This window comes from Rhipicephalus microplus, unplaced genomic scaffold (assembly GCF_043290135.1).
Source record: "Rhipicephalus microplus isolate Deutch F79 unplaced genomic scaffold, USDA_Rmic scaffold_75, whole genome shotgun sequence".
In the NCBI taxonomy this organism is placed as follows: domain Eukaryota; kingdom Metazoa; phylum Arthropoda; class Arachnida; order Ixodida; family Ixodidae; genus Rhipicephalus; species Rhipicephalus microplus.
This window is the reverse complement of record NW_027464648.1, coordinates 912,648-984,736: the sequence shown is the minus strand read 5'-3', so window position 1 is coordinate 984,736 and position 72,089 is coordinate 912,648. Positions and strand designations below refer to the sequence as shown.

At 43.0% G+C, this 72,089-nt stretch overlaps 3 protein-coding genes across 3 annotated transcripts; 2 read left to right on the top strand and 1 right to left on the bottom strand.

Moving 5' to 3' along the window:
- Positions 1 to 20,167: 20,167 nt before the first annotated feature.
- Positions 20,168 to 25,242, bottom strand: LOC142790180 (amine sulfotransferase-like). Its single transcript, XM_075885178.1, has 3 exons — positions 25,180 to 25,242; positions 22,945 to 23,421; positions 20,168 to 21,385 (listed from the first exon to the last, which is right to left on the bottom strand). Exons 2-3 carry the CDS (start codon positions 22,987 to 22,989, stop codon positions 20,900 to 20,902), a joined length of 531 nt encoding a protein of 176 aa, XP_075741293.1. The 5' UTR covers positions 22,990 to 23,421; positions 25,180 to 25,242; the 3' UTR covers positions 20,168 to 20,899.
- An 8,838-nt stretch (positions 25,243 to 34,080) lies between these two features.
- Positions 34,081 to 41,011, top strand: LOC142790176 (amine sulfotransferase-like). The gene is made up of 3 exons (XM_075885174.1): positions 34,081 to 34,147; positions 37,783 to 38,258; positions 39,800 to 41,011. The coding sequence occupies exons 2-3, from the start codon at positions 37,803 to 37,805 to the stop codon at positions 40,283 to 40,285; spliced, it is 942 nt and encodes a 313-aa protein (XP_075741289.1). The 5' UTR covers positions 34,081 to 34,147; positions 37,783 to 37,802; the 3' UTR covers positions 40,286 to 41,011.
- A 21,857-nt stretch (positions 41,012 to 62,868) lies between these two features.
- LOC142790182 (amine sulfotransferase-like) lies at positions 62,869 to 68,207 on the top strand. The gene is made up of 3 exons (XM_075885180.1): positions 62,869 to 62,946; positions 64,713 to 65,188; positions 66,734 to 68,207. Exons 2-3 carry the CDS (start codon positions 64,733 to 64,735, stop codon positions 67,217 to 67,219), a joined length of 942 nt encoding a protein of 313 aa, XP_075741295.1. The 5' UTR covers positions 62,869 to 62,946; positions 64,713 to 64,732; the 3' UTR covers positions 67,220 to 68,207.
- The last annotated feature ends 3,882 nt before the right edge of the window (positions 68,208 to 72,089 follow it).

The window sequence follows — 72,089 nt, the reverse complement described above, 5'->3', positions numbered from 1 at the left end:
CAATCCATCTGTCGAAATAATGGCAAAGTCGGGCGGCATACTTCGTAGCCGTCTCACCATCAGCTGGCTTTCCTGTCCTAAATCTGTCCCGGAATCCTTCCACAGTGAATCTAAATCGCTTCAACAAAGCCGCTTTCACCTTTGCGTAGTTGGCTGCATCGGTCGGCGTCAGCCTACCGTACACACTGAGCGCTTCACCACTCAAGCAAGTACTCAAAGCAGTTGCCCATTGCTGTTCCGGCCAATTCTGGCTCCTCGCAATCGTCTCAAATCGGTGGAGGTACGCGTCTAGGTCGTCCTTCCTTTCATCAAACGCTACGAGCAGCTTGCTTGGGTTCAAGCGGAAGCCGTGATCTTCCCGTTCGCTGCTTTCAACTCTAGCTTGGACGGGAGTTTCACTTCGCTGTTGCAAACGGAGCCGCTCGAGTTCCATCTCGTGCTGCCGCTGCCGCTCCCTTTCCTCTCTTTCTTCTTTCAGCTGGCGCTCTTTTGCCTCTCTTTCTTCTCTCGCCCTTTCGGCTGCCAACTTTTCTCGCTCCAGCTCCAACTTCAATTGCTGCTCTCGTTCTTCCTTCAGCTGTCGCTCTTTTGCCTCTCTTTCTTCTTTCAGCTGTCGCTCCTTTGCTTCTCTTTCTTCTCTCGCCCTTTCAGCGGCCAGCCTTTCTCTCTCCAACTCAGCTGCCTTTTCTTCCTTGGCCCTCTCTGCCGCCAACCTCTCTCTTTCCAGCTCGGCTGCTTTTTCTTCTTTGGCTCTCTCTTTTTCTTCTTTTTCCTTCTGGGTGACCCACTTCCGTAGTTCGACGCCAGAAAGACCCATCTTTTCACCAAGAGCAACTAACTTTTCGAGATCCATTGTGTCTCGCAACTCGCAACTAAAACCTTGCCGCGTGCAAAAAGTATCTGCCTAAATCAGTCTATTGGAACACTCCCCTGCACTCGTTAACGAGAACACTGAACAACACACAGAATCGTTCAGATAGCACTATCAACAACTCGAGGCTCTTTCTCACTACTTTGGACACACTGTGCACCAAAAGGTCCTGTCGCGGACGCCAGATTAATTGTCACACAAGTCCCGTTTATTAGGGAGGCGATCGCCGGGCTAATTCCAAGAGCCGAAGTATCGGCCCCCCGAACCGCACCACGAAAGCGTGGACAATTTAGAAGTGGTCCTTTTTGGTGGGCCAGCGGACGCCGGCTGTGGCCCAAAGAACAAGTCAGAGCCGAGAGTTGATAAACAAACAAATTATATTCTCAATAATGGCAGATCGAAAATAACACACAAAAATGCACACTCCACAATAGTTACATCCAATACGTCACCAATCAAACAACGTACTACACGGTACAATCAGCCACACTCAAAACAACGGACACAGACAACAATACGCACTACAATGCAGTCGCATGCATTGAACAACCAAGACACTTAAGGACTAAAGAGATAGAAAACCTATTCAGTCCAAAGTCCTTGGAACAAAAGTCTGAATGATACTCTTCCGAGGATCACTCACTCAAAGTCCAGCGTTGTTGTCGTTCCGTAGCTCTCGAAGTTTCTCTTCCAGGAAACCTCCCGTCTTCAAATGGCCACTCTCCAAGCTTCAAACTTCTTCGCCGGAAATCCGTCGGCTTCACACACGCAGCTGTTGCCCGCGTCTTCGCTCGATAGCGGTAAACCCACGCTCTTGCCTGTAGCTCGAGCCGTCCCTACGGACCAAAAACTTCGCCGACTGCACGGCGGACTCTCTACGCACTCTGGCGCTCACTTCCGTCTCCTCCTGTTCTGTCACTACGGGCAGAACCTTCGCCGACTCCACGGCGGAATTTCTACGCGCTCCGGCGCTAACTTCCGTCTCCTCCTGATTTCTCGTCTCGGCTCCTCGGTTAAATACCTTGCGCGCGACTTTCCAGATGTTTCTCGTCATTTCGTCGGCGCGATACGCAGCGAAGGCTGGGAAGAGGCACGAGACGGTTCGACTGCCCTCTCCCGAGGATGATTCACTCGGTCTGACCCCGCCTCCTTCGTTCTAGAAAAATCGCGGTCTTGCTGGGCCGCCGATGTGGGGTGAGGAGGATCGTCTGCGAAGCCGTGCTTCTGCGGGGAGAGCGCGCGCCCGGGAGCCCTGGATGTTTGCTTTCTTTTTTTTCTTTTTACCTCGCGGCGTTTCTGCCGCCCGTTGTCGCAAGTATTTGGCGGCGCGCTCTTGTTTAGGGCTCGTTCTGTGACATATGACCACCTCTCTTTTCCCTCTAAAAACAGACAGTGTACCATTATGGAAATTATAGCGGATATTACAAAAACTATATGCCGTATACAACCTCTAAATTTCAATTTAAACTGGTTTGGTCTGGTGCTACCTCCTATGTGCCATTACTGCCATGTACCTGAAAGCACTGATAGTTATTTGCATACTTTCGTGCTGTCATTTTACTCGCCACAAAAAAAGGACGTCTGAAAAGTTATTGAAAAACTGAATAAGTACTCTCAATTTTCAAAATGTTCATTTCTTGGGGCATCTTCCCTAGGACTCAGCAAAAGGGACATCTGCTGAGCCATACGTCAATCCTTGTTGCCACAAGGATTCTATGTTAACATTATTCACTATCAAATTTTTGTTCTTCAGAATTTATTTCATTAGTTCATTAGTTTGAAATATTGTAATATTCTATACATGCCGGCTTTTTCTATTTGTTCTTAGGCGATTGTTCATTTCCTCATCTCGTTTTTTTTAAATGAAAAACTTCCTCTTTTATTAACAGGCAGTTTAATGGACGATCCCGCGTAGTGGGTAGGAGTCAAAAATGAACAGCAAGCAAGAAACGAGGACTCATATTTTTGCAATTGCAGCTCTCTATGACAGAGCTCACTTGGTTTAGCGCATTTGATCGTGTTAATAAGGAACTGCATGTGTAATACTTTCTGTTACCAGGCTATTCAACACACTGCATATTATATTTCGCAGAGCATAGCCTTGATGATTACACTCAGGAATTATTTGGCAACAAAAAGTAATGTTTATGTTTGCACAAATAGGAAAAGAAGCTTGCAGTATGCGTAGACGTTGAGCCACCGCATGCAGCGCTCTTCGTTTCACAGTAGCACATGACAACGTTGCCGCTTTGCCACTGCTTCCTGAAGTCTCCCCTCCAGGCTGGCTTGTTTTCTGCGTTGGCATGGCGTTTCGCGGCTGAGAGGGCGTTCCCGTTCGTTTTCACCAATGGCAGAAGGGGAACGTGTGGTCTGGAACGTGCTTATTTTTCCTCGTCGTCAGCCAATGCCCAAAGGGCACGGAATGTCTTACAGATGTGCAGCTGGTACCTGAATTATAAGCAGACTGATGAATATCACAGTGGAATGGTGGGTACGTATTTACTTCATGATAGTTACGGTTACCCTGCATGTGCTGCGCAGAAAAACGGCACCGTAGACCGCACAACGGGCCAGCCTACACATCAGGGTGTTTCGTGCGTATAACAATAAAATGAAAATTGAGAAAGCTTGAATTTAAGGGCTCATTGTTTTTTGCTAGACAAAGCATTATTGAGAACAAGCAATACTGCTGGTGAAAGTACAGGGGATGTTATTATAGAAGCAATGGTAAGGTACATGTGAATAAATAAAGTAAACGAAAAGACAACTTGCCACCAACAGCGTCCAGATATGCAACATTTAACTAACGCGTTCTATGTTAAACCACTGAGTTACAGTAGCAACCGTTCCCCCACCCCACCCCATCCACTTTATAGAGTATGTATGTTCTTAAACGTGGAACTTTCTTCCATTTACACTGCAGTGACTTCTCATAACATCTCCTGTACTTTTCTGGCACTATTGCTGGTTAGTTCTCATTAAAATGAAAACAAGTTAGAAAACACTGAAACAAAGTTTTTTGTATTCGCTTGAAAACGATAAGTACTTAGCTATGCAAGCAACCTTTCTCACCACTTCGAGAACCTCGCTACTGAGAGGCCCCTACAACATTTAGTGCAGGTGTCTGTGCGCATCATGCATGGTTTACGACAGGTTATACGCTTGCGGAGAAGCTGGTGTATCCTCCATGGTGCCTGACCCTTCAACTAGTCATGTCTTACAATACCAGGAATCCAGAAGAAATCAAACTTGTCTTCGTCAGCGCTTAAACAATTCAGCCTGCTTTTTGTACGTCATTTACAGTAACCAGGTGCAAATATGGACTGATGGCTCAGCCATGGCGTCTTGTTTTGTCAGTGTGGTTATGATACCAGCTCGAGGAATAAGCCGGCGAATCAAGATGCGACATGTCACTACATCTACGCCGACAGAACTTGCGGCTCTTTGAGGTGTCCTAGAGTGCACTGCATTCTAGAGAGAGAGAGAGAGTAAATGGGAAGTGTTGTCCGACTCGAAACTGCTCCACAGAGCTCCGCAGTCAGTTATTCGCCGAGGTTGCAACGAAGAGATAACGTACGAGATTGTCAAACTTCTTCATTGTGTCACGGAAACAGGCCACGAGGTCATTTTATCAGTGACTACTTGGTCATTTGTGGAATCAGTGGCAAGGATTCCGCAGACAACGCGGCTCACACATCCCACCAAGAAGAGCACATCTTTCTGATTCCCCTGTCAAGTACAGACGCTGCAAGGCAACTTCGTCACCTGGCACGTAGTCTGTATCTTCTGTAGTGGAACACCCCAAGCGTAGGACATTGAAGACTCCCCCAAATAAACCCTCATATGGAACTTCGATCTCCCCTTTGACATCGTTGACGTGAATATTCGCTTCTTTCTCCGTTTGTTGAGAGATTACTTCACAAAAGTATATAAAACCTTCACTGGAGTGACCGACAGTGCGAAATGCAAGGTCTGGGGAACCGAAAAAAACGTCGACCATGTGCCATGCCGTCGCCCTCGATTTGCCTCTGAGAGACAAAAGCTTTCTGACGCGTCGCGACTATTAGACGATCGACCACTCACTGTGCAGATGAAGCTGGAGCACCATGCTCGTCTTTCATCGGCTCAAAAAGCTGTCAAAGCCCTCTTGCGCTTTCAGAGGAATATGGGCCTATGTGAACGCCTTTAACATTTGAGTAGTGCCACCACTGCATACGCGTTGGCTCATTTACTGACAATATTATGGCTTTTTCACTTCCCTTTCCGCTCTCTTTTATTTTTATACTGTCATTTCTCATTTTCTCAGCGTAGGGTAGCAAACCGTGCATGTGCCTCGTTAAATTCTCAGCCTTCTCTCCTGTTGTTCTTTCTTCCTTGTGTTGTTTACACAGTTGTCCGAGCATTGTTTTGGCACCAATAAACAGCTTGACGGACACTCTTTTCTTTTCATTTTCATTTGCGTCACCAATATTGGCTCGCTAAGTTCTCATCAATCATCCCAGAATGCGTGGCCCAAAACGAGACGTAATTTAGGCCTTCTCTCTCTAGAGATACACTGTTCAGCCGCTTGATTGCACTCTGCAGAATGCAGCTCGAGCGAATATTCCCTACCTTTCGGCACTATTTTTTATTTCTGTAATATCATTGCATTCAGTAATTCATTTCGATTGATGCCGGCGTACGAAAGCAAAACAGAACACCAACATCAGGGCAGTTGTGTCAGAAAGGAAGCGTGGAAAGCGAAAAATCAAAACTAAAAGAAAGGACTTACAGTGGTCCAAAAAACCATATAGGTGTGCTGTTCTGGTCGAGGTTTTTTTTTCCGACCGGCTCAATCTCAGTGCCAGTAGCCCCAGTGGGAAGGAAGTACTAGATAGTTGACTGTCTGTGTGCATTGAACCATAGTTTCGCTGCTCTCTTATTCCCTACATATGTTACTTGTTTCCATAATGAGATACAAGTATGATACTAATGTCTTCCCTTGCTGCATACTCAGACAACTGCTGCTTGCTATAATATTTATGGCCATTCGAAGGGTTTCTTCTCCATAACGAATGCATGCTTTTCTACATGCATCGCAGTCTGATCAGAAGACACAGTTTATTATTGCACAATGGCAGACGTTTGTTGCTTATGCGCAGAAATTTTCGCCTGACGGAAAATTACTGAAGGTAATGCATAATAACTGCAACTTCTGTATTTTTACTCGTAGTGATCTACCTGAAATAAGGGAGGCAAAGATTCCTTGAGCTCACGTTCACGTGCAGGGTGTCCCAAATATGACGCAGAACTATTTAAAAATACGGCGAACGCATGTACACATTGTATAAGTAGTGCATACTGTTACCGTTATTCTACAGTAACCACTAATAACTTAAATTTAATTAAGTTTACCCTATTAGTGCCAATATTGTTTATAACTGTACATGTACTAACGTTGTCACCAAATTATTAACTAGGCATATGTAGGCATTCTCAAATAATATTGTCACGGGTTATAAATTACAGGGGGTTTACTTAAAAACATGGACAGTGGAACTCGTAGAGACGCTCTCAAAAGAAGGCCGCTATGATTGTCGCCTTCTTCACTCGCCTGCGTTGCGCCTCTCGAGCAAATCCGCGTTCTTCGTTGTCGTCGCTATCTCACCACTAAATGCAGCTATGCACTCGGCATTACCCTTCCGCCAGAGTGAGCGTCGTCCCGATTCTCAACAGGTAGAGATGCGGCCAGCGGGTGTTTGCATCACTGAGAGTGGTAAAGTTTCGTGCGGACCACGTGCACTGTCTCAGGCAGATGCTGGCGAAGTTTCGAACACGAGGAGGCGTCGGGCACGACTTCGTACGTCACGTCGCAAAGACGGCGCGAAACTTTGTAGGGTCCGAAGTATCGGCGTAGGAGTTTCTCTGAGAGGTATCGTGATGGTACAGGAAACCAAACCCAGACTCCGTCTCCTGGTTGATAAGTGACAAATCGATGGCGAAGGTTGTATCGTTGGGTGTCAAGTTGCTGCTGGTTCATTAATCTGACGCTGGCAAGCTGCCTTGCTTAATTCCTCGGCGCACTCAGTGAAGTCTGTGGCGTCTGTCTCGGAATCATTGCTATCGTAAGGCAGCATGGCGTCAAGAATTGTAGTAACTTCTCTGCCATGAATTAAAGCGAACGTCGTCATTTTTGTTGGTTCCTGGCGCACCGTATTATACGCGAATGTAATGTACGGCAATATTTGGTCCCAATTCTCGTGTTCCCCATCGACGTACATGCAAAGCATGTCAGCGATTGTCTTGTTAAGTCGTTCTGTAAGCCCATTCGTTTGTAGGTGGTAAGCTGCCGTCTTCCTATGCGCTGCGCCACTGAGCGTAAGCACAGTGTGCAAAAACTCGGCTGTTAACGCGGTACCTTTATCTGTTATGACGACCGCTGGAGCACCATGTCTCAGGACAATGTTCTCAATGAAGAACTGGGCCGCTTTAGCTGCAGTGCCACTCACGATTGCCTTGGTCTCCGCGTATCGGGTGAGGTAGTCCGTCGCCACTATAACCCCTTTGTTGCCGCTGTTTGATGTTGAGAATGGGCCCTGCAGATCTATTCCGATTTGAGAAAACTGAGTTTCTGGCACGGGCACAGAATGTAATAGCCCAGCGGGTTTGACAGGTGGTACCGTGCGCCGCTGACAGTCAATGCATGTTCGGACGTAATGTTTCACCTCGGCTGCGATTCTTGGCCAGTAATATTTTTCTTTGACGCGTGTCAGTGTTCTTGTGAAACCGAGGTGGCCCCCAGGGCTTCGTTATTGCAGGCCTGTAAAATTTCGCTGCGGAGAACTTCAGGAACTACCAGCAGATAGCTTCTACCTGTTGATGAGAAATTCTTTTTGTAAGAATTCCGTCCCGTAAACAGAATGATGATAAGTTCTCCGATAAAACTTTTGGTGCATTCGAGGCTCGTCTGTTCAAGTATTCTATAAGCGAGTTGAGCTCCCGATCATCTTGTTGTTGCTGAGAAACGATAGCTGCATCAATAACTCCTAAAAAACCTGTGAATTCATCATTCTCTGTCGCCAGTGCACGTCTAATCGGTGACCTTGACAAACAGTCGGCGTCTAAGTGTTGCCTTCCGGACTTGTAAACTACGGCCATGCGGTACTCTTGGAGCCGTAAGCTCCATCGTGGTAAACGTCCAGTTGGGTCTTTCATGTTGATCAACCCACAGAGAGAGTGATGGTCGCTTACGACTTGGAAAGCGCGGCCATATAAGTACGGGCGGAACTTCGCAACTGCTCAAACGACAGCCAGACACTCTTCCGTTGTTGAGTAGTTGGACTCCGCGCGTGTCAACGTTCTGCTAGCGTAGGCAACTACTCTCTCCACACCATCTTGGCATTGGACAAGAACAGCAACTAGGTCCACATTGCTGGCGTCTCTATAGATGGCTGTTGGTGCATTTTCGTTGAAGTTAGCGAGGAGGGGTGGAGTTTGTAGACGCCGTCGCAGCTCGTTGAACGAAGCTTTTTGCTCCTCACCCCATACAAACGCAACGTCTTCCCTTGTAAGGTGGGTGAGTGGAGATGCGATGTGTTCAAAGCCTGCTATAAATCGCCGGTAGTAGGCGCAGACACCCAGAAAACGCCTGGCCGCCTTCTTATCAACAGGTCTTGCGAACTTTGCGACGGCTGTCGTTTTATCTGGGTCAGGCTTCACACCTCTGCGACTGACCACGTGCCCCGGGAACTTAAGTTCTTCGAAGCCGAAGTGGCATTTTTCCCGGTTTGAGTGTCAGTCCAGTAGACCGTATGGCTTGAAGGACTGACAGTAGCCGCTTTACATGTTCTTCAAACGTGGCCGAAAAAAAAACAATCACGTCGTCCAGGTACACAAGGCATGTTTTCCATTTCAGGCCGGACAAAATGGTATCCATCAGTCTCTGAAACGTGGCTGGGGCTGAGCATAGACCAAAAGGGAGGACTTTAAATTCATAAAGCTCGTCTGGCGTCACAAAGGCGGTCTTTTCTCGGTCGCGGTTATCTACTTCTATTTGCCAGTATCCACTTTTAAGGTCCATTGACGAGAAGTAGCGCGCATGCCATAGCCTGTCCAAAGAGTCGTCGATCCGTGGTAATGAATAAACGTCTTTTTTCGTAACGTGGTTCAGCTTACAATAATCGATGCAGAAACGCAAGGTGCCATCTTTCTTTTTCACGAGTACCACTGGCGATGCCCAAAGACTTTGTGATGGTTGGATTACATCATCCTCTATCATCTTTCTTGACTTGCTGCTAGATTACCTAGTTATTTCTGAGCGGTGCGATACGGGCTCTGTGGGATCGGTCTTGCTGTGTCTTCCGTAATGATGCGATGCTTAGTCAGAGGCGTTCAACCCACTCGTGATGTCGATGAGAAGCAGTCCCAGAACTGATCGAGCAGCTCCACAAGACGGCGTCTTTCAGTCGATGTTAGACTCGGACCGATATCGACTGGTGGTATATGTGGAGGTGATTGAGCAGTGGCTTCCCCTTGCATAAGAAGACAGTCATGAGAGTAGTCGAGCTCTTCGATGTACGCCACAGCCGTCCCTCTACCGATGTGCCGGCGCTCATTAGTGAAGTTGATCAGAAGCACCTCTGCGCGCTTATCCACTAAGCTGACGATGCCGCGAGCGATGGCGATGCCTTGGCGAAAAAGAAGGGCAGTGATGCGTTCAGCTATGGCGTCTTCATTACAGTTCACGATGCAATACACGGGAACCAGACTACATGACAGTGGAGGCACGCAGACGTCGTCGTCAACCACATGTAACACCCTAGCCTCTTGGTCTGGATCATTGGTCACAGGCTTGTCAGCGGCGAATGTAATCACACCAACGCTTATGTTGACCAAGGCACCGTACTCTCTTAAGAAGTCATAAGGGTCCGTCCATTTCATCCTGACTTTCTTAAGTTCGTCTGCCAATCGTTCACTCACTATGGAAAATTCTGCACCTGTATCGACTAAGGCCGTCACTTCAACGCCATCAATCGTGACAGCAACGTCGGCAGTCAGTTTTCTCGGCGGAGTCTTCATCGTCGTCTTTCACGTGTTTCGGCAGCAGAGGGAGATTTTCGGCGATTCGACGGCTTGCAACCTTCCCCCCAGAGGTCGATGCTTTCAGTTTCCTCACCGTGGGCTGGGAGACCGACCTCTGACGGCGTCAGCGAAACTACGGTGGCTTGGAGAACCGAAGCGAGCCGGGGATGGTGAGCTCGTCCGGAAGGTAGCAGAGCCTTCCCGCCTGCCAGCCTGGTCCTCGTCGATGGGGCCACGGCTTTCGTCGAACTGTCGGTGTGTAGCTGTAGGTGCACTACCACGTTATTCAGCTCGGTGATGTGGGAAAACGATAAATGTGCCCTGGCTCTCCACAGTTGTAGCATAGTGGTCGACAATCCGCAGTGCGCCATATGTCGGTCTTCCGCATATAGGGTCGCCTGACAGAATCCTGCTGAGCCCAGGCTGCCACAGGATACGGTTCGAGGTACTGCGGCACTGGCATGGGCGTGGGTGGAAAACAGCGTCTGCATAGCTGTATCTGTTCGGCTGGTAGGACACTGCTGGAGCCAATGGACGACAGACAGCGTCTGCGTAGGTACATGAGTTTGGATGGTGAGGTGGAGCAGAATATTGCTGAGAAGGGCAAACGCTTGTTGAAGTTCATGGCGAACGACTTCAGCCATGGAGGCTACCGTGGACTCCTGCTGCGGGGGTCCTGTGACTGCAATGTGTATTTTACGTTCTCCTTCGCGATCTCCTCACGCACGATCTGTCAAATCAGGTGGCGTAGAGAAAACTCGTCGTTTGTGGTAAGTGCGGCGGCACCTGGTTCAACACCTTGAAGGCGACAACTTGAGCGGTGCGCAGGTGTCTCCACGCGTGGCTGTCTCGTAGGGCTGGACTCGGGCCTTCTCAAAGGGGTGCCGATGATGTTGTGCTTTGTCATTTGTTCATTGTGCTTGTTGTATCAACGCTCGTTCCATAGGTTTGTTGCATCTCATGACATAATAAACTTTTTCTAAACACACAAACCATCAACAAAATAAGAAATAGTGATCAGTTGATAGGGACGGCCGTTCACTCTAGTATAGTGGAGTAGCATCTCTAAATTGTTCAACACTTTTTTCTAAGCACGGCTTCTGACGCCAAATTAAAAGCTACCTGGTACGGCTTTAAAAACTACGAACTACGAACTACCTGGTACGGCTTTAGAGGGGATAGAACGTTCCAAATGAGGCCAAAAAATTCCTGCATTTCTTCTCATACAAGCACTATAAGAAAACATATACTCGTACGGAAGGTTGGTTCTGTGAAGTGAATCGTGCAGAAAGTTATATTTTTCAGTTATCAAATATACTAACCTTTTTTTCTTTGCGCGAGTATCAAAATATACTTTGTTAACTACGAAACACTGCTAAAATATGACGAGTGCACGCTGAATTTTGCTGCGACATGTGACCTCACTTTAAAATATCTGTTATTTTCCCGGTTTTGTTCAATATAATTTCACTGTTTTGCAGTTTGACAAGTTAATGTTTTCTTCCAGTCGAAAAGAATTACTACCTATATACCGGCGTCACGAAACCTGACAAGGCGGCGAAAGAGTGCGAAGGCCTATACCTTCGATACGCTAAAGATCGAGACCAGGAGCACTATGACAGTTCCTGTATTAGAACGCTAGACAACCCATGCCAGGAATATCGCATTACTAAAATATTTTGACGACGAGCTCTATTCTTACATTACGCTTTCAATGTCAATAAAAAAACATGTATGAGGAAACACGTTGTGTATCGCTTTTACACGAAATTCGAAACCAACCGGTATATTAGGCACGAGAAATTCATAAGCGAATATTTTCCTATTCTCTGATCTATTTTGAAGTCTGATTTGTCTAAGTGTCATCAGAAATTATTGGGGGTATTATATGCATTTTCTTTCAATATAGTTGACCAGTAGAAACACACCCGAATATTCTGTCGATTGTTGCATATACCGTCACGTGATGCTCATTGCGTTTACCAACATAGCAAAACAGTGCCAGACAACTGAAACAAATCTTGTGAGTTTCTCGAACAGTTCTAACTTTTATACAAAACAATTTATTGTGCACTGTGACAAGGTCTGGGAAAAGCGCAAAACGAGGCAAAGTTGGGGACGTATTTTAGGTCAGCCTGCATGCTTTCTGTAGGTTCAGCTTAAGTGCGATTGCAAGTTACAAAGCAATATTTCTTACACCATACGATAGACTTTCAAATGGCTGTATAGCAGTTACCAAAGAGTTCAGGAAAAGCAAGACGGGAATCTTAACCAGGGCTTAGCTAAGAAGCTTAACCACGTAGAAACCACATGTCCAAAGGCTGTTGAATGTGAAGTAAACATTCTGCATAATTTGAAGGTGAAAGAACTCAGACTGCGCGCTCTCTTCTCTTTACGGAACCTATGCATGCGTGCATTTTTATGAATACCATCCTGTAACTGTAATTCCTCGAGCTTTCGAAAAAAGTATGGGCTGCGTCAGGTTTCAATGTAATCACAGTAAGTTAGCTGGAACATCTTGGGACACCTATCAATTGTGTTTCATACATTAGACACTTATCAGTAATTACAGCTACACTAGTCCGTCTACGTGAATAGTAACAAAAATATTGGTGCCACTTGAGTTATGCCGTGCAAGTCTGGGTTACAGCAGAGCTGGTAGATAGATAGGGCTGGCTTGGCTAGAATTTTGGGCCTGCACCTGTCTTTTATACTATACGAGGCTAAGCTTGCTCTTCCCATTGTGTTTTTCAGACGCTATTTTTATGTCTTTCGATTGTTTTTAGACTTTCTTTATTTTTTCTTTTTTTCTTTTTCTTTCTCTTTGATTTTTGTATTTCTCAGTAGAGAGAGAGATAAAGATGCAAGGAAAGGCAGGGAGGTTAACCAGACGCACATCTGGTTTGCTACCCTGCACTGGGGAAGGGATGAAGGGGAGAAAAGAGGTTGCACAGAGATAAGAAGGTACACACAATCACGAGCACACACAGTCTACAGGCGGTCGCTCAGGTTTGTTGACTTTAAGTAAAGTAGGAGTGCTTTAGTCGCTTTCTGCGCAACTGAGGCAGATGCCCAAGGGCCTAGAATCTTCTGCGCACAAAATGGTCTGGAGTCAAGTTGATTCAAAACCATCCGGAGCTGACATCGCTGTGTGTCGTAGGAAGCGCTGCTGCACAGGACGTGTTCAATGGTCTCTTCAGCTCCGCAGTAGTCGCATGTAGAAGCGTCTGCCATACCAATGCGAAAAGAGTACACCTTAATGAATGCAACACCAAACCAAAGGCGGCATAACAGTGTCGCATCGGAGCGGGAAAGTTTTGATGGTAGCTTCATCTTGAGCGAAGGATCCAGTTCATAAAATTGACACCTTTGGAAGCTGGTAGCCGACCAGAACGTGCGTGTAAGATCTCGAGCCAGCAGGTAAAGTTGTCTTGCTGCATCATTCCTTGATAGAAGAATCGGGATCACACGGGTTCCTTCATGGGCTGAGCGGGCTGCATCATCGGCTAATTGATTTGTGGTAATACTGATATGTCCGGGCAGCCATTGGTATATAATATCATGCCCTCGTGCTAGAGCTTCATGATGGCAATGTCTTATTTCATGTACCAATTGTTCATGATTCCTCCTACGCATGGCAGACTGCAAACTCTGAAGCGCTGCCTATGAATCAGAGAATATGACCCATTTTCCTGGACGTTCTTGAACGAGATATTGTAAAGCAGCTCTTATAGCCCTACAGCTTGCCAGTACTGACGAACACTTGCAAATCCATTACTCATTCATTGGAGAGTTTGCAGGGTCAGGCGCTGCGTATCTGCCTAGGACTGCCCCGATGCGCTTCTACTTACGCCGCAATCATGCTTGCCAAAGACCATCTGGTCAGGACATATAGAGTTGTTGATTGCCTCAGAGCACACATTCGACATGCTAGCCGTGTCCCCGACCATCACTTAACCCTTCTACTTTCCGGAAGACCACGTGCCACGCTTTCAGACGTCATAGCCAAGCGCCTAAACAGCATTTCATCAGGATATATGCCAGCTACGAGAATGACATATGCTTTGTAGTGCCTCGAACAGCCGCAAGTACGTCTAGAAATTCCGGCAATCAAAAAGAAAAGCAATCACTCCTGAGTAGCAATGAAGCAAGCAACACTGCTAATATTACATGTGTTGTACTTGGACCGAACGCAGATATACACTGATGGGTTCGTCTCGTCCTGCAGCTGTAATTCCGGCTGCAGCATTGACAATCAAATTTAAGTTGTCGCATATGACTACATCTACGGCATCAGAGCTTGTTGTATTTCTCAGTAATTATATGGCCTACCATCTGCCTTGCTTCTCGACCGTATCGTATCATTCCTAATGTAAAACGTCTAGACTGCCTATGTGCCACTCAAATGGGCTAATTTCACTAATCTCCACTATGATCTATTAAATATTACCAAGTGAATGCGCAGGTGGCCAACACCGATAACGAGCCACTCGTTCTAGCTTTTTTGTCAACCATTTGTATTGAATGCTTCGGTGCTGATGGAGCGTGTGACAGGTGATGATGATGATGAGCTTATATCTACGAATGATGGCTATAGCCAAGTTCCGTTTCTGTTCTTCCGCTCGCCTCGCTGGTGGCGCGACATTTTTTGCTGCCGCCAAAAAAGCCGAAGATGACATTTTTCATCTGCTGGCACCCTCAGGAAAGGACCACTCAGACATTATTTTGATAGAGATATTAATTCGTTTTCCTTTTTTCGTTCTGCTGTCCCTGCACCCCTGGTTTAATACCCTAACTCTTCATTCAACCACTCTCACAGTACAATGAGAACACAGGAATGTCTCTCTCCTCGACTCCCGGTTGGCTGCCGTTGAAGGTGGCAGGCACGGAGTACTCCCTGTTTGGATCTTTCTCGGAAACGTTGACGGTAGATCCACGAGGTGAATGATGATGAGATTGGGCGAAGCTCCTGGAAGTAATACCGTGAAATTTTCTTCCGTTAATTCGCCCAATAAAAAAAGACGTGAAACAATTGATTAAATGTTTTATCAAACTTTTATTGCTGGTTTTCGTTGCCTTTTCATTATGACCACTTTGTGGTCGGTGAAATGTAGGCAAAGTAGTTCCTGCACTGGCTGCAGATGAAAGTTGGCAAACACGATGTCGATGCAGGTGCCTCTGATGGTGGTTTGGCTGGGACACGAGCCGGCACTTGAGATGAACGTCGATTGCCATGTCGTCCAGAATGTCGCGAGGCAGGGATTGAATCGTGTTAGGAACGTTTATAGGAACGTTGACTACTTGACCCTTGATGCCATATGGGCCGCTTCCATGCGTTAATCTTTTGATACTCATGAAGGGAATACGAGGTGCAATGAGGCGGTCTTCTACTGGCTTTAGGGGAGGCAAGTTTGGTTTCGGTTGATACTTGTAACCATGTGAAACGCTCATCAAAGGTACCTTGCCACCAGTCAGAGAATCTTTACAGTTTGAGCAAACCTTGTAATCCTCGGCGGTTGGTGCGGGAAACGTGCGCTGCAACGTAGCGATGATAATATTGCCAGACTGTTCGTTTCTTATTGACGATATCGTGATCAGGTTGTTGGAGAACCAGAGTCTATCGCACACGTTACAGCTATGCCCAAAGGTGATTTTCAGGAAGTCTCTATCGAACCGGGCGTCTGCATCTTCATGTTCTTTTTCGGCACGCTATGCAGACGCCTCGCGTTCTCTCATTTCTGGGTTCGCCTGGCCATATGCGCGCTTCCTCGCTGCTTCCCATTGTTGAACGTTTTCAAAATCTGCTTCGCGACGTTGACGTGCTGCCTCGGCCTCTCGTTCCTGTACAGCAGGATCTTGCCGACGCTGACGTGCCGCTGCAGCTTCTTGTTCACGTACGGCTGGATCTTGCTGACACTGCCTTGCTGATGTGGCTTCTTGGTCGCGTACGGCGGGATCTTGCCAACGCTGCCTCGCTGATGTGGCTTCTTCTTCCCGTACAGCAGGATCTTGGCGGCGACGTCGCGCAGCTTCCCGGCGCGCTTCGGCCTCGCGTGCTCTCACTTCATGATCCTATCTGCGAGCGTGCGCCGCCGCTGCCCTGCGCGCCCGCCTTTCGGCATCCTTATCCATACGAGCACACACCGACGGCAACGAGCATCGGCAACTACAAACCTGTATCGTTATGGTTTTGTTTATAAAACCATTGCTTTAGAAAACACCTGGCGTCTTTCGTTAGGCAGCTGGCATCTTCTTTTTTTTTGTTTTAGAAACATCTGGCGTCTTTTCGTTTTGCTTTTAGAAAGCATCTGGCGTCTTTCGTTGGTTTATTTCATCAATCAACGGTGTTTTGAGCAAAAATTTGTATTGTTTAACCATGCACAGGAGAAATATCTAAACACACTACCTTAGAGGTAAACAATGGCTGCTACTGGGAATGAGAGACAGCAGAAGTCGGCTTTTAACACTTCTACTTCTATTAACGTTTCCTACTGGAACATGCGAATGGCTGCTAATGAGGAATGAGAGGCAGGAGCATTCGGCTTTTAGTTAACACGCACGCCGCGAACTTTTTATTCTTCAACAAAGCACAGAAGAAATCTTCCACTGGCACCACCTTGCAAATCAAAATGTAACACTTGTTACACACTACGACTACGTCTGCGAGGGACGAACGGGCGCCGCTTTAAGGAGCTTCGCCCCTAAAAACCACTGCCTCTCGTCGCCGCTCAAGTTTCTTTACTCCAGTTCCAGGAGCGTTCGACGTCCGGCGTCGGTGACCCGTGGGAACGCACCTCCTGGGCACGTGCCTGCAACGCTGGAATGACAAACATCAGTATATTTGGCCTGTGTATCGATTCGCCGCTGCCGCTGGTTTTGGTTGCCATAGCGGAGCGTCAGTGCACCTTCCACCCTTGCAGCCAGACTCGGCTCTTGACTCCAGAGGCGCCACCACTAAGCCCCTTGGCGCCGTGGGTCTTCGCGTCCTTTATGACCGACCGACAGGAGCCGTTCAGCCAATTCAGTGAAGCCGCTTCCATCATGGCATTGGCTCACTGTCAGCGGGAGGGGTAACAATACGGATGTAATGTTACCCCCCCGCTGATAGTCAGCAGCTATAACAATACGGAGGTATTGTGGTATTGTTAATCCTCAACCTTAACACATTTGCTGTGAAACTTTTAATGTACGCATGTGCTGCACAAGTTAGCCAGATGTCCAGCTACCAAAAAAGAGATATAATTCGTCTTATTCAGACATTTACCCTCTAAGCAGACAGCAAGCGAGATTCCTCGGTGCAGACAGCACCGAGGAAACCATCGCGTCAACGAGCCAGACAACATTGCTATCTCGAGGAATGCTACAACAGTCGTCGCAATTTGTCTCGCCCGGGTTTGCGTATACGCCGGACACTTGTGGCACGGGCAGCTTCAGGACACAGATTCAGCAGTCACTTTCACCGCCACAGCATTACCCTTTCTAGAGATACACGCGACGTCACGAGACTAAGATGTACCAGAGACGAATTGGGACGACCTTTGAAAGTGACTATATATATGCTACTCAGAGAGTCATTGGCTCACGTGTGCGCTTGTGTGGCACGTGTGTGCGCGTGTTTGTACGCAGGAACTCCGGCCGTGTGTACGGGTGTTTGGTGATTTGCCGCGCGCAGGTGTGTGAGTCTGTACATGCCACAGCAGTCGTGCGAAGCAAACGTATGAATTTGCGCGACATAATGTACCACGAATGTGATCCACAGTGTTGGTGTGGTGATAGAATACTTGCAATTGTTGCTTTTATTGCATGTGCTTGGAGGTAGCGCAAGTTAATTTAATATCGTCTACCATTGTCTCACGGCTAAAGTAACGCAGCCCACAGCACAACGTTCGTGGAGCTCAGGTGAGTGTGATGAGTCGGTAAAATTTTTAGAAAGGCGCACTGAACACACGATACGAAGACGGTGTCCCAGCGGCGGTGCGCCGTGCGTGAGGTGCTTTCGTAATGAAACAAACGTGGCTGATCCCACTTTTTAGGAATAAGTAAAACATGGAAGTGAAATGTCTTCGCAGAGGTAATTAAGCGTTCATGGAGCATTGTTTCGCCACAAGGCCGAAGAAATTAATGCGACAGCAAAAAAGTGCAATGTCACGCCAAGAATTGGAAGCAGCGCAAAACCTGCAGCGTACACATCAAGCAGCAACACCGATGGTTAGAGTACTATACGAGCATGGATAAACTTTTCTGTCAATTGCCACTGGAGAACAATAACGCGTTACAGTGAACCAACGAACACCCGTCCATTCATGCGTTGTCCACCGTATCTCCGTGTTGTACATAACCTAATACGCTCATCTACGTCTCGTCTCCTGATACTTAGACTCCTACCCGAACCTTCGCAATGCCTATAGATCGCACTTCTTTCGAATGTGAGACTGTTCGATGACTCGAGGAGTTCAAAAAGGTCAAGACGCATCAAGGGTAGAGCGTCGAAGAGCAGCGGACGCCGAGCAAAAAGCTGGCCAAGTGCGAGCTCGTGACTATAGTGCTACTACTGACAGAGTGGCTTGCTCGCTTGCTCGTGGGCTTTGTCGTCGTACTCTCTTCGCTACAGACAGACAGACAGACAGACAGACAGACAGACAGACAGACAGACAGACAGACAGACAGACAGACAGACAGACAGACAGACAGACAGACAGACAGACAGATAGATAGATAGATAGATAGATAGATAGATAGATAGATAGATAGATAGATAGATAGATAGATAGATAGATAGATAGATAGATAGATAGATAGATAGATAGATAGATAGATTGATAGATAGATAGATAGATAGATAGATAGATAGATAGATAGATAGATAGATAGATAGATAGATAGATAGATAGATAGATAGATAGAAACCAACGAAAGTGGGTTTCATCCACGATGAATTGCACTTTTGCACGCTTAGGCTGCAGTGAAACAGTCATTCCAGTTTTCTTCGTTTGCGAAAAAAGGTGACGCAACAATTTCTTTTTTTTTTGTTCTTGCACACGAAGACGAAAGCATTGATTAGACAAGAATCAGAGTGACTGCTTCAAAATCCGGAAATAAAGACAGTGTTCTGCCTGTAGAGTTGAGTTTGCAGTAAAATAACACATCTGGCTTGTAATATAGAGAAATGCCCATCTAAACAGCGCTTATTGTGAATGTTCGTCGTGGTTTTGTGGATTAGCAACGCTAACAATTCACTAACGATTTTTCTTGTCACTCACTGTTGACATCTTAAATACGCGCGTAGTTTCAGCCTATAAAAAAACTTTCCGCTTCGGCGGTATTGATTTGCCCTCTAGTGAACAATCTTGTAGGTAAAACGGAAGTAGTTCTGGCTAGTGCCGTTTCGTGGCGGTAGTATGCATCATTTACAATAAGCGTTATAGCTCCTGCAATACGAGCAACATCTGTGCGCAATTATGTGTGCCTTACGGTTTAGTTGCGAAATTTGGAATGTGAGTACGATTCACACAGCAACGGAGTCGGAGCGAATATAAAATATATGAAATATTTCTGGCCAGGTATTGCTTCTAATGTGCACTTAATTTGAAATACACAGCCGATTTCGCATTACAAATTTGTCCCCGTGTGACTCTTTTATAAGGGCGTTTTATCTGAATATTTGAGTTCAGTTGCGAAACATGCTACCCTCTACGCAACCACGTTAGGCGTGCTTATAAACTTGCGTTAGGCGTGCTTATAAATTTTTTGTGGTTTTTCCTGAGATCATCTGACATCAGCGCTGAGCAAGTGAGAGTGCAATGTCAGTTTCATATCAACTTCACCCTTGTGAATCCACAGTCGTTGCGCCAATCACTTAATGTTGTTATACTTTCTTTAAAAAATAACCAAATGATTATTCCGCAACATAGCGGGTGCTCGACCTCCCACTGCTTCGACTTTTAGCTCTGCTGTCACTCTAAGTTGTTTTGCTACATGATTCGACAACTTTGCTTTAAAAGAAATTTCACAATTCTTCCAGCAATGTAAAGTGGCGTATTTCGAGAAAAAGCACGTTGAGTAAGACATATTCGTTCAGGGTAAAACGTATGTAATTTATACTAAAGAAAACATGTAGACATTCTTTTGTAGTTATCGGTGCGTTACATCTCAACATCATGAAGTATTTGTGGGCAACCTAAAGCTAGCAATTTAGCGCGAAATGCAACATCGTCGTGACAAAAATAAATACAGTCATGCTTGATCAGTTAATATTTTTATTAGAATTGTAACGGTGATAAGTTTGGTTGTAATGTGTATACTTCAATTCTTCTTGAAAGGGTGTGGTAAGAGTCGGTCATTGAGTAGTTATATAAGAATCGTTTTATTTTGATAACATTTGTCTGCACACTACAGCACAATTCATTATGTGTGAGAGATTTGAGAAACTGCGGTATATATACTTAAACGCATCGCGCAAGTTATAATGTTATACATACGAAAGTAATATAATCTTGCTTCTGGGGTATGGCTTCAGTGAGTTTAATGCAATGCTAAAATTTTTGTTCAGTAAGTAGGGTAAATATATGTCAACTTCTACTCTACAAAGTGGTCGCGCAAGCAGTTTGAGTAGAACGAAATAAACTGGAATTTTCAAGAAAGTTATTTCATGCATACCGAGGTGGCATCAGAGCGATACGGCTGTAACTTCGGTAGCGAAAAGCGCTATGAACCATTACTCTCCACTTGGAGCCCCATCCAACGTGCTTCTGAGTATCTATTTTCTACCTCTTTCCTGAAAACAAAGTTGTAATCTTCTTTTTCACGTGAGAATGTTGTGCCTTCAAATAATTTCTTTTCTAGTGATGCCGTCATTATTTTCTTCTCGTTTAGGCAACCTATTCAGTCTGAAGTGTTCACTGAGTAAGGCAATTACTGTGTTCATGCTACATTGGCTTTCCTCGTTCCATGCTTTTCATGGGTGATCCCTTATGGCAGACGCAGGTCATTCCAAAGCGACATAACATCGCTTCCTTGAGTCCTTTCAGAGATCCACTTCTTCGTACGAGCTATCTGTTCAATTGTAAAGTATTCTTTCCACTCACCCACTAATCCTTTCCGAACAAATTGACCACCTTCGTGCATCTCTGCATTCCCTTCGGGTGTTTTCTCAGTCGTGTCAAGCCTCTGAAGGTACTTCTCGGACACTTTTTCAGCAATCTTTTTCGACCGCGCGCTCACGTTCTCTTTTAAAATAGCCCTCATGCTCTCCATACTGCAGTTTCTCAGTATTTTCTGAACAACAGTATCATCCCTACAAGTGGCAGCATGTTCCGGACCAAGAAAATGTGCGATCTTCAGAACCATTCCTTTGGTGTCCGCCTTTAGCTGTTCATAGGTGATGAAGAGTATGTTGGGCTGGTGGCGGTGTTCGTACCAGGGCAGTACATGGTCGAAGTAGTCCCCATAAAAAGCCTGAAAATGTAGAAACATAAATGACACGCTTCATTCGTTACCCTATTTGTCACAGATCACTTCCCGACTCACGCCTTTCACAACAATCTGACTACGAGCACATGAGGTTAAATGCTGTTCAGGCATTGTGGCGCATCCATGATGCACCGGTTTCGATGAAGCTGGCATACGACTGGTTTTATGAAACTGTGCTCGCAATTACCCGTATTTGATTTTTTTGCACTGGTCCAGCTGCTGCACACGTTTATAAACTTTGGCACTGGTGTTTTGTAAATCTAAGCAAACGTTGCATGACTGGTTAAGCATACACGTCAGTAAATTTATGAAACTCAAAAGTAATCAGCACATTATATTCCATATGCAAATGTAACTTGTTTTCGTGTTTCGCAACGTGAATAAGTGAAATTCTTAAACATTTCATTCAAAACTAAAATAATGTCATTGGAATGTTGACTTGACAAGACTGCCTGCAAGCGCCGTTGAGCCTTCTGAAATACTGAGAATTTCGTCCACAGCCTAACACCTTGTTCCACCGTATGTCCCCAGCAATCGCGCTATAGATGCAATATGCAAGGCAGTACGGACTTCGTAAGCCACTAAAGCTGCGCATGCAATGACAAAGATTTCTCTTTGAGTGCTTGTTGCTTTTGTACTCCTCTCACTTTTCAATGAATGCCTGAAGGCTACTCTCACTGTACGGCCATTTGAACTTAGATTTTTTTTGTGTTCTTAACGAATGCTCTGCTTAGATCACGCAGACTCGTTTAGCTTTGCCAACCTTGATATACTCCCTTTGACTACTCGAATATCATGAGCTTTTTTGTAAAGAATTCGTTCTAAAACGTTTCTTCTTGTGTGAATATATAACCACAATCTTTCGAAAGCTGCCTTTACAGTAAATAGAGCCATTAATAAAGGAAACCGACGAATAAAACACGCCTTATTTCCCTGCTGAGTCACCTAATTAAACGTAGTCACATGCAAAAAAAATCTCTATAAAAAAGCAAGACGCCAAAGAAGGTTATACATATTTTTTTTTTCAGAAATGATGTGTGAAAATATGTTTGGCTATGTTTAGGCTGTCAGCCTTAGGTTGTATGATATGTGAGTATTTTTATACCATTTATTGCTACGGCAAACTCCATTCGGCTGTTTTGTAAGCCACTTTGCTTTTGATTAGGAGCCGAGGCAAAGCAGGCAAAAGTTTGTTTATTACAAAAATATTTAAAGAATGTTATATTTAATTCAGCGCGTGCACTCTTCCGCCTATTTTTATTCACATAAATTGAGGCCAGCGCCAAAATTTTGTTGTGTCTGACTTGTTATGCGTTGACCTGTTCTTGAAATTCATGATTTCACATTTACTTATTCCAGAAAATAGTAATTGGTTAGGTTACTAAATATTAAAAGGATTCATTAGTGTTACGGCTATGTCTCGCGGCTGGTAATTTTCAAGGGGTGTTCGCCGAACACACGACTGCATATTGCGTTGAATTGAAATACGTAATGGCTCTTTCTATCTATATATTTCAAAAATTAAGCCAAACTGAAAAGATTACCTTTCCTGACAGAAAAAAGGCGCAGAAACTTGTCAAAAGAAACATCCATGTATGTCTTTGGAGTCAGGCCTTTCCGGAAGTGGTGCATGGAGACGGCACAATCATAGGGATTCCGGGCCACGTACACGTACTTAGCCTGGTCGACCGGCGGAAAGACTTTGTACGGAAAGTGAGTTGCTATGGCGCCTGTCCTGCATGAGTCTTCCACCACTGTGGCCCCAGTTACTTCAAGAAATGGAGACCTCAGCCTCAGTTCTATCATATCTTTAGGTTGCTGGCCTCTTGTCATTATGTTCCAAATTATGAACTGTGTCCAGTTGCTGCCGCTCTTGGGATATGAAACCAAAATATTGTCTCCGCGTCGAGGTTTATAATTTTTTGCCGAGCGGAGCGATTCCTGGTTGTATAGGTCTAACAATGGCAGTCCATCGAAGTCCTTGTACAGTTCTTCGTCCATTGTATTGATGACCGAAATTCCTGCACATAAGATAACATTTAGGTAAGGAGTGCAAATGTCACGCCTGTATTGCATCACGCTTTTTTTAAGTGAGAGTACTTTCGATGCCCTGTTAGTTTCTAATGGTGGTTGCTAAGTTTGCGGCAGTTCGTGAGGGAATAAATATACGTCGTACTGTAGTTTGGTTTAAAAAAACCGGGTTTTATATGTGTAAAGTTTGGCCTAGTCAGGTGACATTCCTTCTAACGTCACCTTATGCCATCATCACCACGACAATCATGTATTGCTGCTCAAATGAAGAAATAAAATAAATAAAAATAAACAACAATAAAATAAAGTATGTGCTGATTGCTTTCACTCATGCTGCTGATGCAGAGTTTGCAAAACTGTGATAAAGCAATTTGAGCTAGGTGTTACTACTTCACTATACAGATGCGTAGGTCATTCTTACATAAAATACTAACGTAAGGCTAAAGGCATCAGAAGTCAAAGCAATTAAATTAGTTTTTATTCCCAGAAACACAGAAGAAGTACTCTGGAACGTTATACGATGCAAAGTTTTCAAACTCGCTTCTATAGGGTCACCCCTAACAATGACTGCGCAATTTTAGTGCGACAATGAGATGCAACGATAGCAATGTTATTCGTCTTCTAACTTTATGTGTCTCACATTGGAAGCCTTGGTTACTTAAACGGACATTAAAGCAATATTTGTAAATAACCGAAGCGTTAATTTTCTCTATCAAGGACCGTTAAAGCATTTTTGTGGGACTTCAAGGTGTTATTTCGCAAGTTCTTTATCATATCGCCGCTACAGAAAGTTATATCTTTGTGACGCCGGTGATATTCAGTTGAAGCGGAGGTTGAGCACACGTTTTATGATTGAATCTGGGGAGAAAATTCTGTCTACGTTGCTTTGCAAATCAATTACATACTTCGCGGCCTAGACTGTCGCACATAATTTAGGACATTTTTCACTGAGTGCTGCGTCAGAATACTGCACTAAACAAGTCGCGGGACAGTGCTCTTAAGCGCGTAGTAAAACTAACTTAAGTGCACATGTGCTGTAAATGTAATGAATGAGCATTAAAGGCAGTCAGACAACTGATACAGTATGAACTCCTCATCTAACTAGCGTTACACGCACATGTTTGCAGCTTTCTTGCATTTTATAAAGATTTCTTATTGGTAGACCTAGACAGCTAGCTAGCTTATCGTAGAGTGATCATATATTACATCACTACAACGAGTAAGTACTTGAGAAATATCGATTATGACATGGTTGCTTGAACTTTTCAAGCTAATGTTACATTTATAACTGCTAGTGCCAGCGAGACGTGTAGTTGAAATTATTGTAGGATCAAATTGCTGAAGAGCTCAGGAGTGTTACGCAAATAACATACTAGTCATTTTGTATCTTTTGTACGGTAATTTTATGTTTGCCACATGTGCTTATCATCTGATTTACGTTGCCCATGCATAGAATGAACGAAATAATGTCAGACCATTCACGAAGCTTTACTTATTGTACTGTTTTTTTTCTGAAAGTGCAACTGCAAATAATCCTACAATACGAAGTTTTTTGGTATTGCAAACTATTAAAACATGTATTTGCAGCCTGAATTTGCGTGAAATGTTAGTCACGATAAATAATGAAACACATAATTCTTATGAGAAGCGTTCACCAACAACAACTCAACGTAAAAGTACTTGAAAGATGACATACAATATAACAGTTCTCTATGTTAGGCCAAATTTGCTAAGAGAATGACACTTACAAGTAAGGCTTCTACGTTGCTAGCCACCAGCACCCACCTCTACAGCAGCTCAACTACCGAGAGCAAGAACGTGTCGAAGCGCTGCTATCTGCTACATTCAACAACGTCAATAAAGTGTTATCGCATTGTTAATCTTAAAGAAGAGACGAAGTCCATTGAAGCAGAGAGATCAAAAAGAAAACAAGACAGGCATCGCATTACTGCTAGAGAATGCGTACATCATTATAGCACGACATGTGCAGACAGATCATTATCCAACATTAAACGAGTACGAAAAATAATAAAACGTAGCTTTACGCTCATGATATTTGTTGTTGAAAGAGAACGTCGTACAATCGCGGTATGATTACGAGGCACGCAATAGTTGACTGCTCCGAACATTTTGAGCATGTGAGGCTCTTCAACGTGGACCTAAATACTAGTGCGTGCACCTCAAGCATTCTTGCTTCTGGGTTATCACAGGAGTGCAGACAAAGAAATGTTGCCATTTTTTTTTGCGGAATGCTTATATGTGCTGGGGATATCTCTCACAAAAGAGAAGTCCACATTTTTTTTTTTAAAAATCCTCAAATAATTTTAGAAAAAAGGACTTTTATCAGCAGATGGAAAAGCTGATCTTGAAAATTTCATATTTTACTGATTTTTAGGCCTATCACTGAACATTTAAGGCATTTCGGCCAACAGAAGCCATTTGTTATAAGTTCACACAACTTGTTCTGTGGGTCTAAAAGAATTTAGGTTTACATCAATGAGAGTACATTTTTTATTGACAATCATTGATTTTTGAGCAACTGCTTCTTACTGACCTACAATACAGGAGTCTCGTTTTCGCGAAGGCTGCTCAAGCCAAAATATTTCCATAAAATCTAACAAAAGCATCATGCTCATTAAGCGAAAGCTTTTCATCCACATTGTATATTTATTTCCTAGTAAAACTGAAAAAAATGTGAGGATTGCAAACTTTGTGAAAATAGCAACACGAAGGAGCGTTTTAAACATAATCAGTGTCGAGTTTTACGAAAATGAAGAAAAATGTTCGACCAAGATAGTTAGACATCTCAGTGGGCTGCGAAAACATATCACAACATTTTTATTTAACTAACAATAATAGGCCTATTTTGTTCCCATATGTCATCTAACGACTTTGTGCGGCACTTTTATGATACGATATGATAAGATAAGATTACAATATGTAGTCTCTAGTTGACTTGCTCCTCCTCGTGAAGACTAGTGACCCAGATTTTTCCCCCCTTTTTTTAATTTGGATTAACAGAAACATGAGCGTGAATTTGTGGGACACCTGTGTCTACTTAGGCATACGGTGAGACAAGAGACTCGTGAGGGTGCATAAATTAAAAGAACACTATAATCAAACACCTCAGTCAAGACGCGAAACAAAAGTTCGTATAACTGCTAAAACCGATGAGAGCTTTTTAGGATGTAAATTTCGTAGTGTTCACTACACCGTATGTTTTCCCGTTGCGATTTGGCGTAGTAACCATTACAATATTCTGTAGGGAGTCAAGTGGACCACCGCATTTGCACACTTCAGTAATGCGCGGCATTAAACCACCGACAAGTTTCGTAATCCACACGCTCTCGCATCTGGTGAAACTATGCCGCGGAATTTCACATTCGTCAGGAGGCTCATCCCAGTAAATGAAATTCTTGTGGAGATTTTTTTTTCATTAAATAAGCCGGTCTAACGCGTAAGTATCTCCGCGACGAAACACCTGCTTGCCACGCCGAAGCCTCACGTCATAATCTTGCTTGAACTAGCCATTTCATTATTTCTATAATTGCATCAGTCTCTTACTTAGTGTTACAAGCAATACCAATTTTTTATCACAATCTGCGAGGCAACCAGCACTGAAGAATGTTTGCGAAACAAGCTCTGTATATAGCGGTAGCTCTTTCAGCTGCATATTTATGAAGTGTGCAAATATATAAAATGTACCATCAAGACAGGTATCCTGTTACTTCAAGTCACCTTGGTCATTGTGATAGTGTTTCAAAATGGGGTTACAGCTTTCTGAAATACATAATAAGATTCTGGACTCGGGACCCGCATCGACTTTGCTTTCTCCAACTTTAAACGGCAACCTCTAATTCAAGATCCCCTCGTCACATATTTCACCGATCACAAAATTGTAATCTTCAAAGAAAAACGCGTCCCCCAGTTCTTCGATCAGCAATGTAATGCTTCTCTATACTCTCACTAACATGTAAACATACGTCTTGTGTATATATAAGTGTACATACGATTACCCATATAACAACGTGCCACGTCTTTATATGAAAGCAGATTGCTTGTATGGTGGATTTACGGGTTCTCCCAAATATTTCTGTGCAAGCTCCCGTGCCATCATTCACTTCGCGAAGATGGCAGATTTTGTTTTTAATATTATCGCCCCCAGTTTTTTTCTTTCTTCGCTAACATCAAATCGAAGTAGTTTTCCGCCCGATGGCACATTTTCTTAATTGATAACCGGTTTTTGATTGCTTAACCAGCATCTAAAACATGCATAGTTAACAGGTGCACTGCGTAACCTTTAAGCATTACCAACGAATATGCTTCGTCGAGCTACCCTGTTAAAATTTTGCGAACTGTACTTGCTTTGCATAAACATTTTTCGTATTGACCACCCAACATGTTCTAACGTAGCCGTTCTCTAAGAAGCACTACCTGTAACAATCTCTCGAGTACACGTCAGCTTGTGGATGTTTTGCTTTTTCTTTTAACAAGGGTGACCGCAAAAATGGGCGAGAACAAGCAGGGTGACGCTTATTTTCCACTACGAAGCACAATCACAAAGAATGGGACGACAGGACGCTTTTCTCTGTGTCCTTAATAGTGCGCCACATGAAGATTAAAAATTTGTCCGATATCACGTATCTGGGAATTACCGTTACGCGAAGCTGCGTCGGGAAAGGGACCGTGTTGAAATTTTTGTTATTGGGAGACGTCGTGAAATGACGCTAAATACATGTACAAATGTTGCACGCGCCGGCATAAGGGGAAGAGTTGCAAATGTTTATATAACCAGTTATTTGAACTTGTGCAACGATGCCAACTGGAATATGCGTATTAGCAACACCAGAAGCTGATATGAATTGTTGATGCTCGCGAAGATGCTGGCCCTCGACACTGCTACATAAATCGACTTCAGCGCATGGCAACTAACCGCAATTGTCGTTAACCCGACATGACGGTAGTATCAAAGGAGTACATACGTAATGTTTATTAAATTGAGTGGGCAGCATTGCAACCACTATCGACGTTGCACGATGATTATCGTCTATTTGAAAAGCAGTTCTGAGACCTGGCGTAGTTGCGTAGTAGAATGCTTGACTGCCACGCACAATGCTTGGGTTCAATTCCTGCTGGGACCCTGAAATTTATTATTTGCGTTTGTCGGCGGGTCAACGCTGACTATGTCTGTTTCTTCTTAACACAGACATTTATTCTGTGCCATCCCTGGGTGGACGCTACCGATGTCGGATAATGCTTAAGGTTCACGCATTAAAATTGCCCGAATGCGTTCTCGTCGTTGCTGGGTAGATAATAAGTGTCAATCACCTGTGGCACATAGCCGCCCGTGGGTATGCGCCACTGTCTGGCGGGAAGTGTTAGACGACATACGCAACGGGATTGTGACATTATCCGTGACTTGAACAGCGCCTCATATTTGTCAAACTATCTTACCCTCCCATGCTGATTTTGGTTTACGCCAAGTTAAGCGCGTGACCACAAGAGCACCCAAACGTAAGCGGCTAGATAGATAGATAGATATGATCAAAGTCGTAGAAGTTCGCTAAGAAATGCTTCGCATTGAAAACGTTAATCTTTTATTATTTCAAGTCCAAGTGTTTCAGTGTCCAGACCCCAAACAAAGTAGTATCGCATTATTGTGGGTGCACATACTGTGCTGTTCACCAGTCTTTATTTCATTATTATCTTCCTACCCTCTCCTACTCTTCAGTGTAGTTCGCTGGCAGCATCGGACTAGCACCGCAGTTACAGAATACATACGTGTGCTGCAAATAACGCTTGATTGCGTATGGGAGTCTACAACCACTCTTGGTTTGGTGTTTTATAGTTGGTTTACAGAAAGTATGGGGTCCAGATAATGCGCCTAATCAGTGAACGAGGTAGGAAAATTCAAATAAGGGTTTCTTGGATATTGATTTAACGAACACTCTTTTTGGAGGTTCTTCGACCATGACGCACTTAGCAATTTATCTAAGCTCGCGGTATTTGTTTTTGAATTTACACTATACGGTGAGCAACCCACATTAGAACAAACCATACAAGGAAAACGCACGCACTTTACACACGCTGAGCGAATTCTAGACTTCCAACAAGAGAAAGAAAAGATAAGTGGGCCTCAAACATTTGCATCCTAAAAGACAATCTCGCAATGGTCGTGTATGTTTTTTGAAAGCTCGACACATTGCCTAAATAACCGGATGATCCAAGAATAGAAAACGATGCCTAGAAGCTTGGGCTTTAAATACCTCTTCTAGAACACAATCAGTAGCCACACTGGCATTCTTAATGAAAGTTGGCGCAGCGCAATGGGTTGGAAAATTGCCTTGTTCCTGGAAATGATTTCAACATTTCGAAACTGTATACGCGGGACGTCCTATATTCAGTTTTTCACATCAAAAATGCAACCGCTCCTCACTTAGACGATAAAAAAAAACAGCGTTGTTAATACCAGGATTGTAACCAAAACATATTTTCCTTTGGCATCACTTTCACTTGTGTATGCGCAGATTTTGTTGGATATTCTAAGGAAAACCACCAGCTTTGTTTTTTTTTAGGTTCCAAGCAGTTCAGGAGTACGGCGATTGTTGTCATGTGTTATGTAGTCACGTTATATTTAAAACGAGTCTGGGCGATTAAAATTTGGGTAAATCCCACTACTTGCAGTCCACCCAATAAAAACACAGTTAGCAAGAGTTAGCTCAACAAATAGTCGATGAAGTTTCTGGAGCCGGAACGCCTAACATGGTTGAGAGTACAGAAACAGGGCACATTGGGACGACGAATATGAACCCTAGGGCAGGCTGCATTTCGATGCAATTTTCTAACGACGTTAGTAGATTAGAAAAACAATCACGACGTGACCGGTGTCAGGCTTGGCGCTACGAGTTCCTCATCAAAAAAAATCTCACCGCCGAAAAGCCAGCTCACCATGGCGATACCCCTGTCACGAAGCCGATAGTCCTGTCGAACTAGACCCAACATCGTCTACGGCTGCTGCTACCAATGGTTCACTCTGACAAGCGGGTGCCAAGCGGTAATCGACCACCGCCCCTAGTGGAGACTTGCCTGGAGGAACGCGAGCGGTGACTACAGCTTCGTCGGTGGACCGCAGCGCCTCGTCTGCTGCATGCATGTACGCCGTGGGTCGCTCTTCAATGCCTACGCGCCACAGATATGGTGGCGAAGAAAAGCCTGAGCAGTAAATTTTCTCCTGCCCTGCCGTGGCTGGTGAACGATGTGAGATCGATATGATGACACCAACATTACCATTGTGAAATCTCAATTCGGTAAAATTACATGTGGAGAGTGACAAGAGTTTATTCTTGGCCCACTCTTGTTCATTATGTACCTAAACGGCGTAGTATACATGTCCCGAACACCTGACAGTTATTTATCTCTTTGACGCAAATCTATTCTTTTCTGGACCAGATATTCACGACCATTCGTTGGTTATGCTTAAAGGTTACGCAGTGCACCTGTTAACTATGCATGTTTTAGATGCTGGTTAAGCAATCAAAAACTGGTTATCAATTAAGAAAATGTGCCATCGGGCGGAAAACTACTTCGATTTGATGTTAGCGAAGAAAGAAAAAAACTGGGGGCATTAATATTAAAAACAAAATCTGCCATTTTCACGAAGTGAATGATGGCACGGGAGCTTGCTCAGAAATAATTGGGAGAACCCGTAAATCCACCATACAAGCAATCTGCTTTCATATAAAGACGTGGCACGTTGTTATATGGGTAATCGTATGTACACCTATATATACACAAGACGTATGTTTACATGTTAGTGAGAGTATAGAGAAGCATTACATTGCTGATCGAAGAACTGGGGGACGCGTTTTTCTTTGAAGATTACAATTTTGTGATCTATGAAGTATGTGACGAGGGGATCTTGAATTAGAGGTTTCAGTTGAAAGTTGGAGAAAGCAAAGTCGATGCAGGTCCTGAGTCCAGAATCTTATTATGTATTTCTGAAAGCTGTAACCCCCTTTTGAAATACTATCACAATGACCAAGATGACTTGAAGTAACAGGATACCTGTCTTGATGGTACATTTTATATATTTCGTTTTGCACACTTCATAAATATGCAGCTGAAAGAGCCACCGCTACAGAGCTTGTTTCGCAAACATTCTTCAGTGCTGGTTGCCTCGCAGATTGTGATAAAAAATTGGTATTGCTTGTAAGACAAAGTAAGAGACTGATGCAATTATAGAAATAATGAAATGGCTAGTTCAAGCAAGATTATAACGTGAGCCTTCTGCGTGGCAAGCAGGTGTTTTGTCGAGGAGATACTTACGCGTTAGACTGGCTTATAATATTGAAAAAAAAAATCTCCACAAGAATTTCATTTACTGGGATGAGCCTCCTGACGAATGTAAAATTCCGCGGCATAGTTTCACCAGATGCGAGAGCATGTGGATTACGAAATTTGTCGGTGTTTTAATGCTGCGCATCACTGAAGTGTGCAAATGCGGTGGTCCACTTGACTCCCTAGAGAATGTTGTAATGGTTACTTCGCCAAATCGCAATGGGAAAACATACGCTGTAGTGAACACTACGAAACTTTACATCCTCAAAAGCTCTCATCCGGTTTAGCAGTTATACCAACTTTTGTTTCCTGTCTTGACTGAGGTGTTCGATTATAGTGCTCTTTTAATTTATGCACTCTCACGCGTCTCTTGCCTCACCGTATGCCTGAGTAGACACAGGTGTCCGGCAAATTCACGCTCATCTTTCTGTTAATCCAAATTGAAAAAAAAAGGGGGGGAAAATCTGGGTCACTAGTCTTCACGAGGAGGAGCAAGTAAACTAGAGACTACATATTGTAATCTTATCTTATCATATCTTATCATAAAGGTGCCACACAAACTCGTTAGATGACATATGGGGACTAAATAGGCCTAATATTGTTAGTTAAATCAAAATATTGTGATATGTTTTCGCAGCACACTGAGATCTTTAACCATCCCGGTCAAACATTTTTCTTCATTTTCGTAAAACTCGACACTGATTATGTTTAAAATGCTCTTTGGTGTTGCTATTTTCCCCAAGTTTGCAATCATCACATTTTTACAGTTTTACTAGGAAATAAATATAGAATGTGGATGAAGAGCTTTTGCTGAATGAGCATGATACTTTTGTTAAATTTTATGGAAATATTTTGGCTTGAGCAGCCTTCGCGAAAACGAGACTCCTGTATTGTAGGTCAGTAAGAAGCGGTTGCTCAAAAATCAATGATGATCAATAAAAAAAATTGCCCGCAGCTTCCCTCGGGGGAACACTGAGGAGGATGCGGACCATATAATTGGTTAACGGGGTGTTAAAGTGCGACTTACTTGGGTCGATGGCTAAATTGGTTAACGTGGTTGTGAAATGGGGTGTTAAATTGCGACTTACTTGGGTCGATGGCTAAATTGGTTAACGTGGTTGTAGGAGGGGGTGTTAAATGAGTGAACACGTACACACGTATGCGAAAGGGCGGCGCTGGTCGAAGGGACGTCGATCATTGTGTTTGTGGATTCGTTGGAATTCATTTCACCGCGACCTTGGACGTCGACGCGCCGTACAAACCAACCGACGAGCGGCAACTGAGCGAGCGAGCGCCGACCTTGAGTATATATACAGCACGACGGCGCATGCACTGTCAGCTGTTGAATGTTCTCGAAGCGCGACGCCACATGCGCGTCCACTGGAGAATCAGGAGAATTGTAGATGTCGAACGCGGTGTGTAGAGGAGGAAGGGTGCACAGATGGTGGAGGAGTGAAGCGCGCGCGGTGTGTAGAGGAGGAAGGGATGCACAGATGGTGGAAGAGTGGGCGACGGCGCGACGGCGCATGAGCGCGCGTCAGCTGTCGAATGTTCGAGAAGCGGTGCGGACGGCGCGGACGGCGCACTACAAGGCGCGAGTATAAGATGCTCCGCATCTAAAATTGTACTCTCGTATGTAAACCTAAATTCTTTCAGACCCACAAAACAAGTTGTGTGAACTTATAACAAATGGCTTCTGTAAGCCGAAATGCCCTAAAGGTTCAGTGATAGGCCTAAAAATCTGAAACATCTGAAATTTTCAATATTAGCTTTTTCCATCTGCTGATAAAAAACCTTTTTTTCTAGAAACATTTGATGATTTTTGAAAAACAAATGTGGATTTCTCTTTTGTGTGAGAAATCCCCAGCTCATATAAACATTCTGCATAAAAATCGCGACATTTCTTTGTCTGCACTCCTGTGATCACCCAGAAGCAAGAATGCTTGAGGTCCACGCACTAATATTTAAGTCCACGTTGAAGAGCCTCACATGCTCAAAATGTTCGGAGCAGTCAACTATTGCGTGCCTCGTAATCATACCGCGATTGTACGACGTTCTCTTTCAACAACAAATATCATGAGCGTAAAGCTACGTTTTAATATTTTTCGTACTCGTTTAATGTTGGATAATGATCTGTCTGCACATGTCGTGCTATAATGATGTACGCCTTCTCCAGCAGTAATGCGATGCCTGTCTTGTTTCCTTCTTCATCTCTCTGCTTGAATGGACTCCGGCTCCTTTTTAAGATGAACAATGCGATAACACTTTATTGACGCTGTTGAATGTAGCAGATAGCAGCGCTTCGACACGTTCTTGCTCTCGGCAGTTGAGCTGCTGTAGAGGTCGGTGCTGGTGGCTAGCAACGTAGAAGCCTCATTTGTAAGTGTCATTCTCTTAGCAAATTTGGCCTAACATAGAAAACTGTTATATTGTATGTCGTCTTTCAAGTACTCTTACGTTGAGTTGTTGTTGGTGAAAACTTCTCATAGGAATTATGTGTTTCACCATTTATCTTGACTAACATTTCACGTAAATTCAGGCTTAGTACTGCAAATACATATGTTTTAATTGTTTGCAATACCGAAAAACTTCGTACTGTAGGATTAGTTGCAGTTGCACTTTCAGAAAAAAAAACAGTACAATAAGTAAAACTTCGTGAATTTTCTGACATTATTTCGTTCATTCTATGCATGGACAACGTAAATCAGAAGATAAACACATGTGGCAAACAAAAAATTACCGTACAAAAGATACAAAATGACTAGTATGTTATTTGCGTAACACTCCTGAGCTCTTCAGCAATTTGATCCTACAATAATTTCGACTACACGTCTCGCTGGCACTAGCAGGTATACATGTAACATTAGCTTGAAAAGTTCAAGCAACCATGACATAATTGATATTTCTCAAGTACTTACTCGTTGTAGTGATGTAATAAATGGTCACTCTACGATAAGCTAGCTGTCAAGGTCTACCAATAACAAATCTTTCTAAAATGCAGGAAAGCTGCAAACATGCGCGTGTAACCTTAGTTAGATGAGGAGTTCATACTGCATCAATTGTCTGACTGCCTTTATTGCTCATTCATTAAATTTACAGCACATGCGTACCTAAGTTAGTTTTACTACGCCCTTAAAAGCACTGTCCCGCGACTTGTTTAGTGCAGTATATTCTGAAGCAGCACTCAGGGAAAAATGTCCTAAATTATGTGTGACAGTCTAGACCGCGAAGTATGTAATTGATTCGCAAAGCAACGTAGACAGAATTTTCTCCTCAGATTCAATCATAAAACGTGTGCTCAACCTCCGCTTCAACTGAATATCACCGGCGTCACAAAGACAAAAGTTTCTGTAGCGGCGATATGATAAAGAACTTGCGAAATAACGCCTTGAAGTCCCACAAAAATGCTTTAACGGTCCTTGATAGAGAAAATTAACGCTTCGGTTATTTACAAATATTGCTTTCATGTCCGTTTGAGTTACCAAGGCTTCCAATGTGAGACACATAAAGTTAGAAGACGTATAACATTCTGCAAAATTATTCTGCAAAATGAGCCTATTAAAATGGTCAAAACTCATAAATTCTTGGGAGTAATTTTAGACCGGAGACTAACATGGTCGCCTCATGTCCAGTCCCTGGAACAAAAAGTGAATCAGGCCATTCGAATCCTCCGGCATCTCTGCGGGGCCAAATGGGGTGGTACTACAGAGTCGTTATTAGCCCTACATGTTGCCTGGATACGCCCCATTGTAACTTACTCACTGCCCCTGCTGCACGGACTCCCAGCCTCCACCGAAAGGAGACTGCACTTGTTATTGGCAAGGAGCTTGAGGGTATGTCTGGGTTTACCACGGTCAACTTCCAGTGATTTAGTGTATGCGGAGGCTCGAGAGCCACCTTTGGCAGTACTGCGAACTAAAGAAACATCTCGAAATTTATTTAGAATTTTCACGCAACATGAAAGTCATTTTTTATCTGGTGCACTAACACAAAGAACAGCAACGAGACTACAGGATACTATATCATCATTTCAAGCAGTAGTACCAGAATTTAAACAATGGAAACCTTCAAAACCACCTTGGACGCTGCCACTTCTCAACGTTATCCGTGAAATAGACGGCATAGAGAAGAAAGCAGCCATGGCACCTCTAGTAGCGGCACAGTTGGTGCTTCATCAGCTTCATGTAATGCATAATGAAAAAACGAAGATATATACAGATGGATCATGCACAGAAGAAGCGTCAGCCTGTGCGGTCTTTATACCCGAAATTCAGGAAAAGAAGATGTACAAATTATCGCACAAATCTTCATCGACGACAGCAGAATTGGTGGCTATCTTTGAAGCAGTTAAGCTTATCTGCGAGAATCCAGATCCACGAAAATGGGTGATATGCACTGATAGCAAACCTGCTCTTCAGCTAATCAGAAATGTGAGATCACCTTACAGAAATGGTGAAATACCACAATGTATCGCAGAAACTGTGGAATATGCCTCATCTCAGGGTCACAACATCGTATTCCAATGGATACCCAGCCACATTGGAATAAAGGGAAATGAAGATGCTGATAGTCTCGCGAAGAAAGCATTGAAGGAAGGACGGGATTGCACAATCCCTATATCTGGGACGGATATTCGACATTTTATATCGCAAGGAGCTAACCATTGTTCGATGGAGAAGTGGTTTGAGAGCCCTAAATCAAAGGAAACGGTACTTTATGAAGTTGATCCACACAGAAAATTTTCCATAGCGACAGACCTTCCACGACACCTAGAGACATTGATCCACCGACTTAGATTGGAAGTAGCATACACAAACAGCTTCCTGCACAAGATACATCGATCCAACTCACCGGAATGCCATTGTGGTCATGCAGAAGAAAATGTTCCCCATATTCTTTTGGAGTGCATTAAATACGCGAAAGAAAGAGAAAAATTAAGGAACAAATTAGCAAGTTTGGACAGACGGCCCCTCACAATAAAGAAACTACTTGGACCATGGCCTGAGATGCATCTTCAGAAAAAGGCAATAATCTTCCTGACAGACTTTTTAGGGGAGACCGGACTGGACAAGCGCCTATGACTGACAGCCAGAAATGAGTATTATGTAAAGGGTGGTCATGTATATACTGGCATTAGAGTAGTAAGGTGTGCGTGAAAGTAGTTTATGACTGTGTGAACTGCGTGAAGAAAACTGTGTATTGACATGTTATTTGAACTGGTTTCAGTGTGCTATTATGTGTTTTTTTTTTCCTTTTCCGTATTGTTAATTTTTGGGTACCGTTCTGTATTATTTTTTTTATTTTTCGCTGCAGAACTCTGTGATATGGAGTAGCCGAGGCAATAGGCTCCTCAACCTCTCCACAGCAAAACAGTTAAAACAACAACAACGTATAACATTGCTATCGTTGCATCTCATTGTTGCACTGAAGTTGCGCAGTCAATGTTAGGGGTGACCCTACAAGCGAGTTTGAAAACTTTGCATCGTATAATGTTTCAGAGTACTTCTTCTGTGTTTCTCGAAATAAAAACTAATTTAACTGCTTTGACCTCTGATGCCTTTAGCCTTACGTTAGTATTTTGATGTAAGAATGACCTACGCATCTTTATAGTGAAGTAGTAACACCTAGCTCAAATTGCTTTATCACAGTTTTGCAACCTCTGCATCAGCAGCATGAGTGAAAGCAATCGGCGCCTACTTTATTTTATTGTTGTTTATTTTTATTTATTTTATTTCTTCATTTGTGCAGCAATACCAGATTGTCGTGGTGATGATGGCACAAGGTGACGTTAGAAGAAATGTCACCTGACTAGGCCAAACTTTACACATATAAAACCCGGTTTTTTTAAACCAAACTACAATACGACGTATCTTTATTGTCTCATGAACCGCCGCAAACTTAACAACCATCATTGCAAACTAACAGGGCATCGAAAGTACTATCACTTAAAAAAAGCGTGATGCAATGCAGGCGTGACGTTTGCACTCCTTACTTAAATGATATCTTATGTGCAGGAATTTCGGTCATCACTACAATGGACGAAGAACTGTACAAGGACTTCGATGGACTGCCATTGTTAGACTTATACAACCAGGAATCGCTCCGCTCGGCAAAAAATTATAAACCTCGACGCGGAGACATTATTTTGGTTTCATATCCCAAGAGCGGCAGCAACTGGACACAGTTCATAATTTGGAACATAATGACAAGAGGCCAGCAACCTAAAGATATCATGGAACTGGGCCTGATGTCTCCATTTCTTGAAGTAACTGGGGCCACAGTGGTGGAAGACTCATGCAGGACAGGCCCCATAGCAACTCACTTTCCGTACAATGTCTTTCCGCCTGTCGACCAGGCTAAGTACGTGTACGTGGCCCGGAATCCCTATGATTGTGCCGTCTCGATGCACCACTTCCTGAAAGGCCTGACTCCAAAGACATACATGGATGTTTCTTTCGACAAGTTTCTGCGCCTTTTTCTGTCAGGAAAGGTAATCTTTTCAGTTTGGCTTAATTCTTGAAGTATATAGACAGGAAGAGACATGAAGTTTTTCAATTCAACGCAATATGCAGTCTTGTGTTCTGCGAACACAACTTGAAAACTACCGGCCACGAGATATAGCCGTAGCACATAGGAATGCTTTTTATATTTAGTAACCTAACCAATTACTATTTTCTGGAATAAGTAAATGTGAAATCATGACTTTCAAGAACACGAAAAAGCATACGAGTCAGGCACAATAAAATTTTGGTGTTGGCCTGAATTATAGTGAATTAAAATTGGCGGAACAGTGCACGCGCTGAATTAAATATAACATTCTTTAAATATTTTTGTAGTGAACATGAACTTTTGCCTGCTTTGCTTCGGTTTCCAATCAAAAGCAAAGTGCCTTACAAAACAGCCGAGTGGAGTTTGCCATAGCGATCAATGGTATAAAAATTCTCACATATCATACAACATAAGGCTGACAGCCTAAACATAGCCAAACATAGTGTCACACATTATTTCTGAAAAAAATATGTATAACGTTCTTTGGCGTCTTGATTTTTTATTTACATTTTCTTTGCATGTGAATACGTTTCAATAGGTGTTTCAGCAGGGTAATAAGGCGTGGTTTATTCATCGTTTTCCTCTAATATTAACTCAGATTACTGTTAAGGCAGCTTTTGAAAGACTGTGGCTATTTATTCAAAGAAAAAGAAACGTTTTAGAACAAATCCTTCACAAAAACGTTCATGAATTTCGAGTAGTCAAAGGAATTATCGAGGTTTGTAAAGTTTGACAAGGCTGCGTGATCTAAGCAGAGCATTCGTTAAGAACACAAAGAAATCAAAGTTCAAATGGCCGTACAGTGAGAGTAGCCTTCACATACAAAAGCAAAAAGCACTCAAACAGATATATTCGTCATTGCATGCGCAGCATGAGTGGCTTACGAAGTCCGTGCCGTCCACTGCCTAGCATATTACATCTATAGTGCGAATGCTGTGGACATACGGTGGAACTAGGTCTTATGCTGTGCACAAAATTCCCAATATTTCGGAAGGCTGAACGGCGCTTGCAGGCAGTCTCTTCGAGTAAACATTCTAAGGCCATTATTTTACTTTTGAATTAAATGTTTAAGAATTTCACTTATTCACGTTGCGCAACATGAAAAGAAGTTACACTTGCATATGGGATATAATGTGCTGATTACTTCAGAGTTTCACAAATTTAGTGACGTGTATGCTTCACCAGTGATTCAACGTTTGCATTAGATATACGCAACACCAGTGCGAAAGATTATAAACATGTGCAGCAGCTAAACCGGCGCAAAAAAAAATCAAATACGGGTAATTGCAAGCACAATTTCATAAAACCAGTCGTATGCCAGCTTCATCAGCACCGGTGCATTATGGATGTGGCACAATGCCTGAACAGCACGTAACCTCATGTGCTCGTAGTCAAATTGCTGTGAAAGGCATGAGATGGGAAGTGATCTGTGATAAAAAGGGTAACGAATGAAGCGTGTCATGTAAGTTTCTACGTTTTCAGGCTTTTTATGGGGACTACTTCGACCATGTACTGCCCTGGTACGAACACCGCCACCAGCCCAACATACTGTTCATCACCTATGAACAGCTCCAGGCTGACACCAAAGGAATGGTTCGGAAGATCGCACATTTTCTTGGTCCGGAACATGCTGCCACTTGTAGGGATGATACTGTTGTTCAGAAAATACTGAGAAACTGCAGTATGGAGAGCATGAGGGCTATTTTAAAAGAGAACGTGAGCGCGCGGTCGAAAAAGATTGCTGAGAAAGTGTCAGAGAAGTACCTTCAGAGGCTTGACACGACTGAGAAGACACCCGAGGGGAATGCAGAGATGCACGAAGGTGGTCAATTTGTTCGGAAAGGATTAGTGGGTGAGTGGAAAGAATACTTCACACATGAACAGATAGCTCGCACGAAGAAGTGGATCACTGAAAGGACTCAAGGAAGCGATGTTATGTCGCTTTGGGATGACCTGCGTCTGCCATAAGGGATCACCCATGGAAAGCATAGAACGAGGAAAGCCAATGTAGCATTAACACAGTAATTGCCTTACTCAGTGAACGCTTCGGGGGGAATAGCTTGCCCAAACGCGAACAAAATAATGACCGCATCACGAGAAAAGAAATTAATTGAAGACACAACATTCGCACGTGAAAAAGAAGAATACAACTTCATTTTCAGGACAGCGGTAGAAAATTGGTAGTCAGAAGCACGTTGGATGGGGCTCCAAGCGCAGAATAATGGTTCATTGCGCTTTTTGCTACCCAAGTTACAGCCTTATCGCTCTCATGCAACCTCGGTATGCATGAAATAACTTTCTCGAATTCCAGTTTATTTCGTTCCACGCAAACTGTTTACGCTACCACTTAGTAGAGTAGAAGTTCCCATATATTTACCCTACTTACTGAACAAAAATTTTAGCATTGCATTAAACTCACTGAAGCCATACCCCAGAAGCAAGTTTCTATTACTTTCGTATGTATCACATTATAAATTGCGCGATGCCTTTAAGTATATATACCGCGGTTTCTCCATTCTCTTACACATTATTAATTGTGCTGTAGTGTGGAGACAAATATTATCAAAATAAACGATTCATATATAACTAATCAATGAGCGACTCTTAGCGTGCCCTTTCATGAAAGAATGATGTGTACACATTATAACCAAACTTATCACCGTTACAATTCCAATAAAACTATTAACCAATCAAGCATGACTGTATTTATTTTTGACACGACGATGTTGCATTTCGCGCTAAATTGCTAGCTTTAGGTTGCCCGCACATACTTCATTATGTTGAGATGTAACGCACCGATAACTGCAAAAGAATGGCTACATGTTTTCTTTAGTTTAAAACACATACGTTTTACCCTGAACGAATATGTCTTACTCAACGTGCTTTTACATGAAATACGCCACTTTACATTGCTGGAAGAATTGTGAAATTGCTTTTAAAGCAAGGTTGTCAAAGTATGTATACCAAAAGAACTTAAAGTGACAGCAGAGCTAAAAGTCGAAGCAGTGGGAGCTCGAGCACCCGCTATGTTGCGGAATAATCTTTTGGTTATTTTTTTAAGAAAGTATAACAACATTACGTGATTGGCACAACGACTGTGGATTCACAAGGGTGAAGTTTATATGAAACTGACATTGCACACTCACTTTCTCAGCGCTGATGTCAGATGATCTCAGAGAAACCCACAAAAAATTTCACATTTTAAACATCATTGTTATACGTGCTGGTGTTCTCCATGACTCCAGGATACATTTACCTCTAAGAAGCTTAACTTATTCACACAAGAATTTGCACAAAATGCTCTGTAAAGTGTGTGTATGATAGCATATAATTAACCCTATTCATACTCTAGGCTTCGAAGTTTATAAGCACGCCTAACGTGGTAGCGTAGAGGCTAGCATGTTTCGCTACTGAACTCAAATATTCGGATAAAACGCCCTTATAACAGTCACACGGGGACAAATTTGTAATGCGAAAACTGCTGTGTATTTAAATTTAAGTGCACATGAGAAACAATAGCTGGCCAGAAATGTTTCATATACTTTATATTCGCTCCGACCTCCTTGCTGTGTGAATCCTACTCACATTCCAAAGTTCGCAACTAGACAGTAAGGCACACTCAATTGCGCACGGATGTTCCTCGTACTGCAGGAACTAAAACGCTTATTGTAAATGATGCATACTACCGCCACGATGCGGCACTAGCAAAAACTACACCCGTTTTACCTACAAGACTGTTCACTAGATGGCAAATTAATACCGCCGAAGCGGAAAGTTTTTGTATAGGCTGAAATTACGCGCGTATTTCAGATGTCAACAGTGAGTGACAAGAAAAATCGTTAGTGAATTGTTAGCGCTGCTAATTCACAAACTCCACGACGAACATTCACAATAAACGCTATTTAGATGGGCATTTCTCAATAATACAAGCCAGATGTGTTATTTTACTGCAAACTCAACTCTAAAGGCGCAACACTCTCTTTATTTCCCGATTTTGAAGCAGTCACTCTGGTTCTTGTCTAATGAATGCTTTCGTCTTCGTCTGCAAGAACCAAAAAAAAATAATTGTTGCATCCCCTTTTTTTCGCACACGAAGAAAACTGGAATGACCGTTTCAATGTAGCCTAAGGGTGCAAAAGTGCAATGCATCGTGGATGACACCCACTTTCGTTGGCTTCTATCTATCTATCTATCTATCTATCTATCTATCTATCTATCTATCTATCTATCTATCTATCTATCTGTCTGTCTGTCTGTCTGTCTGTCTGTCTGTCTGTCTGTCTGTCTGTCTGTCTGTCTGTCTGTCTGTCTGTCTGTCTGTCTGTCTGTCTGTCTGTCTGTCTGTCTGTCTGTCTGTCTGTCTGTCTGTCTGTCTGTCTGTCTGTCTGTCTGTCTGTCTGTCTGTCTGTCTGTCTGTCTGTCTGTCTGTCTGTCTGTCTGTCTGTCTGTCTGTCTGTCTGTCTGTCTGTCTGTCTGTCTGTCTGTCTGTCTGTCTGTCTGTCTGTCTGTAGCGAAGAGAGTACGATGACAAAGCCCACGAGCAAGCGAGCAAGCCACTCTGTCAGTAGTAGCACTATAGTCACGAGCTCGCGCTTGGCCAGCTTTTTGCTCGGCGTCCGCTGCTTTTCGACGCTCTACCCTTGATGCGTCTTGACCTTTTTTGAACTCCTCGAGTCATCGAACAGTCTCACATTCGAAAGAAGTGCGATTTATAAGCATTGCGAAGGTTCGGGGAGGAGTCTAAGTAACAGGAGACGAGACGTAGATGAGCGCATTAGGTTATGTACAACACGGAGATACGGCGGACAACGCATGAACGGACGGGTGTCCGTTGGTTCACTGTAAAGCGTTATAATTCTCCAGTGGCAATTGACAGAAAAGTTTATCCATGCTCGTATTGTACTCTAACCATCGGTGTTGCTGCTTTATGTGTACGCTGCAGGTTTCGCGCTGCTTCCAATTCTTGGCGTGACATTGCACTTTTTTGCTGTCGCATTCATTTCTTCGGCCTTTTGGCGAAACAATGCTCCATGAACGCCTAATTACCTCTGCGAAGACATTTCACTTTCATGTTTTACTTATTCCTAAAAAGTGGCATCAGCCACGTTTGTTTCATTACGAAAGCACCTCACGCACGGCGCACCGCTGCTGGGACGTCGTCTTCGTATCGAGTGTTCACCACGCCCTTTTAAAAATTTTACCGACTCATCACACTCCCCTGAGCTCCAACAACGATGTGCCACAGGCTACGTTATTTTAGCCGCGAGACAATGGTAGACGATATTAAAGTAACTTACGCTACCTCCGAGCATATGCAATAAAGGCAACAGTTTCAAGTATTCTATTCACCACACCAACACTCTGGATCACACTCGTGGTACATTATGTCACGGAAATTCAAACGTTCGCTTCGCACGAATGTTGTGGCATGTACAGACTCACATACGCGCGGCAAATCACGAAAGACCCGTACACACGACCGGTGTTCCTGCGTATAAACACGCGCACACACGTGTCACACAAGCGCACACGTGAGCCAATGACGCCCTGTGTTGCATGTAGTCGCTTTCAATGGTCGTCCCAATTCGTTTCTGGGACATTTTAGTCTCGTGACGTCGCGTGTGGCTCTAGAAAGGGTACTGCTGTGGTGGCGAAGGCGACTGCTGAGTATGTGTCCTGAAGCTGCCCGTGTCACAGATGTCTGGCCTAGGAAAACCCGGGCGAGACCAATTGCGACGACTGTTTTAGCATTTCTCGAGGTAGCAGTGTTGTCTGGCTCGTCGACGCGGTGGTTTCCTCGGTGCTGTCTGCACCGAGGAATATCACTTGCTGTCTGCTTAGAGGGTGAATGTCTGAATAAGAAGAATTATATCTCTTTTGTTTTTTGGTAGTTGGACATCTGGCTAACTTGTGCAGCACGTGCGTACATTAGAAGTTTCACAGCAAATGTGTTAGGTTCAAGGAGCGCTTTCGGATTCAAACTTGGTGCGTTCGCTGAATATCTTCATACAGTTACCCACACCGCTGACAGTGAGCCCATGCCATGACGGAAGCGGTGTCACTGTATTGGCGGAACGGCGCGTGTCTGTCGCTCATAAAAGACGCGAAGACCCATTTTGCCAAGGGGCTTAGTGGTGACGCCTCTGGAGACAAGAGCCAAGTCCGGCTGCAAGGGTGGAAGGTGCACTGGCGCTCCACTGTAGCAACTAAAACCAGCGGCAGCGGTGGCATCGATACAGGCGCCAAATATACTGATAGCCTGGTAGCCCAGCGTTGAAGGCACGTGTCCGGGGGGCGCGTTCTCACGGCTCGGCAACGCCGGACGTCGAACGCTCCGGAACCGGAGTGAACGAAGTTGAGCGGCGACGAGAGGCGGTGGTTCTTCGACGAATATCCGAAGAGGGAAAACTCCATGTCTGCCACGTTCAACGACAGCCAACAGGGAGTCGAGGTTTTTGGATTGTACTGTGAGAGTGTTTGAATGGGGAGTTCGGGTATAAACCTCGGGGTGGTGGGGCAGAAGAAAAAAAAGAGGAACAAGTAAACGGCTCTATCAAAATAATGTCCAAGCGGTCCTTCCCACAAGGTGCCAGCAGATGAAAAATCTCGTCTTTAGCTTTTTTGGCGGCAGCAGCAAATGTTGCGCAACCACCGAGGCGAGGGAAAGAACAAAAACGGAACTTAACTGTTGCCGTCATTCGTACATATAGGTTCATCATCATCATCATCACCTGGCACGCGCTGCATCCCCACCGAAGCATTCAATACAAGTGGTTGACAAAAAAACTGAAACGAGTAGCTCGTAATCGGTATTGGCCACCTGCGCATTCTCTTGTTAATACTTGATGGACCATAGAGGTGAATAGTCGAATTTGGCCAATTTGAGTGGCACTTCGGAGCTATAGATGTTTTACAGTAGGAATGATACGATATGGTCGAGAAGCAAGAAAGATAGAAAGCAGTATAGCTACCGAGAAAGAAAAAAGTAAAGGAAAAGAAAGAAAAAAAGAAGTAAAATAAAGGAAGACAGGCGTAAAACAATAGAAAGACACAAAAACACTGACTGAAAACCATGGTAGAGAGAGCAAGGCTAGTATTGTATAGTTGAAAAGACAGGTGCAGGGGCAAAATCCTAGCCAAGCCAGCCCTATCTATCCACCAGCTCTGTTTCAACCCAGGTTTATGCGGCATAACTCAAGCGGTACCAATATTTTTGTTACTGTTCATGTAGACGGACTAGTGTAGCTGTAATTACTGATGAGTGTCAAATGTATGAAACAGAACTGATAGGTGCCCTATGAAATACCGGCTAACTTACTATGATAATATTGAAACCTGACGCAGCCCATATTTTTTTCAAAAGCTCACGCAATGAGTTACAGGATAGTCTTCATAAAAAAAAAGTACGTATGCATAGGTTCCATAAGGAGAAGAAAGCGCGCAGTCTGACTTCCTTTACATCTAAAGTATGCAGCGTTTTACATAACAATCAAAAGCCTCTGGACATGTGGCGTCTACGTGGTTAAGCTTCCTAGTTAAGCCCCGGTTAACATTCCCATCTTTTCTTGCTTTCCCCGAACTCTTTGGTTACTTGTCTACAGCCATTTGGAAGTATATAATGTTGTATAAAAAATATTGCTTTGCTAATTTGCATCCGCACTTAAGCTGAACCCATGGAAATTATATGCAGGCTAATCTCAAATACGTCAACACTTTGGTCTCGTTTTGCGCTTCTTCCAGACGTTGTCACAGTGCGCAAGAAATTGTTTTGTATAACATCTGGAACTGTTTGAGAAGCTCACATGATTTGCTTTAGTTGTCTGGCACTGTTGGTAACAGCAATGAGCATCACGCAAGGGTATACGCAACAATCAACGGAATATTCGGGTGTGTTTCTACTGGTCAACTATAATGAAAGAAAATACATATACTACCCTCAATAATTTCTTATGACGCTTAGACAAAACAGACTCCAAATTGAATCAGAATATCGGAAAATGTTTGCTTATGAATTTCTCGTGCCTAGTATATCGGCAAGTTTTAAATTTCCCAATCAAACCAGTGACAGAAGCTGCTATAATCTTGCAAGCCCGCCGTCTCGGGAAATCATGATGCGTGAAACTAGTTTTCAAGGGTGACAGCCTCCCAACTCAAGTAAGAGTTGGTCATTTTCGACACACAGTACGGCCGTTCGTGCAGAAACCTCTTCAGAGTCAGACGTGTTGTAAGATAGGACTTGTGAGTGCTGTTTGCACAAGTTCTGCTGTGTGCTCCCGATGCTCGGAGTCAGACAATACGGAAGCCTGCCAGGCAGAACATCGCAAATGCGGCAATTGCCAAGGTCCTCACGAGGTGTCATCAAAGCAGTGCCCAAATGTGAAGAAGGAGATGCAAGTGCTGAGGCAGATGGCCAGAGACGGTTCCGCCGACAGGGAGGCTGCTGCCAAAGTGCGACGTCGGCGTTCACGCCATAAGAAAACTCCTAGGACATCCTCTGCCAAGGCCAGGGACACATCGCTACCCCATATCACGCATGCGAGGTTACGCATGCGTGATATGGGGTAGCGGTGTATCCTAGCGGTGTATCCTTGTGCATGCGAGGTTACGAAGTACAAATAAATGTGCCGTATAGTTACATAGCCAATCACTATGCAGCCAAAGTTGGCAAGCTTAAACTGATTCTGAAAACTCGGAGGACACTTGAGCTTCGTCTTAACTTCTAGGATACGAAAGTGTAGGCAGTTGCCACACGCGTTACCTTCTCAATCGATAGCCTCGCATTCTCGAATGTCTACTGCGAATACAATCCTTAATTGCCCCCACTGCGCCATAACTGCTCTCTTTGCAAAGTGTCAAAAGGCCTGCTACGCGTACGTAAGAAAACACGTGAACGTACGTTTGAGCGATTCGCAATCGGTGAGCCGTTAAAGCAGCTACTCGTTGCGCATTCAAGATTCGTGGCATTCGGTGCGATTCAACGTTTCAGCCACGCAATATTCCGCGTGTGAAGGAACCTCCCTCTTCCACAAGTCATGTAGAGTGATGTCTTTTTTTTTTTCTCGGGATCGCATTCCAGCAGCAGCCTCGCCTTGTGGTAAAACGCCTGCATGTCACATGGGCGGACTGGGTTCGATTCCCACTCACATTAAAGATTCTTTTCTTTTATGTTTCTTATGTAGTTAATATATTACGGAATATTAGTGATGTGACAAGATGTTACGTTATATTCGTGTTTCTAGTCACGTGACTAGTTAATAGGCGACATTTTGTGATTTCAGACGCGTTCCCATAGTTGGACGGTGATATCACGTGCTTTGTAATCATGAAAGGCGTAAAATGAGTGCAGTCTCTTCTTTTTAAAAAAAACATTCACACATTTCTGCTGTAGTAAAATAAGTCTAGCATTTTTTTTTTAGGAGAAAACGTTTTGCAGTTTAGCAGCAAAGAAAGTTATGCAACAAATAAGGCATACTCGTTGAACAAACAGTACTTTGAACTTCATCGAAATTGCATTAAAAAAAAAACGTTGTGTTGAGCGAACTACACTTTCTCTAGGGAACGTATGTAGTAGTCACAGATGCCCTTATCACGAAGACCATGCATGAATAGTAACTTTGAGTTCTCTTTTTTTTTCACAAAAGAAACTTTACAGTTTAACCTGCAGCTTACAGCTGCTTTTCGACAAAGATGCTAGAAAATACTTTTGTATTGCGAAGGTAAACCCCCATGAAATCGATTTATTATATTGAATAAAGCAGTAGCCACAATCACAACTTTATCATTTTTTACAAGATGGCAATCCATAGCTTTTATCTCTACAACTTTGATGAGATGGCAAGCATTTGATGAGTGGCCTGGATACATCTCTTTCAGAAAAAGTTTAGAGATGTTACGTTTCTATAGATGGTTTTATGAAGCTTGAATAACACAAGTTTGTGACCTACAAATCAAACAGAAATGTTAGCCGTCCGAATAGGTCAATATTGCGCACGCAGGAACCTCCCGCCGATAAGGAGCAATAGCGTCATGGAGCTTCGGTTCACTGCACAGGATCATCCTAGTATATATACTAGTACACTTATCGTTGATCCCATATCTTCTCCTGGCTGGAGCTGTTTGTGCACCAATTGATCTGGTCGAACATATTTACTCGACCAGAAAAATGACGAGGTAATGTCTTTTCCGCTCAGCTGAGCTGTTTGGTGCACCTGTATAACTTTAACATCTTCTGTCTTTTTTAGCGTCTAGTATAGTCATACACTGGTCTTTATCATAATAAGAATAATAACAACCATATCTGTTGTTATGTACCAAAACCATGATATAATTATGAGAGAAGCCGAGGTCGAGGGTTCCGAAAATTTCAACCATCTGGTGTTCTCTAACGTGCAATGACATCACACAGCACAGGGGTCTCACGCACTTGGCCTTCATCGAGATGCGATTGCCTTGGCCAGGATCGAACCCTCAACCTTTGAATTACCAGTCAAGCACTGTAGCCACTGTTCCATCAATGGGGATGATGTTTATCATTTTATATATGGTGACTCGCAGATATAGGAAAAATAAGCAAAAAAAGTTTCACTGCGAAAAAAAAAAAGGTGAAGTTGCAAGATAATGAAAATAGCTTTATTCTGGTAAAAGTCACCCACACGCCTTCGAGATAATATCATTGCTAGGTGGTCTTTCAAGCCGTACGATTGTACGTCTGAGTGAGTTGAACTAATTTTGCAAAATTTCGGCCGCGACTTTTGGCTGAAATGCCACTAAAGTCATTCAAATGGCTCTGATCAAATAAAAATATATTGATGTTACAACCCTATGCTGCCACGAATACTCCGCGTCATATTTGCCATATTTGATTTTGTGCTTTTTTCTTTTCCGTAAATTTATTGAAGCTTAGAAGTAAAAAGTGCGCCATGTAACCTAACTTCATCTGAAATAAGGAAATACTACCTAATACATCAGCAACAGACAGCACATAAAATGTTAGAAAACAGGGAAATATTCTAGGACTCACTTTCGCACCATAAATGTGGTCGTTATGATGTACATCGGCATCTCACTAAGCTCTACCAGCATATTTTTGCTATGGTATTCATCCTCACTACACACAATATGTCACATTTATGATTCCAATGCTAACATGTTTTAACTACCTTAGCACGAAGAATAATAAAGCGTTTTTACAGCCACCTACCACAACCATCGGGTACATATCTCTTCCCTTATCTATTTCAAATGGCCAAAGACCTGGCGCTCTTTGGCCATTTAATGACCCTTGCGCTATATAACACCACACATCATCATCATCGCATGGTCTTTAGCCTAAACTGCGCAACGCTAGATGGCGTTTGGTGCATGGTGCCAAGGTTGGCGTACATGCATTTCGCCGGTGATGCTCACAAAGGAGGTAGGGGGATATGAAGTGTAGTTTAGGCACTTCGAAACACGCATTTTATTTGTTCAATAATTTTGTAAAAGCTACTGCATGAGCTGTAGCATACTAAGCCCATAACTAAAACACATTGGAGAACTAACAAATAAAATTAAATGGAGGGGTACAATGCACAAGTCGACGTTGTACGAGTTTTTAACACCCGGAATGGCACCATAGAGTGGTACATCTACTATCTGGAATTGAAAATTCACTATGTGTAAAACTGAAAAGACTGCTGTTGTATTGGCATCGTGGTCTACCTCAAGAAAAGTTCACCAGGCAATCTCTGGCACTAATCGAACACCTAAATGGCAAGAGTTTTAATATAAAGTTCCAGTGGATCCCATCCCACGTTGGCATTGAGGGCAATGAAAAGGCTGATGCCCTTGCTTGCGAAGCACGTACATCGTTTCCAAAAGTAAGAATTTCCAAGACTTACCAGAACAACAAAGATGTGATACGCAATCATTTCAAGGCGATCTTCAAGTTTCCACACCAAGCATGTGTAATTCATGGACTTTCTCGTGAAGAAGCGACGCTGTTGTACCGCATTAGAACCGGCTCCGCATACACCCCGGCCTGGTCATTCAAGACTGGGAGATACGCTTCCCCGTTCTGTGCCTTCTGTGGTGACATCGGGGACATTGAACATTTCATTTGGCTTTGCCCGCAGTTTGATGCACAAAGAGCAGCGATGATCCGCACCTTGCGAAAAGGCTGTCATAGACACCGGACAGTTGATGACATCATCTTTCCTGAAGGACCCGCGGCAACTAGGAGGAACGTGCAACGAATTTTGTTAGACTTCCTGCGAGACACTGGGCTGCCTGACACGTGGTGACATTTTCCAAATTCAGGAGATGCTCAGGCGGAACAATTGCCGGCCATGCACGCCAGGCTAACCCCGCCTGCTACAACACCACCACCACCACCACCTGTTTGGCATAATAAACAATACCATTCCGCAAACACAAAAAAATTAAATACGCATATATTACTTACAGGTGATCAGCACGGTGTCATTAGAATTCACTTCACTATTTTGTTATCACATTTAAGAATTATCAAATCAAATGAAATTGATTCATTCTTCGAAGAAAGGAAAGATAGGAGCTGACTCAAAAAGCTACTATATTGAGTAGATTGACGAGGCGACAGCCCTTCTTGGGTAGGATAGCAGCATAGACAGAGTGAACAATGGTAAGAGAAAGAACCTGTGTATCATCAACAAATTCACCTCTGGTGTTGCGTTTTTATTGTCTTGTTCATTACCCCTTAGCCAACCCTAGGCCGCAGTTAAACTTATTTCATCATAAAGCAAGTAGTTCCTACATGTACAGAGCCACACTGGACAGGTTTGCGCAAACACAATTTTATGGGTGATAATGCATTTAGAAATATGTAACACTTAAACTACACGTATAACATTTTTACTTCAGACCAGGTGCACAGAAGAGAAACTCAGAATGTAAAAATACACACAAATTAAGTTGCCCCTGATCTCCCTGATCATAGTTTAGTTTTCCTCCACAAAAAACGTAGCTGAAACATGTTAATATTTACCTAAATATATTTCCCGTGAAATCTGCAGGTGATCAACTACTACCATAGTGCTTCATAAAGAAAGCAACAGAATACCAATCAAGAAGGGTGTAAGGCAGGGGGACACAATCTCCCCAATGCTAATTACCACGTGCTTACAGGAGGTTTTCAGAAGCTTAGAGTGGGAACAGTTAGGGATAAGAGTTAATGGAGAGTACCTTTGAAACCTGCACTTCGCCCATGACATTGCATTGCTGAGTAACTCAGGGTACGAATTGAAACTCATGATTACAGAGTTAGACAAGGAGAGCAGAAAGGTGGGTCTTAAAATTAATTTGCAGAAAACGAAAGTAATGTGCAACAACCTCGGAAAATAGCAGCGCTTCGAGATAGGTAATAGTGCACTTCAATTTGTAAAAGACTATGTGTACTTAGGACAGGTAATAATCACGGAGCCAAACCAGGAGATTGAAGTAACTAGAAGAGTAAGAATGGGATGGAGCACATTTGGCAAGCACTCTCAAATTATGACAGGTAGATTACCACTATCCCTCAAGAGGAAGGTATATAACAGCTGTATCTTGCCGGTACTTATCTGCTGAGCAGAAACCTGGAGTCTTACAAAGAGGGTTCAGCTTAAATTGAGGACGACGGAGCGAGCAATTAAAGCCCCGCCCCGGTGGTCTAGTGGCTAAGGTACTCGGCTGCTGACCCGCAGGACGCAGGTTCGGATCACGGCTGCGGCGGCTGCATTTTCGATGGAGGCGGAAATGTTGTAGGCCCGTGTGCTCAGATTTGGGTTCACGCTAAAGAACCCCAGGTGGTCGAAATTTCCGGAGCCCTCCACTACGGCGTCTCTCATAATCATATGGTGGTTTTGGGACGTTAAACTACACATATCAATCAAATCAGTGAGCAATGGAAAGAAAAATGGTAGGTGTAATCTTAAGAGACAACAAGAGAGCAGAGTGGATTAGGGAACAAAGGGGGGTTAAGGATATCATAGTTGAAATCAAAAAGAAAAAATGAACATGGGCCGGGCATGTAGCGCGTAGATAGGATAACCGCTGGTCATTAAGGGTAACTAACTGGATTCCCAGAGAAGACAAGCGAGTTAGGGGGGAGACAGAAGGTTAGGTGGGCAGATGAGATTAAGAAGTTTGCGGGTGTAAATTGGCAGCAGCAAGCACAGGACTGGGTTAACTGACAAAACATGGGAGAGGTTTTTGTCCTGCAGTGGACGTAGTCAGGCTGATGATTATGATGATGATGATGATGATTTCCCGTGAAAAGCGGAGCTTCATATGTGGGTGTGCATTTTCGCACTGCATTGATTTGTTGAGATAGCTGTCGTACTGTGTTCATTCTGAGGGGAGCTTGGGCTAACTGGCAGTTCGAAATGGCGGCCTAAAGATCAAGAAGCGTGCCACTAAAATTGATTTTGCCGCACAAATTCTAATGACTTTTGTATTCACAATGCTTCCTACATTTCTTGCATCGATCTTCTACTGCCCGCAAAACACCGGTAATTTAGGGAGAATGTCTAATGGTCTTAGCACGTGCCTACGCACAAATGAGGTAGATTAGGGTGCTAAATTATGATATCGTGTTCGTCTGAATCATTATTTATAGCTGTGCTTAAAACCTTAAGTTTTTTTCTGAGAATGTTCCTTTCATTTTAAGAAAAGTGGATCAATGTGTCTGTAGCAACGTGATCAACACAAACAAAAAAACACACACAGGCATACAGCTGCGCATCCACACAGCCTAAATTAGATAAACTGATTTCGCCTTTCCTTTTTTTTACTTGAGTTTATTGTACTTGCTCTAAGTTGCTGGCCAGACAAAGGTGGCATTTGACTCGAGCGGAATTTGGCGACAACAACGCTTCAGTAAACAAATAAACCTCTGTGTGGTAGTTCGAATATTCCTGTCCTGAAGAAACATGTGTTGCGTTTGGACAGGCAGCAGTAAACGATTTTCAAAAATATAGAGTTGAATAGTATTTACATTTATATTGAGCCTCGTATTGGAAAACGGACGAACTGTGTGCTATTTTTCATATCCAAAACTCAAAACACCAATTCTGCTGTAATGTGACACCTCGCTAAACGCTCGCAATTGCCCTGGGGCGAATGCAATCGCGATACAGCCAGACTGGCGGCAGCACCTTTGCGTTGACCTGCTCGTGGAGTGCTACTGGTTAACTGTCTTTGCCACGGCTACCCACACTCATAGCCAGTGAACGCATAAACAGAGGCATCTGGCCCCGCAGGCTAAAGAACATTCTGTCTCCTGAGCGCTAACTTGATCGAAAGTGTAGCCGCATTGTTGCGCTGTTAAACCACTGCTGCCAATTTCTGTGCCTCATTAGAGCGAATGGAAACAGGCCATGTTTAGTTAACATCTGCAAAATTTCGCAGCTGGAATTCTCCTCTGAGTTTTGAAAGTATGGAGCGCGTTATCTCAACATCAGCCTCTCAGATTTCGCTTTGCGATCATTGTGATTCGGTTCTTTCTGGTGAATATTTTGACAATCAAATTGCTTCATAATGAAACTTTAGGTGAAAGCATGTCATTAGGACTGCGTGAACATCACCTTCTCCTTCCCACAGGCACTGGTAGAAACTTGCCTCTGGCAAGTTTCTACCAGTGTTTCTGGGAAGAGATTTCAAATCACTGATCGTAATTATTTCGCAAAGGTAAAACATGAGTGGGCGTGACACCTGCAGGGCCAGGAAAATTAGAAAGGAGGGAAAACTGCCATGCGTGAGCGAACCCTCAGTTTTTTTTCACAGTCGAAAAACTTGCGATACTAGATAGCCGGTAAGCATCGCGTTATATATATATATATATAAATATATATACATATATATATATATATATATATATATATATATATATATACCTATATATATATACATTTATTTATATATATATATATATATTTCGGTGTTTCAAACGTTTCACGCTCCTTACTGTTAGGGGAAAGTTTGACATGGCTGAGATGGCTTTTACGCATGCCCTGCTGATTTATGAGGGGGTTTGCATGAAATTATTCAATAAACAACCAGGTATAAGTCCAGTGCCAAATTTGTCCGGTGTGACTGTTCTTATTATTGTCTTTGTGTTTTTCGCTGGTCTAATTGTCCTGTAATAGTTATTAAATTAACTTGTACGGATGAATACGTATCGCGATAGTTATACAGAAACAGGTGCCTAATTATTGATACATCTTATTTTAGTGAAGATAAATAATAATACAATAAATAAAATACACCACCGGCGTACATAAGTATATAAGCACAATTTGACAAGGTATAAAAGACACCATCAAAAGTATATGAATTTATTCACATCAAAAAAGTAACATCAACGACTAAACTAAGGGCTTTATGAAATCCACTATAGAAAAGAAATTCCTTCTCACTTAATGCTCTCACTTATTCCTTTAAGCCGGCATGATCGTTTTTCTCCCTTTCACACCAAACGTAAATTGTTTTGCACAAGCGCACTTGCGGGCCGTTTATTGGGCCGACACCTCAATTGTGGGACTATCGGCAACGTGCTATTTCTGATATAAATAAATTTTTCATCAACGTCAGTCGTCACTTAGGGTTTCCACACTTCAGTGTTGGTATTAATTGTAACATTTCGTTGCTTTGTGCATCACACTCACTATTGCCTGTGCCAACACCAGTGGTGGAATTTTAAGCACCTGGTTGAATGCCTAGTTCTCACAATAGAGGAAAGAAAAGTTCCGAAAAAGAACTACATGCTACGCCCACAGCGCACTCGTGGTCGTTTCGCTAGCTTCACATATACCAAATTTAATTTCGCGTGACGTGAATAAACGACAAACGTGAATGACGCGTATCAACACGATGATCATGACATGCATGCGTAGTTCTCACCATGGAAGAAAAAAAAGTGCCGAAAAAGAACTACATGCTGCGTAAATAGCGCACTCGCGGCTGTTTCGCAAGCTTCACATATAGCAAATTTGCTATCACGTGACGTGAATAGACGACGAAGGTAGATGACACGTCTAAACATGATGATCATGACATGCGTGCGATGTAAAACATGACTACATGCTACGCTCACGGCGTGCTCTTGGCCGTTTTACTACCTTCACATATAACGAGTTTGGCGTTACCAGGCGTGAATAATAAGCATACATAAGAATCATCACATTGAAGTAATATACAACATAACTTACGTCCACCTTGTAACGTTATGCTGATTTTAAAGTGACGTATTAGCCTTCCTCATTCGTGCTTCGCATATCATCGATTCCCGCGGTATATTGGATCTGCCAATAATTTTTCATGTGTATATCAGACAATCCTTGTGCATAGTTACATAGGGGATTGGCGTAAAGGCAAAGAAAGGCTGAAAAAGTACCATACCCATGTGTACACACATACATTAGCTGTTATATGTAAGAGAAAAGCGAATGTAGAGAATACTATCACACAGAAGTTTTTCTGACGTGAAGTGTTTGTACATAAAACTGTGTACATAATTGTGACTCAGACATAAGGAATATTGAGAACCTAAATATTCAAAACAATAGCCGCTAAAATAAAAAAATGATAATTATACAGGTAAGGGCCGCTTGCAAGTAACACCTGATAAAAAGATGAATCTGAGTTTTTAAGAGGAACGTGTGTATCTTCTTTTTGAAAACATAAATGAAGGAAGGTTTTTCAATTACTGTTATCACAATGGAATTCTCATTAAGGTAGTGGGAAATTAGGAAAGTTATATTTTGTGTACCGTAGTAAGTACGAAGCGTATTGTATTTGTAACATTCAAGTGCAAATCAGTAGCCGTCGCCAAGTAACGGTGACAACTCCTTTATTTATGTTTTATTTCAATAAAAACAAGCGGATCAACATTCAAGCTAATTGATTGATTGATATGTGGGGTTTAATGTCCCAAAACCACCTTATGATTATGAGAGACGCCGTAGTGGAGGGCTCCAGAAATTTCGACCACCTGGGGTTCTTTAACGTGCACCCAAATCTGAGCACACGGGCGTACAGCATTTCTGCCTCCATCGGAAATGCAGCCGCCACAGCCGGGATTCGAACCCGCGACCTGCGGGTCAGCAGGCGAGTAACTTAGCCACTAGACCACCGCGGCGTGGCACAATGAGGCTGATGTGCCTTAAACTATGGCTGTGGTACCACTGGTAAAACTTTCTCAAAATGTCAAATTGGTTACATATAACTTCACACTTCAAGGTCATTGCTAATTTTTATATCGAATAATAATAACAATGACTAGCAGTTCATGCTTTCAAAAAAAAAGGGGGGGGGCGTGTGCGAACAAAAGGACAGGCGTTCAATTAATCATACAGCTCATTTTGTAATACATATAAGCAGCTGTAGTTAGTTCTTGTTGTTCCTCACATCCGAAAGCAATCGTGAAGGTGTGAATGTATTCTTCAGTCAAAAATCTGTCTTTTTAACCATACTGGTAATAAGTGGCGTAACGTGCTGGGTATACTAACTACTCGAGAAATATTTTTTCATATGTAATTTATATTCACAGACCAGTCTAAATATTCGTGAAAGAAGATACCAAAAAATTTAAGAGACGTAACATGTTAAATAGGCTGTCCCTCAATGCTAATATTTACGTTAGTGTATCTTTTGTTACGAGCTCTAAAAACATTTTTTTAGCATTCAGATTTACCCTGTTGGCCCTAAGCCAAGTAGATAGATTTTGTAACAATTCATTTGCTTTAAACTGAAGGTCATGAATATCTGGCCCAGAAAAGAATAGATTTGTGTCAATGAGATAGATAACTGTCAGGTGTTCGGGGCATGTATACTACGCCGTTTAGGTACATAATACACAAGAGTGCGCCAAGAATAAACTCTTGTCACTCTCCACGTGTAATTTTACCGAATTGAGATTTCACAATGTTAATGTTGGTGTCATCATATCGATCTCACATCGTTCACCGGCCATGGCAGGGCAGGAGCAAATTTACTGCTCAGGCTTTTCTTCGCCACCATATCTGCGGCGCGCAAGCATTGAAGATTGACCCGTGGCGTACATGCATGCAGCAGACGAGGCGCTGCGGTCCACCGACGAAGCTGTAGTCACCGCTCGCGTTCCTCCAGGCAAGTCTCCGCTAGGGGCGGCAGTGGATTAACGCTTGGCACCCGCTTGTCAGAGGGAGCCGTTGGTAGCAGCAGCCGTAGACGATGTTGGGTCTAGTTCGACAGGACTATCGGCTTCGTGATTGGGGTATCGTCATGGTGAGCTAGCTTTTCGGCGGTGAGATTTTTTTGATGAGGAACTCGTGGCGCCAAGCCTGACACTAGTCACGTGGTGATTGTTTTTCTAATCTACTAACGTCATTAGAAAATTGCATCGAAATGCAGCCTACCCTAGGGTTCATCTTCGTCGTCCCTATGTGCCCTGTTTCTGTACTCTCAACCATGTTAGGTGTTCTGGCTCCAGAAACTTCATCGACTATTTGTTATCTGCGTTTTCTCTCTCTATCTGCGTTTTCAATGGGTGGAATGCAAGTAGTGGGATTTACCCAAATTTTAATCGCCCAGACTCGTTTTGAATATAACGTGACTACATAACACATGACGACAATCGCCGTACCCCTGAACTGCTTGGAACCTAAAAAAACAAATCTGGTGGTTTTCCTTAGAACATCTAACAAAATCTGCGCATACACAAGTGAAAGTGATACCAAAGGAAAATATGTTTTGGTTACATTCCTGGTATTAACAACGCAGTTTTTTTATCGTCTTAGTGAGGAGCCGTTGCATTTTTGATGTGAAAAACTGAATATAGGACGTCCCGCGTATACAGTTTCGAAATGTTGAAATCATTACCAAGAACAAGGCAATTTTCCAACCCAATGCGCTGCACCAACTTTCAATAAGAATGCCAGTGTGGCTACTGATTGTGTTCTAGAAGAGGTTTTTAAAGCCCAAGCTTCTAGGCATCGTTTTCTATTGTTGGATCATCCGGTCATTTAGGCAATGTGTCGAGCTTTCAAAAGAACATACACGACCATTGCGAGATTGTCTTTTAGGATGCAATTGTTTGAGGCCCGCTTATCTTTTCTTTTTCTTGTTGGACGTCTAGAATTCGCCCTGCGTGTGTGGAGTGCATGCATTTTCCTTTTATGGTTTGTTCTAATCTGGGTTGCTCACCGTATAGTGTAAATTCAAAAACAAATATCGCGAGCTTAGATAAATTACTAAGTGCGTCATGGTCGAAGAACCTCCAAAAAGAGTGTTCGGTACATAAATATCCGAGAAACTTTTATTTGAATTTTCTTACCTCGTTCACTGATTAGGCACATTATCTTGAAACCGCACTTTCTGTAAACCAACCATAAAACACCAAACCAAGAGTGGTTGTAGACTCCCATACGCAATCAAGCGTTATTTTCAGCACACGTATGTATTCTGTAATTGCGGAGCTAGTCCGATGCTGTCAGCGAACTACACTGAAGAGTAGGAGAGGGTAGGAAGATAATAATGAAATAAAGACTGGTGAACAGCATAGTATGTGCACCCACAACAATGCGATACTATTTTGTTTGGGGTTAGGACACTGAAACACTTGGGCTTGATATAATAAAAGATTAAGGTTTTCAATGCGAAGCATTTCTTAGCGAACTTCTGCGACATTGATCATATCTATCTATCTATCTATCTATCTATCTATCTATCTATCTATCTATCTATCTATCTATCTATCTATCTATCTATCTATCTATCTATCTATCTATCTATCTAAATATCTATATATCTATCTAACTATCTATCTATCTATCTATCTATCTATCTATCTATCTATCTATCTATCTATCTCGCACCTTACGTTTGGGTGCTCTCGTGGTCTCGCGCTTAACTTGGCGTAAACCAAAATCAGCATGGGAGGGTAAGATAGCTTGACGAATATGAGGCGCTGTTCAAGTCATGGATAATGTTACTAATCCCGTTGCGTATGTCGTCAAACACTTCCCGCCAGACAGTGGAGCATACCCACGGGCGGCTATGTGCCACAGGTGATTGAGACTTTTTATCTACCCAGCAACGACGAGAACGCATTCGGGCAATTTTAATGCGTGAACCTTAAGCATTATCCGACATCGGTAGCGTCCATCCGGCGATGGCATAGAATAAATGTCTGTGTTAAGAAGAAAGAGACATAGTCAGTGTTGACCCTCCGACAAATGCAAATAATAAATTTCAGGGTCCCAGCAGGAATTGAACCCAAGCCTTGTGCGTGGCAGTCAAGCATTCTACTACGGAACTACGCCAGGTCTCAGAACTGCTTTTCAAATAGACGATAATCATCGTGAAACGTCGATAGTGGTTGCAATGCTGCCCACTCAATTTAATAAACATTACGTATGTACTCCTTTGATACTACCGTCATATCGGGTTAACGACAATTGTGGTTAGTTGCCATGCGCTGAAGTCGATTTATGTAGCAGTGTCGAGGGCCAGCATCTTCTTGAGCATCAACAATTCATATCAGCTTCTGGTGTTGCTAATAAGCATGTTCCAGTTGGCATCGTTGCACAAGTTCAAATAACTGGTTATATAAACATTTGCAACTCTTCCCCTTATGCCTGCGCGTGCAACATTTGTACATGTATTTAGCGTCATTTCACGACGTCTCTTAATAAAAAAAATTCAACACGGTCCCTTTCCCTACGCCGCTTCGCGTAACGGTAATTCCCAGATACGTGATATCGGACAAATTTTTAATCTTCATGTGGCGCACTATGAAGGACACAGAGCAAAGCGTCCTGTCGTCCCATTCTTTGTGATTGTGCTTCGTAGTGGGAAATAAGCGTCACCCTGCTTGTTCTCGCCCATTTTTGTGGTCACCCTTGTTATAAAAAAAGCAAAACATCCACAAGCTGATGGGTACTCGAGAGATCGTTACAGGTAGTGCTTCTTAAAGAACGGCTACGTTAGAACATGTTGGGTGGTCAATACGAAAAAGTTTATGCAAAGCAAGCACGGTTCGCACAATTTTAACGGGGTAGCTCGACCAAGCATATTCGTTGGTACTGCTTAAAGGTTACGCAGTGCACCTGTTAACTATGCATATTTTAGATGCTGGTTAAGCAACCAAAAACCGGTTATCAATTAAGAAAATGTACCATCGGGCAGAAAACTATTTCGATTTGATGTTTGCGAAGAAAGAAAAAAACTGGGGGCGATAATATTAAAATCAATATCTGCCATCTTCACGAAGTGATCGATGGCACGGGAGCTTGCTCAGAAATAATTTGGAGAACCCGTAAATCCACCATACAAGTAATCTGCTTTCATATAAAGACGTGACACGTTGTTATATGGGTGATCGTATGTACACCTATATATACACAAGACGTATATTTACATGTTAGTGAGAGTATAGAGAAGCATTACATTGCTGATCGAAGAACTTGGGGACGCATTTTTCTTTGAAGATTACAATTTTGTGATCAATGAAGTATGTGACGAGGGGATCTTGAATTAGAGGTTTCAGTTGAAAGTTGGAGAAAGCAAAGTCGATGCAGGTCCTGAATCCAGAATCTTATTATGTATTTCAGAAAGCTGTAACCCCCTTTTGAAACACTATCACAATGACCAAGATGACTTGAAGTAACAGGACACCTGTCTTGATGGTACATTTTCTATATTTCGTTTTGCACACTTCAGAAATATGCACCTGAAAGAGCTACCGCTACAGAGCTTGTTTCGTTAACATTCTTCGGTGCTGGTTGCCTCGCAGATTGTGATAAAAATTGGTATTGCTTGTAAGATAAAATAAGGAATTGATGCAATTATAGAAATAATGAAATGGCTAGTTCAGGCAAAATTTTAACGTGAGCCTTCTGCGTGGCAAGCAGGTGTTTCATCGTGGAGACACTTCAGTAATTAGACCGGCATATTTAATCAAAAAAAAATCTCCACAAGAATTTCATTTACTGGGATGAGCCTCCGGACGAATGTGAAATTCCGCGGCATAGTTTCACCAGATGCGAGAGCGTGTGGATTACGAAACTTGTCGGTGGTTTAATGCTGCGCATCACTGAAATGTGCAAATGCGGTGGTCCACTTGACTCCCTACAGAATGTTGTAATGGTTACTTCGCCAAATCGCAACGGGAAAACATACGCTGTAGTGAACACTACGAAACTTTACATCCTCAAAAGCTCTCATTGGGTTTAGCAGTTATACCAACTTTTGTTTCCCGTCTTGACTGAGGTCTTCAATTATAGTGCTCTTTTAATTTATGCACTCTCACGCGTCTCTTGCCTCACCGTATGCCTGAGAAGACACAGGTGTCCCGCAAATTCACACTCATGTTTCTGTTAATCCAAATTGAAAAAAGGGGGGGAAATCTGGGTCACTAGTCTTCACGAGGAGGAGCAAGTCAACTAGAGACTACATATTGTAATCTTATCTTATCATATCTTATCATAAAAGTGCCGCATGAAGTCGTTAAATGAAATATGGGGACTAAATATGCCTAATATTGTTAGTTAAATAAAATATTGCGATATGTTTTCGCAGCACACTGAGATCTTTAACCATCTTGGTCGAACATTTTTCTTCATTTTCATAAAACTCGACACTGATTATGTTTAAAACGCTCCTTGGTGTTGCTATTTTCACCAAGTTTGCAATCATCACATTTTTTGCAGTTTTACTAGGAAATAAATATACAATGTGGATGAAAAGCTTTTGCTGAATGAGCATGATACTTTTGTTAAATTTTATGGAAATATTTTGCCTTCAGCAGCCTTCGCGAAAAAGAGACTCTTGTATTGTAGGTCAGTAAGAAGCAGTTGCTCAAAAATCAATTATTGTCAACAAAAAATGTACTCTCGTTGATGTAAACCTAAATTCTTTTAGACCCACAGAACAAGTTGTGTGAACTTATAACAAATGGCTTCTGTTGGCCGAAATGCCCTGAATGTTCAGTGATAGGCCTAAAAATCAGTAAAATATGAAATTTTCAAGATCAGCTTTTTCCATCTGCTGATAAAAACCCTTTTTTTTTTAGAATTATTTGAGGATTTTTTTAAAAACAAATGTGGATTTCTCTTTTGTGAGAGAAATCCCCAGCACACATAAACATTCCGCAAAAAAAAAAAATCGTGACATTTCTTTGTCTGTACTCCTGTGATCACACAGAAGCAAGAATGCTTGAGGTCCACGCACTAATATTTAAGTCCACGTTTAAGAGCCTCACATGCTCAAAATGTTCGGAGCACTCAACTATTGCGCGCCTTGTAATCATACCGCGATTGCACGACGTTCTCCTTCAACAACAAATATCTATATCTTGAGCGTAAAGCTACGTTTTATTATTTTTCGTACTCAATTAATGTTGAATAGATCTGTCTGCACATGTCGTGCTATAATGATGTACGCCTTCTCCAGCAGTAATGCGATGCCTGTCTTGTTTCCTTCTTGATATCTCTGCTTGAATGGACTCCGGCTCCTTTTTAAGATGAACAATGTGATAACACTTTATTGACGCTGTTGAATGTAGCAGATAGCAGCGCTTCGACACGTTCTTGCTCTCGGCAGTTGAGCTGCTGTAGAGGTGGGTGCTGGTGGCTAGCAACGTAGAAGCCTTATTTGTAAGTGCCATTCTCTTAGCAAATTTGGCCTAACATAGAGAACTGTTATATTGTATGTCATCTTTCAAGTACTTTTACGTTGAATAGTTGTTGGTGAACGCTTCTCATAAGAATTATGTGTTTCACCGTTTATCGTAACCAACATTTCACGTAAATTCAGGCTTAGTACTGCAAATACATATGTTTTAATTGTTTGCAATACCCAAAAACTTCGTACTGTAGGATTAGTTGCAGTTGCACTTTCAGAAAAAAAAACACTACAATAAGTAAAGCTTCGTGAATTTTCTGACATTATTTCGTTCATTCTATGCATGGACAACGTAAATCAGATGAGAAACACATGTGGCAAACATAAAATTACCGTACAAAAGATACAAAATGACTAGTATGTTATTTGCGTAACACTCCTGAGCTCTTCAGCAATTTGATCCTACAACAATTTCAACTACACGTCTCGATGGCACTAGCAGTTATACATGTAACATTAGCTTGAAAACTTCAAGAAACCATGTCCTAATCGATATTTCTCAAGTACTTACTCGTTGTAGTGATGTAATAAATGATCACTCTACGATAAGCTAGCTGTCTAGGTCTACCAATAACAAATCTTTCTAAAATGCAAGAAAGCAGCAAACATGCGCGTGTAACCTTAGTTAGATGAGGAGTTCATACTGCATCAATTGTCTGACTGCCTTTAATGCTCGTTCATTACATTTACAGCACATGCGTACCTAAGTTAGTTTTACTACGCGCTTAAAAGCGGTGTCCCGCGACTTGTTTAGTGCAGTATATTCTGAAGCAGCCCTCAGTAAAAAATGTCCTAAATTATGTGTGACAGTCTGGACCGCGAAGTATGTAATTGATTCGCAAAGCAACGTAGACAGAATTTTCTCCCCAGATTCAAACATAAAACGTGTGCTCAACCTCCGCTTCAACTGAATATCACCGGCGTCACAAAGACAAAAGCTTCTGCAGCGGCGATATAATAAAGAACTTGCGAAATAACGCCTTGAAGTCCCACAAAAGTGCTTTAACGGTCCTTGATAGAGAAAATTAACGCTTCGGTTATTTACGAATATTGCTTTCATGTCCGTTTGAGTTACCAAGGCTTCCAATGTGAGGCACATAAAGTTAGAAGACGAATAACATTGCTATCGTTGCATCTCATTGTTGCACTTAAATTGCGCAGTCAATGTTAGGGGTGACCCTACAAGCGAGCTTGAAAACTTTGCATCGTATAACGTTTCAGAGTACTTCTTCTGTGTTTCTGGAAATAAAAACTAATTTAACTGCTTTGACTTCTGATGCCTTTAGCCTTACGTTAGTATTTTGATGTAAGAATGACCTACGCATCTGTATAGTGGAGTAGTAACACCTAGCTCAAATTGCTTTATCACAGTTTTGCAACCTCTGCATCAGCAGCATGAGTGAAAGCAATCAGCGCCTACTTTATTTTATTGTTGTTTATTTTTATTTATTTTATTTCTAAATTTGTGCAGCAATACAAGATTGTCGTGGTGATGATGGCATAAGGTGACGTTAGAAGAAATGTCACCTGACTAGGCCAAACTTTACACATTTAAAACCCGTTTTTTTTTAAACCAAACTACAGTACGACGTATCTTTATTCTCTCATGAACCGCCGCAAACTTAGCAACCACCATTAGAAACTAACAGGGCATCGAAAGTACTATCACTTAAAAAAAGCGTGATGCAATACAGGCGTGACATTTGCACTCCTTACTTAAATGTTATCTTATGTGCAGGAATTACGGTCATCACTACAATGGACGAAGAACTGTACAAGGACTTTGATGGACTGCCATTGTTAGACTTATACAACCAGCAATCGCTCCGCTCGGCAAAAAATTATAAACCTCGACGCGGAGACATTATTTTGGTTTCATATCCCAAGAGCGGCAGCAACTGGACACAGTTCATTATTTGGAACATTATGACAAGAGGCCAGCAACCTAAAGATATGATAGAACTGGGGCTGAGGTCTCCGTTTCTTGAAGTAACTGGGGCCACAGTGGTGGAAGACTCATGCAGGACAGGCCCCATAGCAACTCACTTTCCGTACAAAGTCTTTCCGCCGGTCGACCAGGCTAAGTACGTCTACGTGGCCCGGAATCCCTATGATTGTGCCGTCTCCATGTACCACTTCCTGAAAGGCCTGACTCCAAAGACATACATGGATGTTTCTTTCGACAAGTTTCTGCGCCTTTTTCTGTCAGGAAAGGTAATTTTTTCAGTTTGGCTTAATTCTTGAAGTATATAGACAGGCAGAGACATGAAGTTTTTCAATTCAACGCAATATGCAGTCTTGTGTTCTGCGAACACAACTTGAAAACTGCCGGCCGCGAGATATAGCCATAGCACAAAGGAATGCTTTTTAATATTTAGTAACCTAACTAATTACTATTTTCTTGAATAAGTAAATGTGAAATCGTGAATTTCAAGAACACGAAAAAGCATACGAGTCAGGCACAACAAAATTTTGGTGTTGGCCTGAATTAATGTGAATAAAAATCGGCGGAAGAGTGCACGCGTTGAATTAAGTATAACATTCTTTAAATATTTTTGTAGTGAACATGAACTTTTGCCTGCTTTGCTTCGGCTTCCAATCAAAAGCAAAGTGCCTTACAAAACAGCCGAGTGGAGTTTGCCATAGCGATCAATGGTATAAAAATACTCACATATGATACAACGTAAGGCTGACAGCCTAAACATAGCCAAACATAGTGACACACATTATTTCTGAAAAAAAAAATATGTATAACGTTCTTTGGCATCTTGCTTTTTTATTTAGATTTTCTTTGCATGTGAATACGTTTCAATAGGTGTTTCAGCAGGGAAATAAGGCGTGGTTTATTCATAGTTTTCCTTTATTATTAACTCAGATTACTGTAAAGGCAGCTTTTGAAAGGCTGTGGCTATTTATTCAAAGAAAAATAACGTTTTATAACTAATCCTTCACAAAAACGTTCATGAATTTTGAGTAGTCAAAGGAATTATCGAGGTTTGTAAAGCTAAACAAGGCTGCGTGATCTAAGCAGAGCGTTCGTTAAGAACACAAAGAAATCAAAGTTCATATGGCCGTACAGTGAGAGTAGCCTTCACGTACAAAAGCAAAAAGCACTCAAAGAGATATATTCGTCATTGCATGCGCAGCATGAGTGGCTTACGAAGTCCGTGCCGTCCACTGCCTAGCATATTACATCTATAGTGCGAATGCTGTGGACATACGGTGGAAGTAGGTGTTATGCTGTGCACAAAATTCCCAATATTTCGGAAGGCTGAACGGCGCTTGCAGGCAGTCTTGTCGAGGAAACATTCTAAGGACATTATTTTACTTCTGAATTAAATGTTTAAGAATTTCACTTATTCACGTTGCGCAACATGAAAAGAAGTTACATTTGCATATGGGATATAATGTGCTGATTACTTCTGAGTTTCACAAATTTAGTGACGTGTATGCTTAAACAGTGATGCAACGTTTGCATTAGATATACACAACACCAGTGCGAAAGTTTAAAAACATGTGCAGCAGCTAGACCGGCGCAAAAAAAAAATCAAATACGGGTAATTGCGAGCACAATTTCATAAAACCAGTCGTATGCCAGCGTCATCAGCACCGGTGCATTATGGATGTGGCACAATGCCTGAACAGCACGTAACCTTATGTGCTCGTAGTCAAATTGCTGTGAAAGGCATAAGATGGGAAGTGATCTGTGATAAAAAGGGTAACAAATGAAGCGTGTCATTTGTGTTTCTACGTTTTCAGGCTTTTTATGGGGACTACTTCGACCATGTACTGCCCTGGTACGAACACCGCCACCAGCCCAACATACTGTTCATCACTTATGAACAGCTCAAGGCTGACACCAAAAGAATGGTTCTGAAGATCGCACATTTTCTTGGTCCGGAACATGCTGCCACTTGTAGGGATGATACTGTTGTTCAGAAAATACTGAGAAACTGCAGTATGGAGAGCATGAGGGCTATTTTAAAAGAGAACGTGAGCGCGCGATCGAAAAAGATTGCTGAGAATGTGTCAGAGAAGTACCTTCAGAGGCTTGACACGACTGAGAAGGCATCCGAGGGGAATGCAGAGATGCACGAAGGTGGTCAATTTGTTCGGAAAGGATTAGTGGGTGAGTGGAAAGAATACTTCACACATGAACAGATAGCTCGCACGAAGAAGTGGATCACTGAAAGGACTCAAGGAAGTGATGTTATGTCACTTTGGGATGACCTGCGTCTGCCATAAGGGATCACCCATGGAAAGCATAGAACGAGGAAAGCCAATGTAGCATGAACACAGTAATTGCCTAATTCAGTGAACACTTCAGGGTGAATAGGTTGCCCTAACGCGAACAAAATAATGGCGGCATCACGAGAAAAGAAATTAATTGAAGACACAACATTTTCACGTGAAAAAGAAGAATACAACTTTATTTTCAGGACAGCGGTAGAAAATTCGTAGTCAGAAGCACGTTGGACGGGGCTCCAAGCGCAGAATAATGGTTCATTGCGCTTTTTTCTACCCAAGTTACAGCCTTATCGCTCTCATGCAGCCTCGGTATGCATGAAATAACTTTCTCGAATTCCAGTTTATTTCGTTCTACGCAAACTGTTTACGCTACCACTTTGATTGATTGATTGATTGATATGTGGGGTTTAACGTCCCAAAACCACCATATGATTATGAGAGACGCCGTAGTGGAGGGCTCCGGAAATTTCGACCACCTGGGGTTCTTTAACGTGCGCCCAAATCTGAGCACACGGGCCTACAACATTTCCGCCTCCATCGGAAATGCAGCCGCCGCAGCAGGGATTCGAACCCGCGCCCTGCGGGTCAGCAGCCCAGTACCTTAGCCACTAGACCACCGCGGTGGATTACGCTACCACTTGGTAGAATAGAAGTTCCCATATATTTACCCTATTTACTGAACACAAATTTTAGCATTGCATTAAACTCACTGAAGCCATACCCCAGAGCAAGTTTCTATTACTTTCGTATGTATTACATTATAACTTGCGCGATGCGTTTAAGTATATATACCGCGGTTTCTCCCATCTCTCACACATTATGAATTGTGCTGTAGTGTGCAGACAAATATTATCAAAATTAAACAATTCATATATAACTAATCAATGAGCGACTCTTAGCATATGCTTTCATGAAAGAATGATGTGTACTTATTATAACCAAACTTATCACCGTTACAATTCCAATAAAACTATCAACCAATCAAGCATGACTGTATGTATTTTTGTCACGACGATGTTGCATTTCGCGCTAAATTGCTAGCTTTAGGTTGCCCGCAAATACATCATCATGTTGAGATGTAACGCACCGATAACTGCAAAAGAATGGCTACATGTTTTCTTTAGTATAAAACACATACGTTTTACCCTGAACGAATATGTCTTACTCAACGTGCTTTTTCATGAAATACGCCACTTTACATTGCTGGAAGAATTGTGAAATTTCTTTTAAAGCAAGGTTGTCAAAGTATATATACCAGAACAACTTAAAATGACAGCAGAGCTAAAAGTCGAAGCAGTGGGAGCTCCAGCACCCGCTATGTTGCGGAATAATCTTTTGGTTATTTTTTTTAAGAAAGTATAACAACATGACGTGAATGGCACGACTGTGGATTAACAAGGGTGAAGTTTATATGAAACTGACATTGCACTCTCACTTTCTCAGCGCTGATGTCAGATGATCTCAGGGAAAACCACAAAAAATTTCACTTTTTAAACATCATGGTTATACGTGCTGGTGTTCTCCATGACTCCAGGATACATTTAATTCTTAGAAGCTTAACTTATTCACACAAGAATTTGCACAAAATGCTCTGTAAAGTGCGTGTATGATAGCATATAATTGACCCTATTCAAACTCTAGGCTTCGAAGTTTATAAGCACGCCTAACGTGGTAGCGTAGAGGGCAGCGTGTTTCGCAACTGAACTCAAATATTCAGATAAAACGCCCTTATAACAGAGTCACACGGGGACAAATTTGTAATGCGAAATCGGCTGTGTATTTAAACTTAAGTGCACATGAGAAACAATACCTGGCCAGAAATATTTCATATATTTCATATTCAATCCGACTTCCTTGCTGTGTGAATCGTACTCACATTCCAAATTTCGCAACTAAACCGTAAGGCACACTCAATTGCGCACAGATGTTGCTCGTATTGCAGGAGCTATAACGCTTATTGTAAATGATGCTTACTACCGCCACGTCGCGGCACTAGCTAGAACTACACCGTTTTACCTACAAGACTGTTCGATAGAGGGCAACTCAATACCGCCTAAGCGAAAAGTTTTTGTATAGGCTGAAACTACGCGCGTATTTCAGATGTCAACAGTGGGTGACAAGAAAAATCGTTAGTGAATTGTTAGCGTTGCTAATTCACAAACCCCACGACGAACATTCACAATAAACGTTATTTAGATGGGCAATTCTCAATAATACAAGCCAGATGTGTTATTTTACTGCAAACTCAACTCTAAAAGCGCAACACTGTCTTTATTTCCCGATTTTGAAGCAGTCACTCTGGCTCTTGTCTAACGAATGCTTTCGTCTTCGTCTGCAAGAAGCAAAAAAAAAAAATTGTTGCGTCACCTTTTTTCGCACACGAAGAAAACTGGAATGACCGTTTCACTGTAGCCTAAGCGTGCAAAAGTGCAATTTATCGTGGATAACACCCACTTTCGTTAGTTTTTATCTATCTATCTATCTATCTATCTATCTATCTATCTAGCTATCTATCTATCTATCTATCTATCTATCTATCTATCTATCTATCTATCTATCTATCTATCTATCTATCTATCTATCTATCTATCTATCTATCTGTCTGTCTGTCTGTCTGTCTGTCTGTCTGTCTGTCTGTCTGTCTGTCTGTCTGTCTGTCTGTCTGTCTGTCTGTCTGTCTATCTGTCTGTCTGTCTGTCTGTCTGTCTGTCTGTCTGTCTCTCCATCTGTCTGTCTGTCTGTAGCGAAGGGAGTACGATGACAAAGCCCACGAGCAAGCGAGCAAGCCACTCTGTCAGTAGTAGCACTATAGTCACGAGCTCGCGCTTGGCCAGCTTTTTGCTCGGCGTCCGCTGCTCTTCGACGCTCTACCCTTGATGCGTCTTGATTTTTTTTGAACTCCTCGAGTCACCGAACAGTCTCACATTCGAAAGAAGTGCGATCTATAGACATTGCGAAGGTTCGGGGAGGAGTCTAAAAAACAGGAGACGAGACGTAGATGAGCGCATTAGGTTATGTACAACACGGAGATTCGGCGGACAACGCATGAATGGACGGGTGTCCGTTGGTTCACTGTAACGCGTGATAGTTCTCCAGTGGAAATTGACAGAAAAGTTTATTCATGCTCGTATAGTACTCTAACCATCGGTGTTGCTGCTTGATGTGTACGCTGCAGGTTTCGCGCTGCTTCCAATTCTTGGCGTGACATTGCACTTTTTTGCTGTCGCATTCATTTCTTCGGCCTTGGGGCGAAACAATGCTCCATGAACGCTTAATTACCTCTGCAAAGACATTTCACTTCCATGTTTTACTTATTCCTAAAAAGTGGCATCAGCCACGTTTGTTTCATTACGAAAGCACCTCACGCATGGCGCACCGCTGCTGGGACGCCGTCTTCGTATTGAGTGTTCACCACGCCCTTTTCAAAATGTTACCGACTCATCACACTCCCCTGAGCTCCACCAACGACGTGCCGCGGGCTACGTTAATTTAGCCGCGAGGCAATGGTAGACGATATTAAATCAACTTACGATACCTCCGAGCATATGCAATAAAGGCAACAGTTTCAAGTATTCTATTCACCACACCAACACTGTGGATCACACTCGTGGTACATTATGTCACGGAAATTCAAACGTTCGCTTCGCACGACTGTTGTGGCATGTACAGACTCGCACACGTGCGCGCGGCCAATCACCAAAGACCCGTACACACGGCCGGTGTTCCTGCGTATAAACACGCGCACACACGTGCCACACAAGCGCACATGTGAGCCAATGACGCCCTGTGTTGCATGTAGTCGCTTTCAATGGTCGTCCCAATTCGTTTCTGGGACATTTTAGTCCCGTGACGTCGCGTGTGGCTCTAGAAAGGGTACTGCTGTGGCGGCGAAGGCGACTGCTGAATATGTGTCCTGAAGCAGCCCGTGTCACAGTTGTCTGGCCTAGGAAAACCCGGGCGAGACCAATTGCGACGACTGTTGAAGCATTTCTCGAGGTAGCAGTGTTGTCTGACTCGTCGACGCGGTGGTTTCCTCGGTGCGGTGTGCACCGAGGAATCTCACTTGCTGTCTGCTTAGAGGATAAATGTCTGAATAAGACGAATTGTATCTCTTTTTTTTTTTTGGTAGCTGCATATCCGGCTAACTTGTGCAGCACATGCGTGCATAAGAAGTTTCACAGCAAATGTGCTGGGGTCGACGATTGCTGTCGGGTTCGAACTTGGTGCGTTCACCGTGTTACCCGCCCCGCTGACAGTGAGCCCACACCATGACGCAAGCGGTGTCACTGAATTGGCGGAACGGCACCTGTCTGTCGGCCATAAAGGACGCTAACATCCACGTCGCCAAGGTGCTTAGTGGTGGCGCCTCTGGAGACGAGAGCCCCGTCTGGCAGCAAGGGTGGAAAGTGCACTGGTTCTCCGCTCTAGCAACCAAAACCAGAGGCGGCGGCGGCATCGATACACGGGCCAAACATACTGACGGCCTGTCAGCCCAGCGTTGGAGGCACGTGCCCGGGGAGTGCGTTCCCACGGCTCAGCGACGCCGGACGTCGTACGTTCCGGGAACCGGAGTGAACGAAGTTGAGCGGCAACGAGAGGCGGTGGTTCTTCGACGAATATCCGAAGAGGGAAGACTCTATGTCTCCCACGTTCAACGACAGCCGACAGGAAGACGAGGTTTTTGGATTGTACTGTGAGAGTGTTAGAATGGTGAGTTCGAGTATAAACCCCGGGGTGCTGTGACAGGAGAAAAAAAAACAAGTAAACGTCTCTATCAAATTAATGTCCAAGCGGTCCTTTCCACAAGGTGCCAGCAGATAAGAATCTCGTCTTTAGTTTCCTTGGCGGCAGCAGCAAATGTTGCGCA

What these genes read in the sequence shown, in the direction of transcription:
- LOC142790180 (XM_075885178.1), bottom strand. Translation starts at nt 22,989, where the DNA reads ATGTTTCTTTTGACAAGTTTCTGCGCCTTTTTTCTGTCAGGAAAG. An exon ending in CCTTTTTTCTGTCAGGAAAG is followed by an intron (nt 21,386 to 22,944) that starts GTAATCTTTTCA and finishes CTACATTTTCAG; the next exon opens with GCTTTTTATGGGGACTACTT.
- LOC142790176 (XM_075885174.1), top strand. Translation starts at nt 37,803, where the DNA reads ATGGACGAAGAACTGTACAAGGACTTCGATGGACTGCCATTGTTAGAC. An exon ending in GCCTTTTTCTGTCAGGAAAG is followed by an intron (nt 38,259 to 39,799) that starts GTAATCTTTTCA and finishes CTACGTTTTCAG; the next exon opens with GCTTTTTATGGGGACTACTT.
- LOC142790182 (XM_075885180.1), top strand. Translation starts at nt 64,733, where the DNA reads ATGGACGAAGAACTGTACAAGGACTTTGATGGACTGCCATTGTTAGAC. An exon ending in GCCTTTTTCTGTCAGGAAAG is followed by an intron (nt 65,189 to 66,733) that starts GTAATTTTTTCA and finishes CTACGTTTTCAG; the next exon opens with GCTTTTTATGGGGACTACTT.